At 53.7% G+C, this 60948-nt stretch overlaps 1 protein-coding gene, 1 long non-coding RNA gene and 1 pseudogene across 2 annotated transcripts; 1 reads left to right on the top strand and 2 right to left on the bottom strand.

Annotated features, from left to right (window-relative positions):
* Nucleotides 1–12600: 12600 nt before the first annotated feature.
* LOC101041482 (isocitrate dehydrogenase [NAD] subunit gamma, mitochondrial pseudogene) lies at nt 12601–13751 on the bottom strand (annotated as a pseudogene).
* A 2837-nt stretch (nt 13752–16588) lies between these two features.
* LOC141581185 (uncharacterized) lies at nt 16589–29815 on the bottom strand. Its single transcript, XR_012513713.1, has 3 exons — nt 29734–29815; nt 21142–21300; nt 16589–16825 (listed from the first exon to the last, which is right to left on the bottom strand). It is a non-coding gene; the product is annotated as an uncharacterized LOC141581185 (long non-coding RNA).
* Nucleotides 29816–30480: 665 nt separating this feature from the next.
* ZNRF4 (zinc and ring finger 4) lies at nt 30481–31758 on the top strand. The gene has a single exon (XM_010349503.3). It carries the CDS (start codon nt 30493–30495, stop codon nt 31756–31758), a length of 1266 nt encoding a protein of 421 aa, XP_010347805.3. The 5' UTR covers nt 30481–30492.
* The last annotated feature ends 29190 nt before the right edge of the window (nt 31759–60948 follow it).

The raw sequence follows: 60948 nt of genomic DNA, 5'->3' as shown, positions 1-60948 counted from the left end.
TCCCTTGCCGTTGGGGCAGTCATGTGACTGAATTGAGCCAATGGAAGGTGAACGGAAGTGAGGTGTCCATGACTTCCGTTCTGGCCCAGGCTCTTTCTGCAACCTACAATTTTAAGATAGAGAGGTCCAGGAGAGCGGGTCCTGATCCCTGAGTTACTAGGTGGAAACAAAGGAAAACCTGTTTGCTGTTTACATGCCCAGCAAACTCCTGTTGGGTCAAGTCACTGAGGCTTGCTGGTGAACAGCAGGGAGTGTTACCCTAACCAATGCACATTTTCCTCCTTTCCCACCCTGTGGCTGAACTGGTTCCAGCTCCAGCCAATCACAGAAGCCCATTTCTGCTGGTCTCCTGATTCGCTCAGCACGGTCATGTGACTGAAGGAGGCAGCTGGCGACATTGGATGGGTTTCCAAGCATCACTGCTTAGGGGACCTCTGGGGTTGCTGGGACCAGGGCACAGAGCGAGAGAACTGGGCTTCTGAGATTTGCCACTGGGAGGTAAAAAAGAAATGTGTTATTTACTGTTACTATTGTTGTAATACCCTGCAGATGAAACTGGCCTATTTCCTGGACGATCCAAATTTAGGAACTTGTTTCTGCGGCTTTACTCATCCTGAAGATGCTCCACCTCCGTCTCCACCCAGACGTGGCCCCAGACCTCTCTCCAGCTCCTCCTGGATGCCTCCTCTTGGGGGTCCACCAGGCACATCCTACCCAACCCCCAATGCATCCCTTTTATCCCCGCTCCAGCACCTCCTCCTGTACCCTGTCCCTGATGGCGCCACTCTTTTTCTGAAAAGTTGTGACCAAGCCTCCCTATCTCCCTTTCTTATCAACACCCCGCCCTGCCAATTTCACACTCACCAAGTCCTGCTGATTTCACCCTTACTGTCTCCATGGCAGCCCCACTTGGGACCCCCACCTGCCTTTTTCAATAGACACCATCAGCCCCTACAACAGCCTTCTTGCTGGGCTCCTAGCATCCACACAGCAGCCAGGAGGATCGATCTTAAGTGCAAGTCTGACCCTTTCCCTCTCCCGCTCCATCTCTCCGTGGTTCCCCAGTGCCCTCAAGAGAAAGTCTAAGCTTCATTTTCAAAGTTCCCCATAGTCTAGCTCCTTCATTCTTCCTTGCTCCATGCCTGCTTCTGCTTGTTCACCTAGTACCTGCTCATCTTTAAATGTTATCCCTCCAGGAAGCTTCACCTGACCCCCCCTCTACAACACTGAAAAAGGAGTTTTCTCTGAGCTACCACAGCTGCCTAGATCGTCGCAGGCTCACACGCTATGCTGTTAACTGCCTGGTTATGTGACTTTGAGTTCCTGGAGGGCAAGGGCGGGGTCTATCTTGTTCACCACTGTTTCCAGCCCCCAGGACAGGCTCCAGCACCCAGTGTGAGCTTTATATATGTATGTTTTGGTTTTGGGTTTTTGTTTTTTTTTTTTTGAGACGGAGTTTCGCTCTGTTGCAAGGCTGGAGTGCAGTGGCACAATCTCGGCTCACTGCAACCTCCGCCTCCCAAGTTCAAGCCATTCTCCTGCCTCAACCTCCCAAATAGCTTGGACTAAAGGCATGCGCCACCATGCCCAGCTCATTTTTGTATTTTTACTAGAGACGGGGTTTCACCACGTTGTCCAGGATGGTCTCAATCTCTTGACCTCGTGATCCGCCCACCTCGGCCTCCCACAGTGCTGGGATTATAGGCGTGAGCCACCGCGCCCGGCCAATAAATATTTTTGAATGAATGAATGGTGATAGGAATTAAAGGCTTTGTGAATGCTACTGTGTGTAGCAGACGCTATGGGTGTCCCTACTGCACCCACATTTCAGTACCTGCCAACAGCATCCTTCTGCAGTCACCTGGGTGAGGGCCAGGCTGGAAGTGACAGAGAATTGATGTCTGAGGAAGCGGCCGTACGCTAGTGATGGACAGGCACTGGTGGATAAATAACCCAGCTCCCTCACCCCCTTGGGAAGAAAAGCTCAAGTGTGTGCTGTATGCCATCTCCCAAGGGTACCCAGTGGGACTGAGCCCAGTTGCTCATGGCAGTCACCTGCTCATAAGTGTCGATTCTTTCCTTCCTTCTCTCACTTCCCCACTCTCCTGGGGCTTCCTGGATCTCTTCCCACATAAACAACTTACCCCCGAATCCTTGTTTCAGGAGCCACTTCGGGGGTATCCAACTTAAGACACTGCACTGAAAATGACTCTATAGTTTAGTGGCTGCTGCTTCCAGACAGAACTTTGATGTGTTTGGGGAGAAAAAGAAAGACAATTGCCCTTTGCTCCCTGTCAGCTGCGGACCTCACAGCCTCCATGCAAAGACCGCCACATTTGCAGTTGTATATTAATTGCTTTTAGTTTTTCTTCCCCGAGAACGGGATGCGTTCCTGCAATATGTGTGTGTGTGTGTGAGAGAGACAGCGAGTGTGTGTTTAATGACTTTCTCATTTTGAGATCTCGCCAGAAAGCTTTTTGAAGAAAGTCTACCCAGAGCCTGGAACGTATAGAAAATTCTCCCAGCTTAATGGCACTCCCACCCGCCCATCCATCACAGACACAGAACGGAATGAAAAACAAGCACATTGATCGGATCTGTTTCTAATCGACAGCCTGAGATACTGTTTGTGGTCTGCCATTAGACGGAAGAAGTTGGTGTGGAAGTGGCCGTGTCTCATTTCTCAAGGGCACGGGGTCTGGCATGGGGGGCGGGGGGAGAGAAAGAATCATGGTACCACTGGCGGGGAGCAGTGGCTCACACCTGTAATTCTAGCACTTTGGGAGGCCAAGGCAGGCGGATCACCTGAGGTTGGGAGTTCGAGACTGGCCTGACCAACATGGAGAAACCCCCTATCTACTAAAAAAATACAAAATTAGTAATCCCAGCTACTTGGGAAGCTGAGGCAGGAGAATCACTTGAACCGGGAGCCAGAGGTTGCAGTGAGCCGAGATCGAGCCTTGTACTCCAGCCTGGTGGACAAGAACAAAACTCCATCTCCAAAAAAAAAAAAGAATAATGGCAACATTTTGTAAGGACTTATTGAGTACCTACTGTGTGTGGGATCCTGCGCTGGGTGCTGGGGACACCATGGTGATTGAGACCAACCCAACCCCACCCTCCCAGTTGCAGAGACGTACAAGTTGCTAGTGGCCCACAATCAGCCATGATGGGGGAGATTCAGGCAGTTCTGGAGGCCCAGAGAAGGTGTCTGACCCAGACTGAGAGATCAGGGAGGGCTTCCTGGAGGCAGGGAAAGCTGAGCTGAAAGCTGAGAAGAAGTCAACCAAAATAATAAGTAGGGAAGAAGTTGGGCACCATGGCTGATACTTGTAATCTCAACACTTTGGGAGGCTGAGGCAGGAGGATCACTTGAGCTCAGGAGTTCGAGACCAGCCTGGGCAACACAGCAAGACCCCATCTCTATTTAAAAAAAAAAAAAAAATACACGGAGGACTCTCAAAATAGCAGGAAAAAAAAAATTAGCTCGGTGTGGTGGTGCACACCTGTGAGCCCAGCTACTCCGAAGGCTGAGGGGGAAGAATCGCTTGAGGCCAGGAGGTCAAGTCTGTAATGAGCTATGATCGAACGACTGCACTCCAGCCTGGGTGACATGGCAAGTCCCTGTCTCTAAAACGAACAAACAGGCCGGGCGCAGTGGCTCACGCCTATAATCCCAGCACTTCGGAAGGCTGAGGTGGGCAGATTACCTGAGGTCAGGCGTTCGAGACCAGCCTGGTCAAAATGGTGAAACCCCGTCTCTACTAAAAATACAAAAATTTAGCTGGGTGTGGAAGCACACGCCTGTAGTCCCAGCTACTCGGGAGGCTGAGGCAGGAGAATCGCTTGAACCCCGGAGGCGGAGTTTGCGGTGAGCCGAGATCGTGCCATTGCCCTCCAGCCTGGGTAACAAGAGCGAGACTCTGTCTCAAAATAAGTAAGTAAATAAAACAAAGCAAAACACATGGGGAAGAGTGATTTCTGGGAGGAAGAGCAGCATGTGCAAAGGCCTGAAAGCAAGTGAAGTCACTGGTGTGGCTGCAGTATGGAGCGGGTGGGGAAGCGGAGGCGTAGGAGGGCTGCAGAGGGACTCGGTGGCAGTGCTTTGAGGCCCACGGGACAGGGTTTCTACTTTTCTGGAGACAATACTGGGCCACAGAAAGATTTAGAGCAGAAGCATGAATGGCAATTGCTAAAAACAAAAAAGAAATCATTTTGGCCTAGAATGATCATATGGCTCAACAATGCCAAGCAGGGACTCAAACAGATCCCCTAACACCCGTGTTCACAGAGCACAGTTCACAATGGCCAAAGGCAGAAAAGACCCAGTGTCCACAAACGAAGGAATGGCTGAGCAGTGTGGTCCATCCACACAGTGGAATATAACTCAGCCTTACAAAGAAATGAAGTTGGCCGGGCGCGGTGGCTCACACCTGTAATCCCAGCACTTTGGGAGGCCGAGGTGGGCAGATCACGAGGTCAGGAGCTCGAGATCAGCCTGGCCAACATGGTGAAACCCCGTCTCTACTAAAAATACAAAAATTAGCTGGGTGTGCTGGCATGCGCCTGTAGTCCCAGCTACTCAGGAGGGTGAGGCAGGAGAATTGCTTGAACCCAGGAGGCGGAGATTTTAGTGAGCTGAGATCGCGCCACTGCACTCCAGCCTGGCAACAGAGTGAGACTCCATCTCAAAAAAAAAATTCTGGCTGAGTGCGGTGACACACACCTGTGATCCCAGCACTTTGCGAGGTGGAGGTAGGAGGATCTCTTGACCGCAGAAGTTTAAGACCAGCCTAGGCAACACAATTTATGAGACCCTGTCTCTACAAAAAAACGAACAATAAAAACATTATCTGGGCATGGTGGCATGCGCCTGTAGTCCCAGTTACTTGGGAGGTGGAGACTGGAGGATCACTTGAGCCCGGGAGGCAAAGGTTGCAGTGAGCTGAGATCGCACCACTGCACTCCAGCCTGGGCGGCAGAGCAAGACTCAAAAAAAAAGAAGAAAAAAATTTTTTGGGGAAATAGTGGCAATGGTCACACAACACTGTGAACGTACTTAATACCACTGAATTGTACACTTCAAAATGGTTAAAGTGGCTAGCCTGGGAAACATTGCAAGACCCTGCCTTTACAAAAAAATTTAAAAATTTGGGCCGGGTACAGTAAGCTAATACCTGTAATCCCAGCACTTTGGAGGCTGAGGCAGGTGGATCGACTTGAGGTCAGGAGTTCGAGATCAGCCTGGCCAACATGGCAAAACCCCACTTCTGCTAAAAATACAAAAGATTGGCTGGGCATGGCAGCACATGCCTGTAATCCCACCACATTGGGAGGCTGAGGTGGGTGGATCACCTGAGGTCAGGAGTTCGAGATCCGCCTGGCCAACATAGTCGAAACCCGTCTCTACTAAAAATATAAAAATTAGCCACACAGTGGCGGGTGCCTGCATCCCAGCTTCTTAGGAGGCTGAGGCAGGAGACTCACTGGGACCCGGGAGGCAGAGGTTGCAGTGAGCAGAGATCACGCCACTGCACTCCAGCCTGGGCGACAGACCAAGACTGTGTCTCAAGAAAAAAGAAAAACAGGTACAACAATCACATTGGTTTCTGTGGGAGATCCAGGATGCAGTAAGTCCAGGAGATATTGGGGGCTCAGACCAGGGTAAGGCCAAAGACCAGGGTGAGAAGTGGGAGGTTGGGGGCGTGGTTGGGGGCGTGGTTTGGACATGGTTTGGAGGCGTGGCTAAAAGAGATGAGATTGAAATGGGAGATGAAAGATGGAGCTAAAACAACAACAAAAAAAGAAAGACGGAGCAGTCGGCTGAGCTCCTGCACCCATTGTCTCCATGCCCAAGCACCCCAATTCACCTCCAAGTCCTCGTGGCCTGACGCCTCCAAACCCACCACCCTTTCTGGCCCAGCCTGGGGTGGCTCCTAACATGGAGTCCCAATGGGGAATTGATGCCACTTCCTCGGTACAAAGATTAAGGCGAAACTGGGTAAAAACATTTCATCCCGGCGGCCGTTCCTCCACGTGCATTCGCTTACAAGGTGCAGATATAATACCTGCTTTTAAATTCAATTAAGTCGGAATCAGTTCTGCTCCTAGAATACATTACCCAGTTGGAGACCGGGGCGGGGCGGGGGGGGAGGGAGGGAATGGCAAAAAAAAAAGCAAACAGAAAAAAAAACATACAAAACACAACGCAGATCTACTTAGAGATTTCCCTCTAAATGGATTTTAATTCTCTTGATTTATCAGAAGCCAGAGGAGCTGTCGACAGCCTGCGTTTGGTGTACGCAAACCCAGTTTCAGCCACAGGGAGGGGAGAGGAGGGATCGAGCTTATGCTGGCATTCACCTCCAGTGTCGGAGGTCTAGGGCGGCCCAGAGATGGGTTCGAATCCCAGCTTTGCCACTCCCTGGCTGCATGACCTTCAGCCCAGCACCACAGCCTCAGAGCTTCAACCTACTCATCTGGAAAATGGGGCAATGACTGGGTTTGTTTCAGAAGACCCTTGTGAACCACGGACTGGATTATACAGGAAGATTCGGGTTCAATTCTCAGCACAAAGCTTGGCCCTTGGTGAACGCTCGGTAAGGCAGGGATGATGGTGATGGTGACAAAGGTCGCCATTGTTATTTTGTTTGTTTTTTGAGGAGTCTCACTCCGTCACCCAGGCTGGAGTGCAGTGGCGCCATCTCGGCTCATCGCAACCTCCGCCTCCTGAGTTCAAGCGATTCTCCTGCCTTAGCCTCCCGAGTAGCTGGGATTACAGGTACGCACTACCACACCTGGCTAATTTTTTTACTTTTAGTAGAAATGGGTTTTCACCATGTTGGCCAGGCTGGTCACGAACTCCTGACCTGAGGTGATCCACCCGCCTCGGCCTCCCACCGTGCTGAGATCACGGGCGTGAGCCACCGCACCCGGCCCATTCCTGGTATTTTTTTCCAATCAGAGATCCAGCCCTGTGCTAGATTACTGTAGGGAGAGAAGAAAGACACACGAGGCTCAAGTCCTGCCTTCGGAGGCTGGGAGGCTTTGGGGAAGCAGGGAAGCAAGGGGCAGCATGGTCCAGTAGGTGGACAGCCCTCAGCAACGCAGAGATGGGACTGAAACCGGAATTTGCTGGGACAAGTGACTGAACGTATCCATTCTGTGGCCCATTTAATCAGAGAGCACTCCGACCAATCCATGACACCAGAAGACCAAAGGCAGATAATGATCTAACCTGCTCTGTCCCGGGGAGGCCCCTTTGGCCTGGAACTTCACAGGCAGGAAGAAAGGTCCCCTGCTGCTCCCCACAGTATCACCCACCCGATTGGAGCGGGGACCCAGGCATCAGAGCCCTGCAGTCAGGTCAGACAGCGACAGAGATCATCAGGGTGCCTGGTGCAACACCCCAGCACTATGGGAGGCCAAGGTGAATGGATCACTTGAGGTCAGGGTTTTGAGACCAGCCTGGGTAACATGGTGAAACCCTGTCTCTACTAAAAATACAAAAAAAATAATAATAGCCAGGCGTGGTAGAGTTTGCCTGTCCTCCCAGCTACTCAGGAGGCTGAGGCAGAAGAATCGCTTGAACCTGGGAGACAGAGGTTGCAATGAGCGGAGATCGAGCCACTGCACTCCAGCTTGGGTAGCAGAGCGAGACTCTGCCTCAAAAATAAATGAATGGGGCCGGACGCAGTGGCTCACGCCTGTGATCTCAGCACTGTGGGAGGCCGAGGTGGGTGGATCACAAGGTCAAGAGATCGAGACCATCCTGGTCGACATGGTGAAACCCCGTCTCTACTAAAAATACAAAAAATCAGCTGGGCATGGTGGTGCGTGCCTGTAATCCAAGCTACTCAGGAGGCTGAGGCAGGAGAATTGCCTGAACCCAGGAGGCGGAGGTTGCGGTGAGCCGAGATCACGCCATTGCACTCCAGCCTGGGTAACAAGAGCGAAACTCTGTCTCAAAAAAAAAAAAAAAAAAGAATGCATAAACAAAAATGAATAAATGAATAAATAAATAAACAAAAAGGACAGTTATCCTTGAGAGGGTCTAATTGCGAGGAGGCACCAGGGAAGCTTCTGAGGGTTGGGATATCCTACATCTTGCTCTGGTGGTAGCTGAACGGGTCTACGTCCATGTCACAATTTCTCAAGCTACGCACAAGATGTGAGCACTTTATAAGTGCTCAAATCAAAAGAGCACTTTAATATATCATTAAAAGAGAGGGAGGACTCAGAGAGGGACAGAGACAGAGAGACACACAGAGATAAACAGATATTGAAGACACAGAGGAAACAGGTATACAGAGAGAGACAGGAAGAGGCAGAGAGACCGAAGAAAAGGAGGAAAAGGAGTTTCAAAGTGGAAAGGTGGGAGAAATGAGGAAGAAAAAGTGAGGCCAGAGAAGAGGGAGGGAGGAGGGGAAAATAGCAAAAGGCCAGAGAAGGGGAGGGAGAGAGGGGCTGGGGAGGCCAGGAAGCCAGGAGCCGTCACAGGCAGACATGTCCTTAATGGTAATTACATGGGAACATCGAGTTTGTAGATGCAGCAGAAATGAAAACACTGGGCTTTTGCCCATTAATGTAATGGCTCTTTAGTCAATCACTTCAAAAGGAACCCCCACCCCTCCGCCCGGGCGTGGGGAGAGGGGGGTGGCCTGTGGGGAGCAGATCAGAGGAGATGGTTTGAAACTAATGATGTCCTCAGGGATAGCCAGAGGGACAGTTCTGGGGAGAATAGACCTTTCCCACCAAAACCCCTGGCTGGTGAATTTCCAAGCCCTGCAAACAGCTACCAGCCCGGATGACAGCAGCTGGCGAGTGGGAGTTCCAATCTGCAAGGCTAGGTTAGGGGAGATGACAGTGTGTCCAAGAGAGATCAAGGTTCTTTAACTCACCCTAGGGGGTGGGGGAAGCCTTCCTAGAAGGGCTGACATCTAAACCTTTTTTCAATGTATACTTTGAGGCAAGCAAGCAAAAAAGGAAGGAAGAAAAGCCTTCCAAGGAGAGAGAACAGCTTGCGCAAAGGTTGAGAAGGAATTATGCTTACAATCATGAGCGTGACTGGGTAGAAGTTGGGTGGGGATGGCGGGGGGGGCGGGTAGCTGGGGAAGTCAGCAGAGCCCAGACCACTCTCGGCCTTAGAAGCCACACTGAGGAGATGGGACTTTGTCCTGAGGGTGATAGGAAGTCTCGGAGGTTCACAACAGGTGGACACAGTCCAGGCTGATAGTTGAAAAAATCTAGGGTCACTCATATATTTTACTTACTGAAGAAGAGAGAGCGTCCTAGTGTGATCTATGCAAAATAAGGTCACGCTGACCACCCAGGGGACCCTGGGGGAGATTTCAATACCAGGTGGGGCTGACGCTGGGACTGCAGAATCCAGGTTCTCAGGCAGGAGGGCAGGATGCTGAGAGAGGTTTCATGTGTTACTAATCTCGCTTGGGGGGTACACTGGCCCTCGGCTTTGAGACAGTGAGGAGCAGGGGGGGGGTGGATGACTCAGGAGTGCAGGCGCCAGAGTGGGAGGCTTGAGTCAGCGCCTAGTGTATACAGCTCCCAGCCACTCTCAGCTGGAGGTGACTCACTCATTCATTTGGCCTTGAGTGTAGAGGCCTGAGGCGGGGGGAAGGGAAAGACCACCCAGCTATCCCACCACTGTTCACCCCTTCGGCCACTGTGGGTCCAGTCCTGCACAGAAACCGGTTCGCCTCCCCCACAACCCAGTACCTCTGGAATGAAATCTGTCGGCTCCAAACAGACCTTGGTCTTTTCCTCTACCTCACTGCTCCTATGATGCCAGCCTTGATCTGCCCTCATCATTGCTTATCTAGATGAGCAGGGTCACCTCCTTCCTGGTCCCTGGATCCCACCCCACAAGTCTATCCTCCCCACAGCAAGCAGCCAGAGAGCTCCTGAGAACCTCCGGTTACTCAGCATCCAGCCCTCCTCTGCCCACAGTCCTCCATGGCTCCCAAGTCCCTTGGGGTCAAAGCCCAAGTTGCCAGTAAGCTCTAAAAGGCCTTGCACGACCTGCCCCATCCCTCCCCACCCTCTGTTCCCCTCCTCCCTCCCTCCCCTTCCTCACTCTGCTCCAGCCGCACAGGCCTCCTCACCCTTCCGCCAGGCTCAGCACTGCCTCGGGACCTTTGCACAGGCTGGTTCCCTCCACCTGGAACTCTTCTCCCAGTTCTTCCCACAGCTTCTTTTTATTCTTCTTAAACCATCACCTCCTCAGGAAAGCCCTCCTTGATTGATGGTCTAAAGTAACATCCAATTCACTTTCCACCTCATCCCCTTGTTTTTATTTTTATTTATTTTGAGATGGAGTCACACTCTGTCACCCAGGCTGGAGTACAGCGGTGCAATCTCAGCTCACTGCAACCTCCGCCTCCCAGGTTCAAGTGATTTCCTATCTTAGCCTCCTGAGTAGCTGGAATTACAGGCGTAAGCCACCACGCTCGGCTAATTTTTGTATTTTTAGTAGAGTCGAAGTGTCACCATGTTGGCCAGGCTGGTCTCTAACTCCTAACCTAGTGATCCACTGGCCTCAGCCTCCCAGAGTGCTGGGATTACAGGCCTGAGCCACCTCGCCCGGCCCTTCAAACAGCTTCTTTTTATTCTCTCTAAACATCACCTCCTCAGGAAAGCCCACCTTGACTTCGGGTCTAAAGTAACATCCAATTCACTCTCCCCCTGATCCCCTTGTTTTTATTTTCTTCATTTTTCTTTCATTTTGCATGTATAGCCTTGTGAAATAACCTGCTATATCTACCCATCTACCTCTGTCTTCCCCCACCAGACCTTCCCATGGAGTCTGGGCGTGCCTCGGTGGTGCCCACCGGTATCCCCAGCACCCCCTATGGGTATGTGCCTGTTGACTGATTGAATGGATCTTCACAGCAGTCCCAGGACGTGGAGACTTTTATCTATCCCATTTCACACAGTGGGAAACTGAGGCTCAAAGACATGGAGCCCTCCCCGGCACCCCCACCCCCCGCACTTGTGGGTGCTACAAGGATGTCTGAGGATCGCGTGCGTGCCCTGGAATTCTGTGGGAGGAATGCCGCAGTCTCAGGCAGTTCCACAAACGGAGGTGAGTTCTGAGTGGGGGTGGGTGCGCCTGTCCATGCTGCCTGGGGGACGATGTGTGCGCAGGGGGAGGGGTGGTAAAAGAGCCCTTGGGAAGGGGCTGCTAATTTCTCTGGGGGTGCACCCTCTCATTCCCCTTCTGCTCCTCCCCCCCCCACCAAGGTGCCCAGGCGAGGGGACCCTCGTGGGAGGGGGACGACTCGGAGTAGAGGGCAGCATGGAGTTGGAGGACACGGACATTCTTCCAAAGACCCACTCACAGCCCCGCAGAGATTGCAAATTCCCTATTTCCTGCACTCCCCCCTCGCTTCCCCTCTCCTCTCCTCCCCTTCCCCCAGTCCCAAAGGATCCTCCGGGCTGGCCCCTGCCACCCCCTCCCGGGTTCCAGGGAGCTTGCGCCCCGGTCCCGCCCACCGGACGCCTGCAGCCAATGGCCGCGCCGCCTGATGAGGTAATGCGCCCCTTCCGCGTCCCCATTGGCCAGGCTGGAGCCCATTCCCTTGTCCCCTGCAAGCGGTGGAGACCGTGCGGGGCGCGGGTGGGGTGCGGGCATCCTCCCACCGGGGCGCGGTCCTCCCAGAGCGGCAACTGGGCACCTGCGTCCCCCCATCCCCCTCACTGTGGGAACCCCCGCTTGCCCCTCCCCCTCTTCGGGGCCAGGAGGGTCAGGGGCTGGGCTTGGGGGACTCCTGCCTCCAAGGACATCCTAATCCTCCTGTAGGAGCAGGAAGGACAAAAGACACCCCCATGTCCCCAGCAGTCAAAGACACTCGCGCATGCATGGGGCGTCTACTGTATGCCAGCCCCCAGACCCACTGGGGACGCCGCGGTGGCAAAATCAGCCCTGGGTCCCTGTCCCCACGGGGCTCCCAGGATAATACGGAAGGGTGACAGGCCACCAGCCACGTCTTCCCCCTCCTAGTCGGTGCCGCGGATGGAAAGTGGAGAGGGTAGGCAGAGGCTGAAGGGGACATCCCCTGTTAATGAGCCTGTTCCCTTGTTGATTTACCGTGGCCTCTAGGAGCCTTGTTCTCCGCTGTATTCATTTAGCAAGTACGTCTTTAGTCCCCACTCCCCCTCCACCGCCTCTCGTTTTGTATATTTCTTCTTTTTTCTCCCCTTCTGTCCCCATAACGACTGAATTTTTTTTTTTTTTTTTCTGAGACAGGATCTTGCTCTGTTGCCCAGGCTGAGGTGCAGTGGTGCGATCTCAGCTCACTGCAGCCTCAACCTTCTGGGCTCAGGTGATCCTGCCACCGCAGCCTCCCGAGTAGCTGGGACTACAGGTGCATGCCACTACCGCCGGCGAATTTTAGACTTTTTAATAGAAATAAGGTCTGGCTACGTTACCCAGGCTGGTTTCGAACTCCTGGCTTCAAGCGATCCTCCTGCCTCGGCTCCCAAAGTTCAGAATGGGCTTAAACAATAAAAATTTAAAAAATTAAACCGGTGGGTGTTCTTCACATTGGGTACGATTGTTTTGTCTGCCTGCGTTTCTTTTTTTTCTTAACCTTCTTATTGAGGTGAAGTTGCTTTGTTCTGGGCTCTGCCTACCAGGCTGGCTGGGGTACTGGAGTGGGAAGGGGGATCTGAGGAGCAAACCAATGTTCCAGGGCCAGCCTAGGCCTCCACAGCCCGGCCTTTGATGACGCGGATGTGGTGGATGAAGTCCTGGATGGCCTCAGATCTTGTACCCTGGCCCCCGATGTCTGGAGTGTGCATCTTCTCATTGTCCACGGAGGCCAGGACAGCCTGTCGGATGAGGTGGCGTGGGAGTGCAGCTGGACGTGGGCCAGCATCGTGCAGCTGGCCAGCAGGTGGCCGTGGGGTTGGCGATGTCCTTGGAGGCAGGAGTCCCCAAGTCCGCGACACCAGCTGCATGGTGGTGGTGTCCACAGTCATCTACTCGAAGGTGATCTGGGGGTGGCCAGCTGCCACCTCCCTGCAGCACTGGAGGAAGAGCCCGTCGCCCAGTTTCATGGTGGCCTTGTGCACGGCCGTCACTCTCCTGAGCCCGCTCTCCTGCGCCAGCTTGAAGGCATACTTGGCAACGCGCAGGGACTTGGACTTGGTGATGACCTTCAGGCTCTCCACCAGTCCCGCCACACTCTCACGCTCCAGGCTGCTGTACTCGCCCTCCGTGTTCTCCCAGACAATGACGACGTCTATGTCCTTGTGCCGGGTCACCACGCCCAGGAGGCTTTTACATTGGACGACGTTGGCATAGAGGTCCAGGCCCGTGCGAAGGATGTTGTTTCGGGATTTGTGGGATGGTGGCAAGTAATGGTTGGTTTCGATGTTGCCCTTCAGAGCCACAGGGTGCCGGCGCATGGCCATGATGGCGTTGCGAATGTCCTCTTCATCAGCGTTGGAACTCACGTGCTCCTCTTTAAAGTCCACCGGTACACAGGCGTGCCTGAAAACGGCCTTCACGTGCAGCATGAGCTCCGGCCCGACGTCATCGCCTGGGATCGTGGTCACCGTGTGCCGCCCGCCATACTTAGCTGATGGAGGAATCATTCGTTGTGAGGAGATGCTCCTCGAGGGCCTCATGGGCGCCTGGAACCTCCCAGGGAGGGCAGAGAAGGGCTGGCCTGAGCAGTGCCTTCGCAGCCCCACTGGTGGCCGTCGCCACCTTGGGCGCCATGATGGAAAGTGAGAACCTCCGCACTTCCGGACACGCAGACACCACTCTCGCGAGAATTCCACAGCACAGCCACCGCTCTCGCGATAGTTCGATGGTGTGTGAAGTCGGGGCGGGAGCGAGGCTGGTTCTCTGTCTCTCTTTTTTTTTTTTTTTTTTTTTTTTTTTTTTAATTTAAATACGGAGTCTTGCTCTGTCTCCCAGGCAGACCGTGCAGTGGCACGGTCTCGGCTCACTGCAGCCTCCGCCTTCCAGGCTCAAGTGATTCTCCTGCCTCAGCCTCCCGAGTAGCTAGAATTACAGGCGGCCACCCCCACACCCAGCTAATTTTTGCATTTTTAGTAGACACAGTGTTTCACCATCTTGGTCAGGCTGGTCTCGAACTCCTGACCTCAGGTGATCTGCCCGCCTCCGCCTCCCAAAGTGCTGAGATGACAGGTGTGAGCCACCTTGCCCAGGCCATCCCAGATTCTTTTTTCTACCACTTTTATTTTAAGTTCAGGGCTCCATGTGCTGGTTGCACAGGTCTGTAATACAGACAAGCTTGTGCCATGGTGGTTTCTGCACACATCATCCCATTCGCTCTTGTTACTGATGCTCTCCCTCCCTCCCTCTTCCAGTAGGCCCCAGTGTGTGATGTTCCCCTCCCTGTGTCCATGTGTTCTCATCATTCAGCTCCCACTGTTAAGTGAGAATCTGCAGTGTTTGGCTTTCTGTTTCTGTATTCGTTTGCCGAGGACAATGGCTTCCAACACCATCCATGACCCTGCAGAGGACATGATCTCATTCCTTTTTATGCCTGCATAGTATTCCATGGTGTGTATTTATGTACCACATTTTCTTAATCCTGCCTTTGATGGACCATCTGGATATTTTATTTGCATTAATTTTGATTTTTATAAAAAGATTGCAGTCAGCCATGCATGGTGGCTCATACCTATAATCAAATCCCTTTGGGAGTTCAAGGCAGGAGAACTGCTTGAGCCCATGAGTTTGAGGCCAACCTGGGCAACATTGCAAGACCCCATCTCTACAAAATAGGAAGTAAATTATCCGGGCATGGTGGCGCCTGCCTGTGATCTCAGCTACTCAGGAACCTGAGGTGGGAGCATCACTTGAGCCCAGGAAATGGAGGCTGCAGTGAGCCGTGGTTGCACCACTGCACTCCAGCCTGTGCCACAGAGCAAGACTCAATCTGTTAAAAAAAAAAAAAAAAAAAAAAAAAAAGCGAGGCCCGTAGATCACTGGAGGTCAGGAGTTCAAGAACAGCCCGGCCAACATGACGAAACTCCATCTCTATTAAAAATACAGAAATTAGCCAGTCATGGTGACACATGCCAATGATCCTAGCTACTTGGGAGGCTGAGGCAGGAGAATTGCTTGAACCCGGATGGCAGAGGTTGCAGTGAGCCAAGATCGTGTCATTTGCACGCCAGCCTGGGCCACAGAGCAAGACTCAACCAAAAATAAAAAATTAAAAAATAAAGAAAAAGAGAGGAGGAAGAAAGGAAGGGAGGGAGAAAGAGAGAGAGAGAAAGAAGAAAAGAAAAAGGTGCCGCACAGTGACTCACACTTGTAATCCCAGCACTTTGGGAGGCCAAGGCGGGTGGATCACCTGAGGTCAGGAGTTTGAGACCAGCCTGGACAACACGGTGAAACCCCGTCTCTACTAAAAATACAAAAATTAGCCGGGCATGGTGGCGCATGCCTGTAATCCCAGCTACTCAGGCGGCTGAGGCAGGACAATCGCTTGAACCTGGGAGGCGGAGGTTGTACCCACTCCAGCCTGGGTGATAGAGTGAGACTCCATCTGGAAAAGAAAAAGAGAGGAGAGGAGGTCAAATGCTATTTAGCCTGATTGCTGAGTTTTTGTTGGTGGTCGTGGAATTTTTCGTGCTCCCTTAAAGTTTGCTCCTGGGGAGAATCCCTCTACCACCTCACCCCAGCCCTGGACTGGAGGAGAGGAGTCCGGCACCCACAGCTCTCTGAGACCCCTGTCATTAATGGTCCCCTCTCCTCCCAGGTGTGTCTTCGTGCTCCCCATCAGTCACCACTGTTTCCTCTGCCTTTTTTTTTTTTTTTTTTTTTTTTTTTTTAAGACGGAATTTCGCTCTCCTTACCCAGGCTGGAATGCAATGGCGCGATCTCGGCTCACCGCAACCTCCGCCTCCTGGGTTCAAGTGATTCTCCTGCCTCAGCCTCCTGAGTAGCTGGGATTACAGGCACGCGCCACCATGCCCAGCTCATTTTTTGTATTTTTAGTAGAGACGGGGTTTCACCGTGTTGACCAGGATGGTCTCGATCTCTTGACCTTGTGATCCACCCGCCTCGGCCTCCCAAAGTGCTGGGATTACAGGCTTGAGCCACCGCGCCCGGCTCCTCTGCCTTTTTTTTTAAAACGGGTATTTCGAATCCGGCATCTTCCACTCAGCATAGATGCATCTGAGATTCATCCCGGCGGGCACGTGTCTCCGCAATCCGTCCTTTTTGATTGCTGAGTCGTATTCCAGCTTCTGGGTGACCTGCTGTCTGTCAACTCAACTGCCAGTGGAGGGGCATTTCGGGCAGACGCGCCCCTCCGTGTCTGTCCGGGAGACGCCCGGCAGTGGATGCCTGGGTCCTACGGTACGTGTGTGTTTCACTTTTTCAGGAACTGCCAAACGGTTCCGAGTGGCTGATCCGTTTTGCATTCCCACCAGCCTGGAGGAACACGCCCGTGAGCGTGGATTTTTGGCATTTGTGTATTTTCCCTTTGGATCGGCTTTGTGGAGTCTTTGACAATGTGGCCACCACCTTCTTCCAGATGTACCACAATTTTTTTAATCACCCAGGAAGCTCACTCAGAACCTGTGTTTTTATTTGTTTGTTTGTTTGTAAGCACTGGTGATCAGGGCAGACCTGGCAGTTAACAGTCCCATGAGGGAACAAGGAGGACACAGTGCATTGTGGTTACTACACTGGGCATTTACAAACATCAAGGCCACGATGGGGGCGTCACAGGCACGGTGGGACCCAGAGGGAGCACCCGACTCAGGCTGGGTCATCAGGGAGGCTTCCTGGAGGAAGTGATGCCCGAGCAAAGACCTGAAGGATAAGAAAGAGGTAGTGATGAGGTCAGGAGATCGAGACCAGCCTGACCAACAAGGTGAAACCCCGTCTCTACTAAAATACAAAAATTAGCAGGGCGTGGTGGCGGGCGCCTGTAATCCCAGCTACTGAGGAGGCTGAGAACCGCTTGAACCCGGGAGGCGGAGGTTGCAGTGAGCGAAGATCGCACCACTGTACTCCAGCCTGGGTGACAGAGCAAGACTCCATCTCAAAAAAAAAAGAAAAAAGGAAGGAAAGAGGGAGGGAGGGAGGGGAGGAAGAAAGGAAGAGAGGATGGGAGGGAGGGAGGGAAGGAGGGAAGAGACAGTGCTTCAGGCAGCAAGAGCAGCCTGTGCAAAGGCCCTGGGGTGCCTGGAGGGCCGGCCATCTGCCGCTCAGGGCTCCCAGGTGTCCTGGTACGTGGAAGAGCACAGACGTCCACACTGGCTTTCTCGCCCACCTGGTGAGGCTCCCGGACCCCCCACCCCCGCTCCCCGTGATGCCAGGGCTGGCTGCAGGCTTTGCAGGCATTGGGAATCCAGGGGCCAATCTCGGGTCTCAGTCTCCTCTCCCCTGAGCTGTGCTGGGCGCTTGGCCCTGCAGCCATCAGGACCCCGTCCCCTCAACCTTCACACTCATCCTTGATGCAGGGGTGGGGGCAGGGCAGGCGAGGCGGGGGGGTCTCCCACCAGCCACCGTCCCTGGGCCTTGCCATCTGGCCCGTGTGAGGCTGGAGAATTTGCTCTTTGGAAAGCGCTCCGCTCTGTGGAAATCTGACATCTTCGTGGATCAGTTAGCCCTTTCTTCTGTTTCCCAGGCTGGAAACTCTGTTCCTTCCCTCCCCCAGCCCCCGCCAACAGCCCGTCAGCCAACCCCACACCTCCGCCCACAGTCTAACCCACATCCACCCACCTCTCTTGCTCCTCTGACTCCTCGTGCTCCAGCCCCATCACTGCCCTTCCGGAGCAGGCCAGGCACCTCCACCCTGGCCCCTGCCACCCTCATCGCCACAGTCCTCTCTGAAGCAGCCAGAGGACGCAGGTGAGCACCTGAATCATGTCCATCCCTCCTCTGCCTACAGCCTTCCATGGCTCCTACCTTCCTCTGGGTCAAAGCCCCAGTCCTCCCTGAAGCCACAAGGCCCTGCATGGCACGCCCCATCCCCTCCCGGCCTCCCCTCCTCCCGGCCTCCCCTCCTCCCTGCCCTCCCCTCCTCCCTGCCCTCCCCTCCTCCCGCCCTCCCCTCCTCCCGCCCTCCCCTCCTCCCGCCCTCCCCTCCTCCCTCCCTCCCCTCCTCCCTGCCCTCCCCTCCTCCCTGCCCTCCCCTCCTCCCTGCCCTCCCCTCCTCCCGCCCTCCCCTCCTCCCGCCCTCCCCTCCTCCCGCCCTCCCCTCCTCCCGCCCTCCCCTCCTCCCTGCCCTCCCCTCCTCCCTGCCCTCCCCTCCTCCCGCCCTCCCCTCCTCCCGCCCTCCCCTCCTCCCGCCCTCCCCTCCTCCCGCCCTCCCCTCCTCCCTGCCCTCCCCTCCTCCCTGCCCTCCCCTCCTCCCTGCCCTCCCCTCCTCCCTGCCTCCCCTCCTCCCTGCCTCCCCCTCCTCCCGCCCTCCCCTCCTCCCGCCCTCCCCTCCTCCCGCCCTCCCCTCCTCCCGCCCTCCCCTCCTCCCGCCCTCCCCTCCTCCCTGCCCTCCCCTCCTCCCGGCCTCCCCTCCTCCCGGCCTCCCCTCCTCCCGGCCTCCCCTCCTCCCTGCCCTCCCCTCCTCCCGGCCTCCCCTCCTCCCGGCCTCCCCTCCTCCCGGCCTCCCCTCCTCCCGGCCTCCCCTCCTCCCTCCCCCTCCTCCTGCCTCCCCTCCTCCCTGCCTCCCCTCCTCCCGCCCTCCCCTCCTCCCGCCCTCCCCTCCTCCCTGCCCTCCCCTCCTCCCTGCCCCCCCTCCTCCCGCCCTCCCCTCCTCCCTGCCTCCCCTCCTCCCGCCCTCCCCTCCTCCCGCCCTCCCCTCCTCCCTGCCCTCCCCTCCTCCCGGCCTCCCCTCCTCCCTGCCCTCCCTCCTCCCGGCCTCCCCTCCTCCCGGCCTCCCCTCCTCCCGGCCTCCCCTCCTCCCGCCCTCCCCTCCTCCCGGCCTCCCCTCCTCCCTGCCCTCCCCTCCTCCCTGCCTCCCCTCCTCCCGCCCTCCCCTCCTCCCTGCCTCCCTCCCTCCCTGCCCTCCCCTCCTCCCTGCCCTCCCCTCCTCCCTGCCCTCCCCTCCTCCCTGCCTCCCCCCTCCCTGTCTCTCCTCACTCCCACTGCTCCAGCCACACAGCCCGCCTGGCCGTTTCTCCAATAACCCCCAGGTGCAGTCCTACCACAGGCTTTTGCACGGGCTGAAATGCTCTTACCCCAGCTGCAATAACTTCGTTTACTTCTCTTCTTTCAAAGTATGTTGGATGGGCCGGGCGCGGTGGCTCACGCCTGTAATCCCAGCACTTTGGGAGGCAGAGGCGGGCAGACCACAAGGTCAGGAGATCGAGACCATCCTGGCCAACATGGTGAAACCCAGTCTCTACTAAAAATACAAAAATTAGCCTGGCGTGGTGGTGCACGCCTATAATCTCATCTACTCTGGAGGCTGAGTCAGGAGAATCACGTGAGCCCAGGAGGTGGAGATTGCAGTGAGCTGAGATCGCGCTATTGCACTCCAGGATCGGCGACAGAAAAAGAGTCCGTCTCAAAAACAAACAAAAAAACAAAAAACATGTGTTGGCCAGGTGAGGTGGCTCACCTGTAATCCCAGCACTTTGGGAGGCCGAAGTGAGTGGATCACTTGAGGCCAGGAGTTCAAGACCAGCCTGGCCAACATGGCAAAACCCCCATCTCTATTGAAAACACACAAAAATTAGCCAGGCGTGGTGGGGGGGGGCCTGTAATGCCAGCTATTCAGGAGGCCGAGGCAGGAGAATCGCTTGAACTCAGAAGGCAGAGGTTGCAGTGAGCGGAGATCGCGCCAGTGCACTCTAGCCTGGACAACAGAGCAAGACTCCATCTCAAAAAAAGAAAGAAAAAAAAAAAGTATGTCAAGGATGTGAGTTTCAAGAAGGTAGTGACTCCAGGACTGTGGCTGGCACACAGTAGGTGCTCAGTAAAGATTCCTTCTGCAATGGAAGGAATTAGTCATGAACCCTCAGAAAAAAATATAGCTCTGTATTCCCCAGTCCTGCCTGGAAGCATCTGGCTGTGGACGCCAATAGAGATATTAGGGGGAGGAAAAAAAAGGCTCCAAATTTTGGTTGCCTCCTCCTGCCTTTAATTATTTTGTCGACAACGCTCACAATTCACTAAGTCAAGGTGGCATTTGAGAGGGACGGTTCCCTTTAGCGTAGCTGACAGCTAATTTGTGGGAAGTTTAATTACAGGCGGCGTTAATTAACTGGCGAGAGTGCTGGGCAAGGAAGGCAGCCATCTGTTCCTAAGAACGTCCTCCCCTCCTGGGCTTGGCTGGGAGGCTGTGAGGGGTGGGCTAGGAAGAAGACAGGGTGTGGGGAGGAGGCAGGGACAGAGGAGGAGGGAGGAGGGAGGACCACGTGATGAACCATGGCCTTCTTCACACTGTCAGGGCTGAGATCTTTGGCAGCCAGCCTCCTCCACTGGCCTCTGGGAGTGGTAATAACAGTTTCTGGGAATCTGCCTCTCGTTGGTTGTATCACGAGGAGCAGAGGGTGTGGGACAGAGGAGGTGAAGAGCCCACTATCCGTAGCCCGTATTAGAGAGGGTTGGCACCTACTAAAGAAGGTTGGGAGAAGGAACTGGGATGGAGCCAGGAGTGAAGGACACACTGAGCGGCCTGGCCTCAGAGGGACAGATCACTCTGTCCCCATGCCACCATGAACTCCTTATTCTGACCATTCTTCACGTGGATGAGACAGAAATAGCAACAGCCTCTGGAGGTGTGCGCTTTTTTTTTCTTCTGTAGAGAGAGAGTCTCCCTCTGTTACCCAGACTGGAGTGCAGTGGTGCACTCATAGCTCACTACAGCCTCAACCCCCTGGGCTCAAGCAGTCCTCCAGCCTCAGCCTCCCAAGTAGCTGGGACGACAGGTGTGCGCCACCACGCCCAGCTAATTTTGTATTTTTAGTAGAGATGGGGTTTATCTATGTTGGTCAGGTTGGTCTCAAACTCCCGACCTCTGGTGATCCACCCACCTCAGCCTCCCAGAGTGCCGGGATTACAAGTGTGAGCCGCTGCGCTCAGCCTTTTTTTTTGTTTTTTGGGTTTTTTGTTTTTGTTTTTGTTTTTTTTTTTTTTTTTTTTTTTTTTTTTTTTGTAGAGACGGGGTGGCGGGGTCTCACCGTGTTGCCAGGCTGGTCTCGAACTCCTCGACTCAAGCGATCCTCCTCCCTCGGCATTTCCAGGCTTGCTGTGGGGAGTTGAGGAGCATGGCCGTGGCAGGGTTCCTGGCCAGCGTTTCATTCATTCACTCATTCATTCGCTGAGTAGCCACTGAGCACCTACCAGGGACAGTTGTGATGTTCACAGTCTATTGGTGGAAACAGGTAATTTACAAAAGCAAAGCACTATGTCAGAGAGTTGTAAATCCAGTGAGGAAAAATCCAGCAAGGAAGAGAAGTGAGATTCTCCAGGGTGGGGTAGTTGCAGCTTAAACGGGGTGCCAGGGGTGACCCCAATGAGGCAGTGACAGTTGATCTGGGAATCACAGGAAGCGAGAAAGGAAGCCCCGTGTGGAAATAGCGTTCCAGGCAGAGGCCCAGCCCGTGCAAAGGCCCTGAGGCAGGACCATGCTGGGCATGTTGGAGGAACGCTGAGGAGGCCTGGGCGGTGGGAGCAGAGTGACGGGGAGAGGGAGAAGGGAGGGCAGGAAAGGCATGGGGCAGGTCGTGCAGGGCACTGGGGGCCACGGGGAGGACTTAGGCTGTGACACAAGGGAGGTGGGAGCCATGGAGGGTTGTAGGCAGAGGGATGGCGCCTGGTTCAGGTGCTCACTGATGCGCTCTGGCTTTTGTGGAGGGAAGAGACTGTGGTGGGGTAAGAGTGGGATCTGGGATCTCGGGGCGGCGGGGACTGGGCTGGTCCATATGAGTGTCACAGTGGCGGAGGCAGGGGTTCACAGTCACCGGATGGATTCAGGATTGATTTTCAGAACAGAGCCCAGGGGACCTGCCGAGGGATTCCATGAGACAGGGAGGGAGAAAGGGACAGGAAAGCTCAGCTCGAATCCCAAGTTTCTGGCCTGAGCACTTGAAAAGATGGAGTTGCCGGCCAGGCGCGGTGGCTCACACCTGCAATCCCAGCACTGTGGGAGGCCGCGGCAGGTGGATCACGAGGTCAGGAGATCGAGACCAGCCTGGCCAACATGGTGAAACCCTGTCTCTACTAAAAATACAAATAATTAGCTGGGGCATGGTGGTGGGTGCCTGTAGTCCCCGCTACTTGGGCAGCTGAGGCAGGAGAATCACTTGAATCCGGGAGACAGAGGTTGCAGTGAGCCGAGATCGCATGACTGCACTCTAGCCTGGCTAACAGAACAAGACCTTGTCTCAAAAAAAAAAAAAAAAAAAAAAAATGGAGTTGCTGCTGTTCAACATTTCAAGCCCCTGGGAGGGACTCCTCAGAGCTCTGATACCCTCACACAGTTGGGGCAGTCCTGGGGTGGGGCATCCTCAGAGATGAGTTCGAATCCTGGCTCTACCACTGCCCTGCTGTGCAATATTGGGAAAGCTGCTTACCTTCTCTGGGCTCTGTCTTAGCTGTCATCGGGACACGCCTCGTTTCTGGCCCCTCCACATGTCAGCCAAGGGCTCTGCCTCCAGAACTGGCCCACGTTCACCCCTCCACGCCCACCCGTCAGCTCCTGCCTGGATGAAGAAAGTCACTTCCTCCCTCCTCCCTCCCGGCACCTCTCCACCCGTCACTCTCCGCATCACACGAAGCCTTTCGAAGCATTAATCAGCTCCCTGTGGCAAAAGGCTTGAACTGCCACTTCACCAAAGAAGACACACAGATGGCAAGAAACGCACGTGCGGAGACGCTCGGTGCCATGAGTCACTGCAGATCCAAACCGCAGTGAGCTGGCATCACTTCACACTCGCTCAAATGGCTAAAATGCTTTCAGCTGACAATACCGAGAACGGGTGAGGATGGCGAGCAACCCGAGTTCTCCTACGCCGCCGGTGGGAAGGCACACGGTATGGCCCCTTAACTCCTTGTGAAGTTACACGGACGTGTGCCAACGCCAGCCCCCCAACAGTCCCGCTCCTGGGAACTCGCCCAAGAGACATGGAAACACGCATCCGTGCAAACGCCCCTACCTGGCTGTTTCTAACAGCTCTGTCCCTAATCTCCCCAAACTGGAAGCCAGCCAGCAGGTGCGTTTGCATAAACAAACCGGGTCACCTCCACGCGGCCGGCCGAGAGGCACCCATGTGGCAGCCACAAGGAAACAGAGCCCTAGACACACAATAATGTGGGTGATTCTCAAATGCACTCTGCAGAGTGAAAGACAGACGCCAGACACAAAAGGCCACCCACCGTGTGCTCCCATTTATAAGGACGTTCTGGAAGTTGCTCAGGGCACCGTGGGTGTGTCTTTTCCTCCAATAAGGGCAGAGACCAGGGTGTGTGTGTGTGTGTGTGTGCACGCGTGTGTGCGTGGTGGGGGGTTGTTTCTTTTCTTTTTCTTTCTCTTTTTTTTCTGAGACGGAGTTTCGCTCTTGTTACCCAGGCTGGAGTGCAATGGCACGATCTCGGCTCACCGCGACCTCCACCTCCTGGGTTCAGGCAATTCTCCTGCCTCAGCCTCCTGAGTAGCTGGGATTACAGGCACGCGCCACCATGCCCAGCTAATGTTTTGTATTTTCAGTAGAGACGGGGTTTCACTATGTTGACCAGGATGGTCTCGATCTCTTGATCTTGTGATCCACCCGCCTCGGCCTCCCAAAGTGCTGGGATTACAGGCGTGAGCCACCGCGCCTGGCCTGTTTCTTTTCTTTTCTTGAATGGAGTCTTGCTCTGTCACCCAGGCTGGAGTGCAGTGGCGTGATCTCGGCTCGCTGCAACCTCGGCCTCCTGGGTTCAAGCAGTGCTCAGTCTGAGCCTCCCGAGTATCTGGGACTGCAGGTGCACACCAGCATGCCTGGCTAATTTTTGGATTTTTAGTAGAATGGGGTTTCACCCTATTGGCCAGGTTGGTCTCGAACTCCTGACCTCAGGTCATCCAACCCACCTCGTTGTCCCAAAGTGCTGGGATTTACAGGTGTGAGCCCCCAACCCTGCCCAGCCTGTTTTTTGAGACAGAGCCTTGCTGTGTTGCCCAGGCTGGAGTGCAGTGGTGCGAACGTGGCTCACTGCAGCCTCAACCACCTGGGCTCAAGCAATCCTTCTGCCCCAGCCTCTCAAGTAGCCGCAACCACAGGTGCACACCACTGCGCCTGGCTTTTCTTCTGGGAAAGGACAGGGTCTTACCATGTTGTCCAGGCTGGTTTTGAACTCGTGGACTCAAGCGCCCCTCCCGCCTCAGCCTGCCACAGTGCTGGGGTTACAGGCTGAGCCACCATGCCGGGCCAAGACAGGGGTCTTGTCCACTAAAGCATTCCTGGCAGAGGGCAAAGGGACAGAGAGAAACTCTTTGGGATAATGGGACTGTTCTGTATCTTGGTTGTGGTGGGGTTTCATGATCATGAGTTTTTCAAAACCCATAGACCTGTAGACTGAGCGAGAATGGCCTCTTCTCTGCTCCCCGATGCAGTCTCCTCTGGCTTCACTGCCTTCTTTGACATTTCCTGCCTCAGGACCTCCACACTCGCCTTTCCCTCTGCCTGGAATGCTGTTCCCCACATCTCCCTTCATGTCTTCCTGTGGTTGAATCTTTCCCATCTTTTAGGTCTCTGCCCATAGGTCACCTCCTCAAGGAGGCCCTCCCTGATCCCTCCTAACTAAATTCACCACCCCACTCCATAACCTGCTACTCCATCACCCTGTTGCATTAAAAAACAAACAAACAAACAAACTGCAATTGATTAGAAAATAAACTCCCTGAGGCCCGGCGCGGTGGCTCAAGCCTGTAATCCCAGCACTTTGGGAGGCCAAGGCGGGTGGATCACGAGGTCAAGAGATCGAGACCATCCTGGTCAACATGGTGAAACCCCGTCTCTACTAAAAATACAAAAAAAATTAGCTGGGCGTGGTGGCGCGTGCCTGTAATCCCAGCTACTCGGGAGGCTGAGGCAGGAGAATTGCCTGAACCCGGAGGCGGAGGTTGCAGTGAGCCGAGATCGTGCCATTGCACTCCAGCCTGGGTAACAAGAGCGAAACTCCGTCTCAAAAAAAGAAAAAAAGAAAAGAAACTCCCTGAGAGTGAGGGGTCTCTCTTGGTCACAGCAGTGTCCCCAGCACAGGACTAGCGGACAGTAGGTGCTCATTAATTAAGAATCAAGAGGCAGGAATTTGAGACCAGCCTGAGCAACATGACAAAACCCAGTACAAAAATTAGCTGGGCTTGGTGGCGCATACCTGTCATCCCAGCTACTCGGGAGGCGGAGGCAAGAGAATCACTTGAACCCAGGAAGTGGAGGTTGCAGTGAGCCGAGATTGCGCCACTGCACTCTAGCCTGGGTGACAGAACAAGACCTTGTCTCAAAAATAAATAAATGAGGCAGTCAAGTGAAAGAGCAAAGCACACGGGGCTCTGTGAACCTAAGTCTGAATCCAGGCTCGGCACCCCCACTGTGCTGTGTGGCTTCAGGCAAGTCATATCACCTCTCTGTTCCTCATCTGGAAAGTGGGATTAACATACCTCTCTTGCAGGAGTTTGGGGAGGTTTAATCCAGCAGGCAGCAGCCCTGGGGCTCCCCGAGTCCTCGTGTGGGCAAAAGCCCCAATCCTCATTGGCAGTTGCCCTGGAACCTAGCCCTGCCCTGCCAGGGTCCCACGTTGGGGAAAGCTTGCTGAACGGCAGAACTGGCAAATCAGTGAAGACACAAGCAAATGTCTTCGCTTGGTAATTAAGTTCGCTTGGTAATTAAGTCCTTAAACATCCCAGCCCTCCCTCATCTGAGCCCGAAGGACTTAATTCTGCAATTCTCCAAAATGCGCAGAATCAACTGCACCGCCTGTCCCTTTGCACAGACCGTACACCGGGCACCCCCAGGTGTGCCCTTCCCCCAACTTCCACTCTTCTCGCCAAGTTCATACTTGTCCTTCAAGTTCACTTGAACGCCCCCTCCTCCAGGAAGCCTGCCCTGAACTCCATTCTCTGAGTTATCCTCAGCCCTGGCTGTCTGGGTCCATCTTTCCCCAAATCCTGGGGCTCCTTGAGGGCTGGGCAGGGGCCCTAGAACTCTTAGAGTCCCCTGTGTTTTCCAGCACAGATGTGGGCACTGAAGGGGGAACCCTAAATACTCAGTGAGTAGTACAGAGTATTCATGGAGCCAGGGTTCAAATCCCAGCTCAGCCACTTTGCATCTTTCTAGTCCTGGTGAGTCAGGTCCCTGCCACAGACTCAGTCCCCGCCCCCTGGAAGATGGGGTGTACACAGGAGGCCCTGGATGCAGAGGGTCAGTGAAGTTTCCTGCAAACCATGGTCACCGGTTCGGCAGGCTGCATTGCTCAGTAGCAGGGCTGGTGGCCCTGGCCATCCCTGAGTGCCTCACTCTTCTGGGGCTCAGTTTCCCCATTTGGCCACACTCCCCCTTAGACAAACACAGACGGGGCACCACCTGGCTGGGCGGGGAGGGGGGCCTCGGCAGCTTCTCACGAAGAACGGCAGCCAAGGCGGGGGCCGGCGGGGCTGGCACGGGCCAGCCTCGTTAAGCTGCCAGTCCTTGGCACCACTCCGCTTTCGTGGAGGCGGCTGGAGAAGGGCCCAGGCCTGGCTGTTGGGGGACTGAGGAAGCTGGGATGAAGCTGAGACCCTTTTTCAGAGGGGGCAGGCCCTGAGTGGTGGCAGGGAGTTCTGTGTTCGCTTATTAAGCACCTACTGGATGCCAGACCAGGCTACTTAGGCAGGGCGTTTGCCCATGCTGTTTTAGTTGCCCGGATCGCGTTTCCTGTTCATAGCACTATCCACTGCTCAGTCCGTCTGATCGCAGTCTGGAAGACATCACCTCCAGGAAGCCTTCCAGAGTCTCTAGAATGAGCCAAGCACCTCCCTTTGGGTTGGCACAGTACCTGAGTTTTCCCCATCACAGTTTGATCACTCAATATTTATTTTATTTTTAGAGATGGGGTCTTGCTCGGTGGCGCACTGCTGGAGTGCAGCGGCGCGATCCGAGCTCACTGCAGCCTCAAACTGCCGGGCTCTAGCAATGTTCCCACTTCAGCCCCCTGAGTAGCTGTGATCACCCAACATTATGACCGCGCCGTGGGCAGGTCACTTAGGTCATCAACAAATGCAGACAGAGCACTTGGGAGGTAGCAGGCACTGTGCTTAGCGCTGTCCACACTCGGCAAACCCCATGGTGCAGGTGCTGATGCTGCCTCCTTTTTACAGAAGGGGAAACTAAGGCTCGGAGTGAAGCCACATGGCCTGGCGACTGATGCACAGAAGGGCCCTGGGAAAAGGTGATTTCCATCCCCAGGGACAGTGAGCTCACTCACCATTGAAGACGGCCTAACCTGGAGGCATGGGGATTCATTCATTCATTCATTCATTCATTCAGCAAACATGTATTGGGCAGCCGTTGAAAGCCAGGTTATTCAAGCGTGTCCAAGCCACAGGTGGTGCTGGACACCTCCAACATCTGTTCTCTCCTCCTCCATAGTGATAGAACCCTGGTTTTCAGCTGCACATTTGCTCATTCAGAATAAAGACTACACTTCCCAGCAACCTTTCTGCCAGGTGTGGCCACATGACTAATTCTGGCCAATGCAATGTGAGCAGAAGTGGTGCCTGGGATTTCCAAGAAGTATCCTTAAAGAGACAGGGCAAACCCTTCCTCGCTCTTTCCTCCTCGTTGCCTGGGAGGCAGATGTGATGGCTGGAGCTTACACAGCTGCCTTGTCCCACGAGGAGGAGGTCACTCCCTGAGGATATGGTGGATGGAAGGAGTCAGGCTGCAGACGCCATAGCATGTCCCTGCCATCCCAGGACTCACTACTCACGTTTCACATTCAGGTCTGTATGCCTATGCCGCTGTGGTTGGGTCTTGCATACCACAGCCAACCTGAGCCTGACCACTACATTTGTCCCTGTCTGCTTCTATTTTTCCACCCTCACCTTCTCTCATGCCTGCTGGACTGAAGAAACTGCCTCTGCTTGGTAGCACTGGCCTTCAGGGACTGTCCACAGTGGCCAAGGCAGTGGCCTCTGGATAGCGTGGCCTCTGTTTGTGGCATTAGACGGAGCAGGGGCAGGAATGCTGCCAGGGGCAGGAGTGCCACCAGGGGTTGGGTACGGTGGCTCACGCCTATAATCCTAGTACTTTGGGAGGTTGAGGCGGGCCGATCACTTGAGGTCAGGAGTTCAAGACAAGCTTGGGCAACATGGTGAAACCTCGTCTCTACTAAGATACAAAAATCAGCCGGGCATGGTGGCATGTGTTCGTGGCCTCAACGGATCTGCCCGCCTCGGCCTCCCAAAGCACTAGGATTACGGACATGAGCCACTGCACTCGGCCTTTTCCCCTTTGCTTATAAGGACACCGGTCACATTGAATTAAGGACCCACTCTCTAGAATGATTTCATCTTGCTTGAATACATCTGCAAAGATCTTATTTCTAAATAAGGTTCCATTAGCAGGGGCTGGCCACAGCCGGGGGCTAGGGGTTCAGCATCTCCTTCTGGGGCCACGATTCTGCCCACTACATGGTACAAGAGGTTTGTGTGGGAGGTGATCTCAGGAAGCAGCGGGAGGGGAGAGAAGTGAGCAGGGAAGGGAAGGAGACAGTAGCGGGTTCACTGACAAGGCTGTACAGGGTTCATTGACTTCTGGGGCTCATTCAACTGGGGATCTCCAGGAGACATGGAAGAACTTGCTTTGATTTGTCCCAGCAGAGAGATGGGGGGGTGGGGACATTTACCTACCACTTCCCATCTGTTGCTGGCTGCGGGCTGCTCTGGGAGGTATTCAGCCAGCACGGAAAACTTAAAAGACTAAATAGCCTGGCAAAGTGAAGTTGAGGAGCGAGAATTCTGTTCCAGGCAGAGGGAGCAGCATTTGCAAAATTCTAGAGGCAGGCAAAGCACGATGCCTCTGGGGCATTGCAGACCATCCAGGCTTCAGAGACTGGCAGGATCCCAACCCCAGGGGTGTATGTAGACCACAGAGAAGAGTGTGGACTTTATCTAGAGGGCAATGGGGAGCCACGGGAGAGTTTAGAGCATGGGAGAGACTATCACGCCCATGTTACAGGTCTGGAAGCTGAGGCCCAGAGAGGCTAAGGAATTTAGCTGATGTCACACAGCTTATGAGTGGCAGAGACGGAAATCACAGTTGAGTGGGCTGCAGACAGATGGAGAGTGTGAAATTTGGGGGATAGAGACTGGGGAGGAGGTGAGGCTGATGCCCAGGGCTGAAGCTCAGCCAGCGGGCACAATTGGAGACCCAGATGGAGAGGCAATGGTATAGCGAGAGAGAATGAAGCTGGTGCAAGTCTGGAGGCCAACCTGGCAGTGAGGACTTGAAACCAACAACCCTCACCAGCCCCACCCTGACCCCAGCACTTCACCCTCCCTTTAAATCCCCCAGCACTTCACCCTCCCTCTAAATCAAGTCCAGCTGGGCTCTGAGGATGTATAGACTCAGACCTGAGTCCAAAGAGCCAGTTATGGAGAAAAAGGGCTTTCCAGGCAGGAGGCACAGCTCGTGCAAAGGCCCTGGGGCAGGATCCCGCCTGGAATGTTGGAGGTACAATGAGGCAGCCTGTGTGTCTGAAGCAGAGTGAGGGATAGTGACAGGTGGTCAGGAATTTGGGTTTTTGGCACTGACCTCATTGTAGTTGGGGGGTGGCCACAAGCCTGTATCCCTTTGAGTCTCAGACGAGGGTAACATTGTCACCTTCCTCAGTGCATTGCCAGGAACCTGTAGGAAATGATGCCAGTAGAGTCTTAGCACGGTAAGGGCTGAATCTGCATCGATGGGAGCCACCAGCCCTTTTGTGCCACCCCTGTGAGCCTTCAAAAAGTTTTCCTGGCTGTGTGTGTGGCTCATGCCTGTAATCCCAGCACTTTGGGAGACCAAGGTGGGCAGATCACCCGAGGTCAGGAGTTTCAGACCAACGTGGCCAACATGGTGAAACCTTGTCTCTACTAAAAACTATAAAAATTAGCTGGGCATGGTGGCGTGCACCTGTAATCCCAGCTACTCAGGAGGCTGAGGCAGGAGAATCGCCTGAACCTGGGAGGCGGAGGTTGCGGCGAGCCAAGATCACGCCATTGCACTCCAGCCTGGGTAACAAGAGCAAAACTCTGTCTCAAAAAAGAAAAAAAAAAAAAGGAAGTGTTTTCAAAGGTTGCCAGGGTACCGGCAAACCACAGACCTAGGGATGATGCATTGGCCACAGGCCCAGGGAGGTGGCAGCTCCTGGGACAGAATGCACCAGGACGATGTCACAGAAGCTGGGGGCATCTAGAACCCTGGGGGCACCTGGTCTCCGTGTCATCTGCCAGAAAGGCCACCTGCGCCGGCACCTCCTGGAACCGCCCTTCAAAGACACGATGCACGCTGGGCTGCCGTCCACACCACCTCATGCCTAGAGCCACCGGGGTCTCAGAGGTTGTGTCCCCGCCTCCAAGCCACGTGGTCCCTCTAACTCAACTGCCCAGGCGTCCTGGCCACGGGCTCCCTGGGAGGCCCCGGAGATGCCCAAAGGCCTGCAACCGGCCGTCCCCAGGGGGACCTAGCGGCACACAGCTGGCGACGCGAGCGGCCATGGGGTGGCCACGGCCCGGCCCCACCCTGGTGGCGGCCAAGGCCCTGCTGGTCTTGTGGGCATTCCAGGTGCCCGTGCAGGCGGTGGTACGGGCCGTGCTGGAAGACAACTCGAGCTCGGTGGACTTTGCGGACCTGCCGGCGCTGTTTGGCGTCCCCCTGGGCCCTGAGGGCATTCGGGGCTACCTGATGGAGGCCAAGCCAGCCAACGCGTGCCAGCCCATCGAGGCCCCGAGACGGGGCAACCGCTCCCTGGGCGCCATTGCGCTGATCCGCCGCTATGACTGCACCTTCGACCTCAAGGTGCTGAACGCCCAGCGCGCCGGGTTCAAGGCAGTCATCGTGCACAACGTCCACTCGGACGACCTCGTGAGCATGACCCACGTCTACGAGGACCTGAGGGGCCAGATCGCCATCCCCTCGGTGTTCGTGGGTGAGGCCGCCTCGCAGGACCTGCGGGTCATCCTGCGCTGTGACAGGTCGGCCCACGTGCTGCTCCTGCCCGACGACCCACCCTGCCGTGACCTGGACTGCCACCGCGTGCTGACCGTGTCCTGGGCGCTGGGCTGCACCCTGGCCCTGGTCGTGTCTGCCTTCTTCATCCTGAACCGCCTGTGGCTCTGGGTCCAGGCCCGCTGGAGCCGCAAGCGGGCGGGGAAGACGTCTGCCTGTCAGAAGGCCCAGGTCCGCACCTTCACGCGGCAGAGCGACCTTTGTGCCATCTGCCTGGACGAGTACGAGGAGGGCGACCAGCTCAAGATCCTCCCCTGCTCACACACCTACCACTGCAGCTGCATCGACCCCTGGTTCTCCCAAGCCCCCCGGCGCTCCTGTCCTGTCTGCAAACAGTCGGTGGCCGGCACGGAAGACGGCTTTGACTCGACCACCACCGAGAGCTTCAGCGACGAGGACCCCTCCCTGCCGGGGCACCGGCCCCCGATCTGGGCCATCCAGGCTCGCCTGCGCTCCCGGAGGCTCGAGCTGCTGGCCCGCACCGGCCCCCACTGCCACTGCAGCGCCACGTCCCTGGGGACAGAGGATGCCGCTGCCTCCCCGGCCCCTCCTGAGGCCCCCGGTCGGTAACGATCTAGGGCAGGGAGGTCGGGGGGCGACGAGGAATGTTTCTTGTCTGAAGAGAATAAAGCGGGTTTGAAAGCATATTCTTGGCCTTGCTGCTGTGGGGCCATCCACCTCTGGCTGGTGCCAGGAGACACCCATCCCGCCGAGCCCGAGATGATGCCCGTTTTTCCAGGTGCGCAAGGGGAGGTGAGGGCCGGGGGACCTTTTCGGGGCGGCTGTGGCGGTGGTGCCAGAGTGGCTCTGAGACGGGGCATCCATGCTTTGGTTCCAGTCCCAGGCACACGGGCCGTGGGTCCTGGATCAGATGGCCTTATTTTTCATTCACATTTTTTTCTTTTTTTTTTTGAGACAGTCTTGCTGTGTTGCCAGGTGCCAGGCTGGAGTGCAGTGGCGCGATCGTGGCTCACTGCAACCTCCGCCTCCCAGGTTCAAGCAGTTCTCCTGCCTCAGCCTCCCAAGTAGCTGGGACTACACATGCATGCTGCCATGCCCAGCTAATTTTTGTATTTTACTAGATATGGGGTTTCACCATGTTGGCCAGGATGGTCTCGATCTCTTGACCTCATGATTCGCCCGCCTCGGCCTCTCAAAGTGCTGGGATTACAGGCGTGAGCCACCGCGCCCGGCCACGGTTTTTCTTTTAAAATAAACGTTTTACCCTAGGCGTGGTGGTAGCTCATGCCTGTCAATCCCACCACTTTGGGAGGCCGAGGCGGGTGGATCACGAGATCAGGAGATCGAGACCATCCTGGCCAACATGGTGAAACCCCATCTCTACTAAAATACGTGTTCCTTTGGAACTGGTTTACATTTCCAGAAAAGTTGCAAAGGTGCCACAGAGTTTTCCAACCCCTTTTACTCTGTCTTCTCTGATGTCTCATGGAATCCCAAGCATGATGGGATAGGAGGTTGAGGTGGGAGGTTTGCTCAAGGTTAGAGGTTTGAGACCAGCCTGGGCACCATAGCAAGACCCCACCTCTGCAAAAAATTCTTTATTTTTTCTTTTTTTTTTTAATTCCTTTCAATGTTATCCAACAAAAAACTTCTTTTAAAAATTAGCCAGGTGTGGTGATGCATGCCTGTAGTTCCAGATAGTTGGGAGGCTGAGGAGGGAGGCCTGCTCGAGCCCAGGAGGTCAAGGCTGTAGTGAACTATGATCACACCACTGCACTCCAGCCTGGGTCACAGAGTGAGACCCTGTCCCTCCCCCCCAAAAAAAAATGTTGGCTGGGCACAGTGGGTCCTGCCTGTACTTTGGGAGGCTGAGGTACGCAGATCACAAGGTCGGGAATTCAAGACCAGCCTGACCAACATGGTGAAACTCCCTCTCTACTAAAAATAAAAAATTAGCTAGGTGTGGTGGCATGTGCCTGTAATCCCAGCTACTCAGGGGGCTGAGGCAGGAGAATGGCTTGAACCTGGCAGGCGGAGGTTGTGGTGGGCTGAGATCACACCACTGCACTCCAGCCTGGGCAACAGAGTGAGACCCTGCCTCAAAAAAAAAAAAAAAAAAAAAAAAACGCAAGGAAGCAAGGGGGTGTTCTGGGCAGTGAGGGGCTGCTTAGCAGTGCACCAATAACAAAGAGCTACTAGGTAAGGCCATGGGAGGAAGAAGGTCAAGGCCACCTCTATGACTTCCCCTGGAACAGTGTGAATACGAGAGTCACGTGCAAAACGCAGATGCAAGCCCAGGCAACCTCCAGGGAGCGCCCACTCTGTCCCAGACGCTGTTCCAGGCACTCACACACAGCAGTGACCAAAACAGAAAAGTCTCTGCTCTCCCGGGACTATTACTCCAGGGTGTGGGATAGATACCAAATATATGATTCAATAAATTAGCAGGGAGATGTCAGCAGGAGAGAAACGCCAGAACTAAAAAACACGAAGGGGTCATGAGATGGAGCTTGCGGGTGGTCAGGGAGCTCAGGGGGAAACCTTAGAACTGAGACTCGGGGCTGGAAACGGTGGCTCACACCTGCACTCCCAGCACTTTGGGAGGCTGAGGCAAGCAAATCACCTGAGTCTAGGAGTTCGAGACCAGCCTGGGCAACATAGTGAAACTCCATCTCTCCAAAAAATACAAACATTAGCCAGGTATGGTGGTGCACACCTGTAGTCCCAGCTACTCAGGAGGCTGAGGTGGGAGGATCACTTGAGCTCAGGAGGTCAAGGCTGCAATGAGCTATGATTGCACCACTGCACTCCAGCCTGGGTGACAGGGAAAGACCCTGTCTCAAAATAAAAAACAAGCAAACAAACAAAAGACCAGAAGGGGAAGAAGGAGGTGCTAGTGCAGGAAGGAAGTTCCAGGCAGAATGCACAGACCATGCAAAGGCCCTGTGGCAGGACAGCACCTGGCACATGGGAGGAAGAGCAGGAGCCCCGTGTGGCGGCAGCAGAGTGAGTGAGGGGGGAGACGGAGGAGGGGAGGGTTGAGGGAGATGGGCCAGGTCCTGCAGGCCCTTGTAGAGCTTAGTAAGAAACTTGGATTTTGTTCTGGGGTACTGACTAAAACCACTGGAGGGGTGGGGCTTGGTGGCTCACGCCTGTGATCCCAGCACTTTGGGAGGTGGAGGTGGGTGGATCACCTGAGGTCAGGAGTTCGAGACCAGCCTGACCAACATGGTGAAACCCCATCTGTACTAAAAATACAAACATTAGACTGGGGGTGGTGGCTCACGCCTGTAATCCCAGCACTTTGGGAGGCCAAGGCATGCGGATCACGAGGTCAGGAGATCAAGACCAGCCTGGCCAAGATGGTGAAACCCCATCTGTACTAAATACAAAAAGTTAGCTGGGTGTGGTGGCGGGCACCTGAAGTCCCAGCGACTTGGGAAGCTGAGGCAGGAGAATCGCTTGAACCCAGGAGGCAGAGGCTGCAGTGAGCCAAGATGGCGCCACTGCACTCCAGCCTGGACGACCGAGCAAGACTATGTCTCAATAAAAAAAGTAAAGAAAAGAAAACAAGAGACACGGAGTCAGAGACACAGGAAAGACAGCCATGTGACAACAAAGGCAGAGGCTGGACTGGTGTTCCCACAAACTTGTCACCTCCTCTTTTTAAGAAGACACCAGTCATATTGGATTCAGGTCCATCGCAATGACCTCATCTTAACTTGATTACATCCGCATGTAACCTATGTCCAAGCAAGGTGGCATTCCCAGATGTCAGGGGTTAGGACTTCAACACTTGTTTTTTTGTGGGTTTTTTTTTTTTTTTTTTTTGAGATGCAGTCTCGCTCTGTCACCCAGGCTGGAGTGCAATGGCACAATCCTGGCTCATTGCAACCTCTGCCTCCCAGGTTTAAGCAATTCTTCTGCCTCAGCCTCCCGAGTATCTGGGATTACAGGTGCACACTACCACGCCCGGTTAATTTTTTTGTATTTTTAGTAGAGACGGGGTTTCACCATGTTGGCCAGGGTGGTCTAGAACTCCTGACCTCAGGTGATCCACCCGCCTTGGCCTCCCGAAGTGCGGGAATTACAAGCAGGAGCCACGGCGCCCGGCCAGGACTTCAACATATATTTTGAGAGGATGCGATTCAACCCATAGCGCAGGGGTAGAGGAGGAGGCCCAGCTTTGAGGAAAGGCTGGACCTGGATTTAAAGCTGGTTTTGCTGTTTCTGGCTTTGAGCTGACGGTCATGGCCATCTGAGCTCCACTTTATAGGTATGAAAAATGGACATCCCAACAGCATGTAGCTCAGATTCTTGCCGGGAGATTTTAAAGAGGTGCTTCATGCAAGTATTTATTTTTTTAAGACTGAGTCTCATCACCCAGGCTGGAGTGCATTGGCACGATCTCGGCTCACTGCAACCTCCACCTCCCAGGTTCAAGTGATTCTCCTCCCTCAGCTTCCTGAGTAGCTGGGATCACAGGTGTGCACCACCACACCTGGTTAACTTTTGTTTTTTAGTAGAGATGGGGTTTTACTGTGTTGGCCAAGCTGCTCTTGAACTCCTGACCTCAGGTGATCCTCCTGCTGTGGCCTCCAAAAATGCTGGGATTACAGGCGTGAGCCACTGTGCCCAGCGGGCAAATACAAAATGTAACGTGCTTCCTCCACGTCTTCAATTGCCACAGTGCTGGGTCCCACGTCCACACCCTTGTACAGGCAGTTCCCTGCCCAGCCAATCCTCCACGTGCCTCACCCAGCCTAGTTCAACGTTACCTTCCCTTCAGTACCTCACACACATCCACAAAAAGATCCCAAATATGAGAGTCAAGAGTCCTGGGTTTGAGCTGGGCACAGGGACTCACACCTGTAATCTTAGCACTTTGGGAAGCTACAGCAGGAAGACTGAATGAGCCCAGGAGTTCAAGACTAGCCAGGACAACACAGAAAGACTCCATCTCTACAAATATATGTGTGTGTGTGTATGTATGTGTGTGTGTGTGTGTGTGTGTGTGTGTGTGTGGTGTGTATGTGTATTTCTCGAGGTGGAGTTTCACTGTTGTTGCCCAGGCTGGAGTACAATGGCACAATCTCAGCTCACCACTACCTCTGCCTCCTGGGTTCAAGCAATTCTTCCTCGGCCTCCCAAGTAGTTGGGATTACAGGCATGAGCTACCACACCCACCTAGTTTTTGTATTTTTAGTAGAGACAGCGTTTCTCCATGCTGGGCAGGCTGGTCTCAAACTCCCGACCCCAGGTGATCTGACCGCCTCAAGCTCCCAAAGTGCTGGGATTACAGGTGTGAGCCACCGTACCTGGCCTACAAATATATTTTTAAAAATTATCCAGGCCTGGTGGTGCCTGACTGTAGTCCCAGCCAGTTGGGAGGCCGAGGCAGGAGGATCACCTGACCCCAGGAGGTCAAGGCTGCCGTGAGCTATGATCACATCACTGTATTCCAGCTTAGCTTGGGTGACACAGAGAAACTCTATCTCAAAAAAAAAAAAAAAAAAAAAAAAAAGTCCCAGGTTCAAATTCCCAGCTCTGCTACTGACTGCGAAGCCCCTGAGAAAGCCAGTGACCCCTCAGAATCTTGACTTGCTCCTCTGTAAATGAGGATAAAGTGCTACCTACCTATGGCAGACATCTGTTTGGAGCCAGCAGCATGGCACACCTGTGGGAAACCAAATAGTTTCCATTTCGAGTACAGGCGGCTACAAGGAGCGGGGAGAAGAGAGCTTCTTCCTGGTTTTGGGTAGTCACATGACCCAGGCCTGGCCAATGATAGCATTGCATCCTCTAAACCACACTGATTGGTTCAGGATGGGACATGTGACCCAAGCTGGGCCAATCAGAGCCAGCTCTGGGGTTTTTGCAAAAGGAATTAAAAAGAAGCCTCCTGCCGGACGCGGTGGCTCAAGCCTGTAATCCCAGCACTTTGCGAGGCCAAGGCGGGTGGATCAGAAGGTCAAGAGATCGAGACCATCCTAGTCAACATGGTGAAACCCTGTCTCTACTTAAAATACAAAAAAAAATTAGCTGGGCATGGTGGCGCGTGCCTGTAATCCCAGCTACTCAGGAGGCTGAGGCAGGAGAATTGCCTGAACCCAGGAGGCGGAGGTTGCGGTGAGCCAAGATCACGCCATTGCACTCCAGCCTGGGCAACAAGAGCGAAACTCCATCTCAAAAAAAAAAAAAAAAAAAAAAAAAGCAGCCTCCTCCAGAGCAGTGCCTGGCACCATAATCCCAGCACTTTGGGAGGCCAAAGTGGGACGATCACTTGAAGTCAGTTTAAGACCAGCCTGGTCAATATAATGAAACCACCGTCTCAACCGAAAATACAAAAGTTAGCTAGGCGTGGTGGTGGACGCCTGTCATCCCAGCTACTTTGGAGGCTGAGGCGGGAGAATTGCTTGAACCCGGCAGGTGGAGGTTGCAGTGAGCTGAGGTGCCTTGCTTTCCTCCATTTAGTTCACACTCACACTGCTATAGAGAAATACCTGAGACTGGGTAATCTATAAAGGAAAGAGTTTTCATTGACTCACAGTTCTGCATGGCTGGAGAGGCCTCAGGAAACTTACAATCGTGGCAGAAGGGGAAGAAGCAAACATGTCCTTCTTCACAAGGTCGCTGGAGACAGAAGTGAAGAGCTAAGAAGGGAAAAGCTCCTTTTAAAACCATCAGATCTCATGAGAAATCTTTCTCACAAGAACAGCCTGGGGGAAACACCCCATAATCTAATCACATCCTATGAGGTCCCTTGCCCAATATGTGGGGTTTACAATTCAGATTACAATTCAAGATGAGTTTGGGGTGGGGACACAGAGCCGCATCACCCTCTTAGCGTTTCAGCTTCCTCAGCTGTCAAATGACAGTGACCCAAGGCAGAGACCACAAATGTTTTCTGCACACAGTTGCCAGTGGGCCCTCCTATCACCCTTTGAGCTTGGGGGTTGTGAATTTCCCCATTTCTCCCAGGAAGCTGGCATGTAGAGAGGCGACCACCCCTGCCCAAGTGCCACAGCTAAGGAGAAGCTGCACTAGGCCTCGGCATCTGCCCTTCCCCACGCCCGGCTCCCCAAACCTCCCGTCTCACTGGCTGTGTCCCAGCTTGGCCCCTGCCAGGCCAGATGTCTGGCTGCAAATTAAACAGATTTGCTGTCCGAGGTCAGATTGCTTCTTTTGTCTTTTCTCCTGTCCTGCTCCAAGGTCTCAGGTTTTATGCCAGGATAGTTAAACTCTCAGAGCCAGAAAACATTGCTGGGAAGGAAGATCTGTCTGAACAGGGTGATATGTCGGGCTGGCACACACTATTCTGCCTTGTCCGGCAGCCCGCATTCTGCCCAGGGCTCCTGGTGACTAGGGGTTGGAAGAAGAGAGAGAGAGAACCCGTGGGCAGAACACATTGGTGGTGGGGGGTGGTCAGACATTATTGCACTGTACCTTTTCATGAATGGGCAGAGAAATATAGCCCAGAGAGACGTGGCCCCAGTCCATGCTTGCCCAGTGCATTGGAGGCCAAAGACAAGACTCAAATTAATGTCACCTGATTTCAGTGGGCTAGCATTTCCCTAAGTCTTGTCTGAGTAGCTCATGGGTAAACAAACAATTGGCAGCTGGGCATGGTGGCTCACTCCTCTAATCCCAGCACTTTGGGAGGTTGAGGCAGGAGGATCACTTGAGCCCAGAAGTTTGAGACCAGCCTGGGCAACACATCTAGACCCCGTCTCTACCAAGAAAACAAACAAAAAAATTAACCAGGTGTGGTGGTGCATGCCTGTAGTACCAGCTACTTGGGAGGCTGAGGTGGGAGGGTCACTTGAGCCCAGGAGTTCGAGGCTGCAGTAAGCTACTGCACCACTGCCTTCCAGCCAAAGCAAGAGAGTGAGACCCTATCTCAAATACAACAAAACATGCACACACACAACTTTGGAGACCAGTCCTCACACACAGAGACCCCACCTCCACTCCCACTAGGATTAGATTTTCTTCACTGGGGTGTTTTGCTAATCAGATTTTAACTGTACTATGGTGAAATTGACCAATTTGTTTTCTTTCAGGGTTCTTGCTGTCCGTGTCCAAAGAAACTTTTGCCTACCCTGAAACCACAAAAATATTGTTTTGTTTTCCTCTAAAGTCTTTATAATTCAAGCCTTCATGTTTAGTCCATATTGCATCTTGAATTGATTTTTGTGTATGGTGTGAGGTAGGGGTTAGGGCTCTTTATTTCCCCACACAGGTAGCCAGTTGTTCCAGAGGCTTTTGTTGAAAATACTTGCCTTTCGTCATTGGATCATCTAAAAGCAAATGACCATGTGTGTATATGCGGGAGTGTCTTTTTCTGTGTTCTGTATTCTGTTTCATGAATCTATTTGTCAATCCTTATGCCAATACCCTTGATTACTGTCTGTAGCTTTATTAGGCATAGACTTCTTCTCTTTGTTTTGTTTTAACAGATGGAGTCTTGCTCTGTTACCCAGGCTGGAGTGCAGTGACACAATCACAGCTCACTGCAACTTTGACCTCCCAGACTCAAGTGATTCTCCCACCTTAGCCTCCCAAGTAGCTGGGACTACAAGTGTGTGTCACCATGCCTGGCTAATTTTTTTATTTCTTGTAGTGATGGGGTCTTGCTATGTTGCCCAGACTGGTCTCAAACTCCTGGCCTCAAGCAGTCCTCCTGCCTTGGCCTCCCAAAGTGTTAGCATTGCAGGCATGAGCCACTCTGCACAGCCTGGACATAGATTTCAAAGAGCAAGATCCACGTGGCGTCAGCTCCATATCCAGACTTTCAGCAGGACCAAGGGAACTGTTGGGAGGTGGGAGCACCAGTGTTTTGTCCAAGGATTCATCCATGATGAGCATTCCTCTAGGTAGCGTCTCAGAGCATCTTTGCTCCTAGAACACACTTCATTCTTGGGATGACACCCAATCAGACTTCCTGAGCACCTGGGACTTGTTGATTGACGTCTCATTTCATTTGCTTATTCATCACCTAGTTGCCAAGTGCCTTCTATGTGCCAGACCCTGTGCTGGGCTCTGAGACACTGAAGTGATCATGGCAAACCCAGCCCCCACCTTCACGAAGTGTGTCCAGTGGAAGAGGCGAACGTTGACCTACGCTTGAACAACTGAGCAGGAATGTTTCAAAGAGCGATGAGTCCCAGGAGAGAAATCAGAAGCAGATAAGATCAAGTGTGTAAGAGGCAGGATCAATCCAAGAATGCTAGAATTACTGGGTGAAAGTTGAGGGAGAAACGGGATATTTGCACAGTCTCAAAGTAACTCTCTCATGATATTTATTCATTGGAAAAGAATAAAGATAACTTTCGGGGGGGGGGGGATCTGACAAATACCACCTTAGCCAAGGGATCAAAATGAATGCCCCCAGCGACGAGACACAGTGACAGCGTGTGCCTCCTGATCTGAGGTTCTGAGGGGACCACAGCATTCTCAGTGGGATCTGGGCAGAAATGCAGAATCTCTGTCTAATCATGATTAGACACCAGAAAAACCTGAATTGAGTGACCTTCTGAAAAACACCTGGCCAGTGCCCTTCAAGAGAGTCAAGGTCGGCTCTGGGTGTGGTGGCTCTCACCTGTAATCCCAGCACTTTGGGAGGCCAAGGCAGGAGGGTTATTTGAGACCAAGAGTTGGAGACCAGCCTGAGCAACATAGCAAGACCCCATCTCTACAAAAAAATAAATAAATAAATAAAATTATCTGGGTGTGGTGGTGCATGCTTGTAGACCCAGCTACTTGGGAGGCTGAGGCCAGAGGATCACTTCAAGCCAGAAGCTGGAGGCTGCAGTGAGCTATGATCACACCACTGCTCTCCAGCCTGGGCAACAGAGCGAGACCCTGTCTCTAACAAAAAGAGAAAGAGGAGTCGGTGGCCAGCAGGCAGTGTGGTTGGGAATGTCCTCTGTGAGTAGGGGGCATTTAAACCGAGGCGTGAAGAGTGAGGAGACAGGATGGGAGAAGGTCAGAGTTGCAGGGGGTGGGGATGTCATGGGCACATGTCCTGTGGCAGGAGGGGCTGGTGTGTCCGAGGAGGAGGAAAAGAGAGCGTGGCTGGTGTGGATGGCAGGAGTGAAGAGGTAAGGGGCTGAGGATGAAGAGCCTTCTGAGCCACGATGAACAGTTTGCCCCAATGCAGAACCTGTTCTATTTTAGTTTCCCCAAAGCAGCCCCCGAGACAAGATTTCGGGACAAGTGGCGGATGTGGGAGACGATCCCAGGAAACCCCAGGAGGGGTGTGGGAAGGTCCAAGAGGGAAGAGACGCCACAAACGGGTGCCTTCGTGAGCCTGGGGCAGGAGGAGTTCAGCCCCACGGGGGGCCTCCGGGAGCACGCGTTGACTGTGAAACTCAGAATTGTCCCACATGGCCGGGCGCGGTGGCTCACGCCTGTAATCCCAGCACTTTGGGAGGCCAGGCCGGGCAGATCAGTTGAGGTCAGGAGTTCGAAACCAGCCTGGCCATATGGTGAAGCCCCATCTCTACTAAAAATACAAAAATAAGCCAGGAGTGGTGGTGAGCGCCTGTAATCCCAGCTACTGGGGAGGCTGGGGCAGGAGAACCGCTTTAACTGGGGAGGCAGAGGTTGCAGTGAGCCGAGATTGCACTACTGCACTCCAGCCTGAGTGACAGAGTGAGACTGAGATTTTGTCTCAAAAAAAAAAAAAAAAAAAAAAAGAATTGCCCCACCTGAAGGACGAGGGAGCCGGGGTATTTATGTAAAAGCCAGAGCACCACCGGTTGAGGGTGGCTAGGAGGAGTATTGTGAATTCTGCCACACTCCGGCCGCCACGGACAATGTCAGAGCAGGCTCAGACAGAGCTGGGATCCCAGCCTGCACTTCCAGGAAACAGGGAGGACCCAGGGATCTGAGCAGGTGGCCAATGGCCTCAGAGCCAGAATACAGGAGCTGCCAGCTCCATGTGAATATTTAAAGTCATTCAAATGAAATGAATCTAAAATTCAGGTCCTCACTCACACTGGCCACACTGAAAGCACTCTATAGCTGCATGGAGGTGGCCATGTTGGCTGGCGTGAGTCTGGAACATTCCACTCATCCCAGAAAGTTCTAATGAAACCCCGTGCTAGACAATGTCAATCAAGAGAGTGACACAATCCGATTCTGGCTCTAAAAAGATCTCTCCATTAAGAGAAAACAGCTACTTGGGGGTGACAGTAAAAGTTAGGAACCTGGGATGGTGTCTGGGCCAGGTGTTCAGGCTGGACCAGTGCAGTAGCAGTAGGAGTGGGGCAAAGCTGGCTGCAAGCAGCTTCAACAGAAAGTCCTGCCCATTCTGATGTGAGGGGTAAGGGGAGAGGAGAAAGAGGAGGGGGCACCTGGACTCTGATGTGAGTGGCAGGTAAGGATGGTCACCTAAGAGGAGAAGCAGATTCAGGGGCAGACACTCAGCTGCTTCTGGGCCCTGCGGGGTCTGAGGGGTCGGAGCGAACCCCAGGAGGACGTGCACTTAGCAGCTGGACTCTGATGGCGGAGACCTGGGCAGACGTGAGAATCTGGGCCCACGGGGCATTCTGGCCACAGGCCCAGCTGGGAACCTCGGGACTGTGATGTAACTTGTCAGGCGGAAGCTGAGCCCTGTCCCCAGGCTCATAGACACAGCTTGCCTAAATGCTAACAAGTTTTGCCTCCAAATGGTGGTGGGGTGTGCGTGTGTGTATGTGTGTGTTTAATTCTGGAACGAATTTAATTCTAATTCTGCCGACTTTGGGGATGGGAAACAGCTGTCTTAATGAGTTAACAGTGGGTTTAAAATAGCGAGCATCTGTTCGCTGTCTGTGCCAGCACCCGCTGAGGCCACTCCCAGGCTGTGGGGCTCACAGTTGGTGGGAGCCCTGGTTGCCAGCTCTGGGGACCGTAGGAAACGGGGGGCTGGCAGTCCTGAGACCCCAGCGCCAGACCAGTGTCCTGCTCCTCACCCCACGATTTCTGCTGCCTCGTTTGTGACAGCTGGGGCTGTTGAACCGGCATCCTTCAGCCAGAACCCGTGCCGGGGGCTCTGAGCTCCGTGAGCGGGCCAGGCCGCTGCTGCCGGGTGCCAGGAGGTAAGCCCGTCCCCGCCTTCCTCAGATGCTTCCTGGCTGAGTGGCCAGAAACGCCTGTGCCTCAGTTTTCCCGTCTGTGAGTGGAGATGGTGTTAAAAAGTTTAGAGACATGAAGACATGCGAAGTGGGTGCTTACGACCGTGCCAGGCAGACAGTCAACACTGTGGAAACAGGCAGAGTGCCTGGAAAGTGAAGACAGGCGGGGCGCGGCGGCTCAGCCTGTCATCCCAGCACTTGGGGAGGCTGAGGAGGGAGGATTGCCTGAGTCCAGGAGTTCAAGAGCAGTCTAGGCCACATAGTAAGACCCCGTCTCTACAAAAGATTAAAAATTTAGCCAGGTGTGGCAGCATACACCTGGAGTCCCAGCTACTTGGGAGGCTGAGCTGCGAGGACAGCTTGCACCCGGGAGTTTGAGGCTGCAGGAAGCCACGATCACGCCACTGCGCTCCAACCCAGGAGACAGAGCAAGATCCTGTTTCAAAAAAAAACAAAACAAAAAGAGGCTAGGCACAGAGACGCATGCCTGTCATCCCAATACTTTGGGAGGCCGAGGCAGGAGGATCACTTGAGCTCGGGAGTTCAAGAACAGGCTGGGCAACATAGCAAGCTCTCATCTCTACAAAAAAAATAAAATAAAATTAGCTGGGCAGGCCAGGTACAGTGGCTCACACCTGTAATCACAGCGCTTTGGGAGGCTGAGAAGAGTGAGTCACCTAAGGTCAGGAGTTCAAGACCAGCCTGACCAACACGGCGAAACCCCATCTCTACTAAAAACACAAAAATTAGCCGGGCGTGGTGGCCCATGCCTGTAATCCCAGCTCCTCAGGAGGCAGAGGCAGGAGAATTGCTTGAACCCAGGAGGCGGAGGTTGCAGTGAGCCGAGATCATGCCACTGCACTCCGGCTTGGGCAACAGAGTGAGACTCTACCTCAAAAAAAAAAAAAAACTAGCTGGGCATGGTGGCACATGCCTGTGGTCCCATCTACTTGAACCACTTGAGGCTGAGGTGGGAGGACTGCTTGAGGCCAGGAGTCCGAGGCTGCAGTGAGCTATGATTGTGCCAACTGCACTTCAGCCTGGGCAGCCTCCGCTGTATAGTGTAACCTAGGACTCTCAGGCTACACACCTGCAACCCCTGTGACTGACTGAACACTGCCTGCAGCTGTGACACAATGGTAAGCATTCGTGCCTCTTAACACATCTAAGTGCTGGGCGCTGTGGCTCACGCCTGTAAGTCCAGCAGTTTGGGAGGAGGCTGGGGCAGGCGGATCACCTGAGGTCAGGAGTTCGAGACCAGCCTGGCCAACAACAGTGAAACGTCGTCTCTACTGAAAATACTAAAATTAGCCGGGCACGGTGGCTCACACCTATAATCCCAACACTTTGGGAGGCCAAGGTGGGCGAATCACCTGAGGTTGGGAGTTTGAGACCAGCCTGACCAACATGGAGAAACCCTGTCTCTACTAAAAATACAAAAAACTAGCCGGGTGTGGTGACGCATGCCTGTAATCCCAGCTACTTGGGAGACTGAGGCAGGAGAATCACTTGAACCCAGGAGGCGGAGATTGTGGTGAGCCAAGATCGTGCCATTGCATTCCTGCCTGGGTAACAAGAGCGAAACTCTGTCTCAAAAATAAAATTAAATTAAAATTAAAATATTGAAATTAGCTGGGCGTGGTGGTGCATGCCAGTAATCCCAAATTTGGGAAGCTGAGGCAGGAGGATCACTTGAACTTAGGAGGCGGAGGTTGCAGAGAGCTGAGATGGTGCCACTGCACTCCAGCCTGGGTGACAGAGCAAGACTCCATGTCAAAAAAAAAAAAAGAGAGACAGAAGCCAAAGGTATCCTGGTGCCCACAAATGCATCCAGCTCGCCTGCCTGAGGAGGTCTGGGGAGGAGGGGAGGTTTGCCCCAGCAAGAGGAAGGCGTCAGTGTCCACGGCTGCACCTTTGCAATGGGGTGGCTGTGTAGGGAGGAAGCTGTTGGTGATAGGGGCCGGGGGCCATGACTCAGCTCGTGGAGAAACCTGGAGCCCCCCCTCGTCATTAGGGAAAGTGGCCAGCACCCTCTCGTTTCCCGAAAGGTTAACAGACACTCAGCTGTTCCTTTGCAAGTGTGGGGGTTTCCAGCCCAGTCTTGGGATCAGGGAGACCCGAGTCCAGTTCAGCCTCTGCAACTTCTTGACTGTGTGACCTTGGGTGAGTGTATTTACCTCTCCAGGCTTGGGCAGTCCTGGGTTCAAGTCCCTGCTCCTCACCCGCACGGTCTGTCCTCAGTTTCCCCCTCTGAAAAGTGATAAGCCCATAGTCACTGAGCCGTCTAAAGGAGGAAGCAAGGTGCTCCACACTGTCACTGTGTGTGTTTATTTGTTTATTAATCATCAAGACGAGGTCTCACTCTGTCGCCCAGGCTGGAGTGCCATCTCAGCTCACTGCAACTTCCACCTCCCAGATTCAAATGATTCTGCCTCAGCCTCCAGAGTAGCTGAGATTACACTGCACCCAGCGAATTTTTGTACTTTTAGTACAGACAGGGTTTCACCATGTTGGCCAGGCTGGTCTCCAATGCCCGACCTCAGGTGATCCGCCCTCCTTGGTCTCCCAAAGTGCTGGGATTACAGGTGTGAGCCACCACGCTTGGCCTATCATGGTGTTTAAAGTGCACAGCCCCTAACTGCTGAAAAAGTCAAACACACACTTCTGCTAGGACCCAGCCACGCCGCTCCTGGGTATTTATTCACGCAAGAGAAATGCCTGTGTCCACACCAAGACTCACATAGACTTGTTCACAGCAGCTTTATGCATACCAGCCGCAAGCTGGAAACAACCCAAGTGTCTATCCCCAGGTAAATGGACAAACAAACAGTGGTCCATCCAGACCATAGGATTCTCCTCGGCCACACAGAGGGAGAGAGCACTGATCCACCCAACAGCAGGCCTGAGCCTTGAAATCCGTATGCTGAGGAATAAAAGTCAGGCGTGAAACGCTACTCACTGGTGACAGCTCGAAAATGCAGACTCATTTAATAGGGACTCTAAACAGACCAGTGGGTACCCAGAAAGGATTGGAGGGGAAGGGGGAGGGGAGGGAGGGAGAGGAGAAGGGGTTACAAGGGAGAAATGTATTCATTGTGTTGGTGATGGGTATATTCACCACGAAGCCGATGGCTTTATGGATATATGCGTATAGATAATCCACCCCCTGAAATGATTCATGACCTCATGGTGACAACTGTCCTGGGCCGCATTTTCCTCATCTATAAACAGAGATGTCGGCCGGGCCCGGTGGCTCACGCCTGTAATCCCAGCACTTTGGGAGGCCGAGGCGGGTGGATCACGAGGTCAAGAGATCGAGACCTTCCTGGTCAACATGGTGAAACCCCGTCTCTACTAAAAATACAAAAAATGAGCTGGGCATGGTGGCGCGTGCCTGTGATCCCAGCTACTCAGGAGGCTGAGGCAGGAGAATTGCTTGAACCCAGGAGGCGGAGGTTGCGGTGAGCCGAGATCGCGCCATTGCACTCCAGCCTGGGGAACAAGAGCGAAACTCCATCTCAAAAAAAAAACAAAACAAAACAGAGATGTCAAAAAGTTGAGAGGACGGCCAGGCATGGCAGCTCACACCTGTAACCCCAATACTTTGGGAGGCCGAGGCGGGCAGATTTCAAGGACAGGAGTTCAAGACCAGCCTGACCAATATGGTAAAACCCCATCTCTACTAAAAATACAAAATTAGCCGGGCGTGGTGGCACGTGCCTGTAGTCCCAGCTACTCAAGAGGCTGAGGCGGGAGAATCGCTTGAATCCAGGAGGCGGAGGTTGCAGTAAGCAGAGATCGTGCCACTGCACTCCAGCCTGAGTGACAGAGTGAGACTCTGTCTCAGACAAAAAAAAAAAAAAAAAAAAAGAGTTTAGAGGTCACGCCTGTAATCCCAGCACTTTGGGAGGCCGAGGTGGGAGGATCACTTGAGGCCAGACACTCCAAACGAGCCTGGGCAATGCAGCAAAAAACACTATCTCTACAAAAAAAAAAAACTATGTATTTCTTAGCCAGGCCTGATGGTGCACACCTGTGGTCCCAGCTACTCAAGAGGATGAGGTGTGAGGACCACTTAGACCCAGGAAGTCAGGGCTGCCCTGAGCCACGATCACGCCACAGCACTACAGTCTGGACAACAGAGCGAGACCCTGTCTCAAAACACAAAACAAAACCACTGCAACAAAAAACCCTCACTTTAAATATTTTCATTTTCTCAGATGCCAGTTATACCTCAGTAAAACTATAAACACACAATGAAACAAGCTCTTCCTCCAAAAACAGTTAGCCTGGCACCCATTGCGCCCAGGGTACCCACTGGGCTGGGGAGTTCATGACTTAAATGGAGGCAGGGCCAGTGTGGCGGGGAGGAGAAGCTCCCCCGTCTTTCTGCTTTTAATGGAGACAGAGTTTCGCTCTGTTGTCAGGCTGGAGTGCAGTGGTGTGATATTGGCTCACCGCAACCTCCACCTCCTGGGTTCAAGCAATTCTCCTGCCTCAGCCTCCTGAGTAGCTGGGATTACAGGCATGTGCCACCATGCCCAGCTAATTTTTCTATTTTTACTAGAGACGGGGTTTCACCATGTTGGCCAGGATGGCCTCGATCGATCTCTTGACATCGTGATCTGCCTGTATAAAGTGCTGGGATTACATGCGTGAGCCACCACACCCTGACTCTTTTTGTTTGTTTAATACAGATGGAGTCTGACTCTGTAGACCAGGCTGGAGTGCAGTGGCATGATCTCGGCTTGCTGCAACCTCTGCCTCACAGGTTCAAGCAATTCTCCCACCTCAGCCTCCCAAGTAAATGGGATTACAGGCACACACCGCCACACCTGGCTAATTTTTATTTTATTTTATTTTATTTTATTTATTTATTTATTTATTTATTTATTTATTTATTGAGACGGAGTTTCACTCTTGTTACCCAGGCTGGAGTGCAATGGCGTGATCTCGGCTCACCGCAACCTCCGCCTCCTGGGTTCAGGCAATTCTCCTGCCTCAGCCTCCTGAGTAGCTGGGATTACAGGCACGTGCCACCATGCCCAGCTGATTTTTTGTATTTTTAGTAGAGACGGGGTTTCACCATGTTAACCAGGATGGTCTCGATCTCTTGACCTCGTGACCCACCCGCCTCGGCCTCCCAAAGTGCTGGGATTACAGGTGTGAGCCACCGCGCCCGGCCTATTTTTTTTTTTTTTTTTTTTTTTGAGATGGAGTCTTGGCTCTGTCACCCAGGCTGGAGTGCAGTGGAGAAATCTCCAATCGCTGCAACCTCTGCCTCCCAGATTGAAGCAATTCTCCTGTCTCAGCCTCCCGAGTAGCTGGGATTATAGGCGCCCATCACCATGCCCAGCCAATTTTTTGTATTTTTAATAGAGACGGGGTTTCACCGTGTTGGCCAGAGTGGTCTCGAACTCCTGACCTCAAGTGATCCGCCCGCCTCAGCCTCCCAAGGTGCTGGCATTCCAGACGTGAGCCACCACACCTGGCCAGATCCCCCTTCCTCAGTCACTCTCCCCCACATGTATACCCTGCTACCCTGATCCCTGGGTAAAAAGGAATCTGGGCCCCATCAGCTTTTGCTTCACCCAGGCCACAAAAAGTAATTTCTGAATGTCATTCGCTCCGACAACGAGGCACAAGATTAATTATGACCATAACACACCAGGCGCCGCCTAAATCTTTCATAGATCCGTGCTCACGCTCACACAGGCTCACACAGGCTCACACGCAGCCTGCGGCCGCCTCTCTCTTTCCCTTGGATTTTGCGTTTCTTTGAAGGAGGCTGCAGGTGGACACATGGGGAGATGTCACCTCTCCCTTCGAGTCTCTTTCACCTGCCTGAGGGGGTCTCGGGGAGGAGGGGAGCTTTTGCCCCAGCGAGGGGAAGGCGTCAGGGTCCACGGCTGCATCTTTGCAAGGGGGTGGCTGTGTAGGAAGGAAGTTGTGGGTGACAGGAGGTCCGGGACCACGACCCAGCTCTTGGGGGAAATCTGAAGCCCCCATGTCATTAGGGAAAGTGGCCAGCACGCTCTTCACTCCCAAAAGATTAACAGGCACTCACCTATTCATTTGACAGTGTGGGAGTTTACAGCCAGTCTTAGGATAACAGAGACCCAGGTCCCATTCAGCCTCTGAAACTTCTTGACTGTGTGACCTTGGGTGAGTGTATTTACCTCTCTGGGCCTCAATTTTCTCATCTGCAAAATGGGGGTAATAATATTAATAGTATCCCCTGTCATTGTGTTGCTGTAGGACATACAGCAGATCTAAGATTCTTACCAAGTTCTCCGAGTAGAGCCAGGTATACAGCAGGTGTTCAATCAATTAACTGTCACGAGGGCGTTTTTTGTTTTTGTTTTTGGTTTTTTTGAGATGGAGTTTCACTCTTGTCACCCAGGCTGGAGTGCGGTGACACGAATTCCGCTCGCTGCAACCTCCACCTCCTGGGTTCAAGTGATTCTCCTGCCTCAGCCTCTGGAGTAGCTGGGATTACAGGCATGTGCCACCACGCCCAACTAATTTTTCTTTTTTTTTTTTTTTTTTTTTTAGAAGGGATGAGGTTTTGCCATGTTGGCCAGGCTAGTCCTGAACTCCTGGCCTCAGGTGATATGCTCGCCTCAGCCTCCCAAAGTGCTGAGATTACAGGCACGAGCCCCTGTGCCCAGCCGAGTCGGGGTGGCAGGCGGGGGGAGTTATTCCCATTTTTTTGAACACTGATCCCTGAGTTCAAGAAAGGTCACTGGCTGTGCTCAGATCTTATCTCTTATTTTTTTATCCTTGCATTTTATATATGGAGGCTCAAAGCCATGAAAGGGCTTAGTGAGGGACTCATAGCAGGATGTGGGCAAAGGAATTCCAAGATGCCTCAGTGATCTTGAGACCTTTTCTGTTTGCCAGTGAAGAAACTGAGGCCCAGAGAGGGGCAGAGTTGGCTCTCAGGCGTCTACTTCCCAGCTCAGTCCTGGGTCTCTGGAACTCCAGATATTCCCAGTCACGTCCCTGCCTGTCCTTGGTGCTGCAGCCGCAGAAGCCGCCTGCCTGCAATTTACCAAATGTGACAGCGTGTCGGCCCCAGCAGTGCAGCCTGAGCCAGTGGCATCTGCGGGGCTGTCACCTCCCACACCGGGTCTGAGTGATGGTCAGAGGGGGCAAGAGACAGACACTTTCTGTGTGCCAGAACCCAGCTGGCTGGGTGCTTCTGCAGTCTTGGGGGATAGCTGAAGACACTCAGTGACCCCAGGACAGGTGGCACATGACCCATTAGGCAGATGTGAAAACTGAGGCTCCAGGATAGATGGAAACGCTGCAGGATTCCCTCCTGCTGGTGGGTCCCGGGCTGGGGGCTGCAGGCTGAGCTATGACCCGGCCCTTACCCTCTTGGGCTTTCATGCAGTGGGGAAGATGAGCCGTGAGCAGTTAACATTATAAATAGTTATTAGGGGCGCACACCTGTAATCCGAGCACTTTGGGAGGCCAAGGTGGGCGGATCACCTGAGATCACAGGTTGGAGACCAGCCTGGTCAACAGGCAAAACCCCGTCTCTACTAAAAATACAAAAATTAAGACCAGGTGCGGTGGCTCATACCTGTAATCCCAGTGCTGGGGTTACAGACGTGAACCACTGTGCCTGGCCAGAGCCGTAGAGTTTCAGTCTTGATCTAAGGCAACAGGAAGTCATGGCCGGGCTTTGAGCAGGGGAGGGACAAAATCAGATGGACAGGGTGGTACGGCAGACAGAACGGTGATGCCCAAAGATGTCCACATCCCAATGCTTAGAACTGAAGCCTTGGACTGTATTCTGTTACAGGGTATAGTGGGATCAAAAGCATGTTCCTCTGCCCCACCGAATTCACATCCATCCAAAATCTCAGAATGCCACCGTGTTTAGAGATAGCGTCTTTGCCAGCCTGGGCCAACATGGTGAAACCCTGTCTCTACAAAAACTACAAAAATTCACCTGGCATGGTGGCGCATACCTGTAGTCCCAGCTACTGGGGAGGCTGAGGTGGGAGGTCTGCTTGAGCCTGGGAGACTGAGGCTGCAGTGAGCTCTGATTGTGTCACACTGCCCTCCCACCTGGGCGACAGAGCAAGACCCTGTCTCCAAAAAGAAAAAGGGAAAAAAGAAATAGGATCTTTGCAGACGTCATCACTTAAGACCTTGAGATGAAAGGACCCTGGAGGTAGCGTGGCCCGAAATCTAACAACTGGTGCCCTTATGTAAGAGGCGGGGCCCGGGAGCGGTGGCTCACGCCTGTAATCCCAGCACTTTGGGAGGCCGACGCGGGTGGATCACGAGGTCGAGAGATCGAGACCGTCCTGGTCAACATGGTGAAACCCCGTCTCTACTAAAGATACAAAAAATTAGCTGGGCATGGTGGCGCGTGCCTGTAATCCCAGCTACTCAGGAGGCTGAGGCAGGAGAATTGCCTGAACCCAGGAGGCGGAGGTTGCGGTGAGCCGAGATCGCGCCATTGCACTCCAGCCTGGGTAACAAGAGCAAAACTCCGTCTCAAAAAAAAAAAAGAATAAAGTTAAGCAAAATTACCCCCCTGCCACAGTCCTGTTCCCAGGGGTGACCCCCCACCCCTTGACGTTCTGGTGTGGATGCTTCTGGAATGTTCTCCTCTGGTGCCCTCCTGCTCTCTCCTCTGGTCCCCATCCCCGTGTCCAGGATGTGAGTCCTTGTTACTCCACACCTGACCTCAGCCTTCATCGCGGCTGCGTAGGCTTCCTTTTCAGAGAAGACAGGTCACCCGCCCCGCAGTGAGGCGTTTCTGGTCCTTTCTGGTTGTTTGTCTGTCAGCGCTGAAGTCAAGGCCACCAGACTCTCTGTTGCTCTAAAACCCTCACTCACTGAGGCCCAGTCTGGCTTCTTTTGAATCTTTTTTTGTTTTGTTTTGTTTTGTTTTTGAGATGGGGTCTCGATCTGTTGCCCCGGGTGGAGTGCGGTGGCGCAATCTCAGCTCACCGCAACCTCTGCCTTCCAGGTTCAAGCGATTCTCCTGCCTCAGCCTCCCGAGTAGCTGGGACTACAGGCACTCCCGCCCACCACATCCGGCTCATTTTTGTGGCTTTTCTTAGTAGAGACAGGGTTTTGCCATGTTGGCCAGGCTGGTCTCAAACTCCCGACCTCAAGTGATTCACCCACCTCGGCCTCCCAAAGCGCTGGGATTTCAGGCATGAGCCTCCGCAACTGGCTGAGTCTGGTTTCTTTTGAATTTCAAGCGATTCTGCAGACACCTCCCCCTGTCCCCATGGGGTCGCTGACAGTTGGTTCTGAGTCCTCTGCCCCTTGGCCAGTGCCCTGAGCCAAGGCGGGTACCGAGCTATCTTCCTCAGCCCCCAGGCCATCCCTCTGCCCCCCTCCAACCATGTCCCCAGCACAGACAGTGAGATCTGTTGATTCCCAAAGTAGATCATGTCCCTCCCCTGCTCAAATCCCCCTCAGGGCTCCCTAGTGCCCCTGGAATAAGACCCAAAGTCCTCCCCACAGCCCACAAAGCTGGGCACACCCTGCCCTGTCCCCTCCCTGCCCTGTGCCGTCTCTTCCCTGCCCTCCTCCCTGTCCCGTGCCCCCCCCCAGCCCTGCCCTCCTCCCTCTCTCCCCCTCCCCACTCTGCTGCAGCTACATGGGCCTCCTGGCTGTTCCTGCCACACGCCAGGCCCGGTGCTGCCCCAGGGCCTTGGCACGGGCGGTACCTCCTGCTGACCCCCTCGTGCAGGCAAGCGCCTCATTCTGCAAATCACAGCTCCCAATATCATTTACTTATTCCATATTTACAGAGAAGAGAAAGAGAGAGAGAGAGAGAGGGAGAGAGAGAGAGACAGAGACAGAGAGAGAGAGAGAGAGAGAGAGAGGGAGAGGCTGGGGGGTCTGAGGGAGGAGGTCCGAGGGGCGAAGCTGGGCAGGGGGCTGCAGAGGACGGGGTGGGGGCAGGGTTGCAGGGGGCGCCTCGGAGGCTGAGCAGGCAGCTGGGACCGAGGTGGGGGCAGTAGCCCCGTTCCCGCCCACCCCCCAGCAGCGCCCGTCAACACTCGCCAGAGACGCAGGAAATATTTTCTCTCCGGCTGACACTTTTGGCAAAATACAATTCCTCCAGCTTTTTTTCCGTGCAAAAAACATGTCCATCAAACCCGTCCCTGCGGCGCCTGTGGAAGAAGGAGGCCGCGGGATTGGGTCCGGGGATTGCAGAAATGGCTCCAGGGAGGAGATGGCAGCGTCCCCGTCCCCACCCCCTCTCTCTGCAGTCAGAGAGCGACAATAAAAGAGTAAGAAAAACGGTTAAAAGCCCACCGAGTGTTCAGTCAGGGATGGACTTTCTGCTCCCTATGCCTGCCCCATGGGCCTGCATATCCCCACTGCTATTAGCCCCGGTTTCCGATCAGAATGCTGAGCCCAGAGAGGGGAAGACGCTTCCCCAAGGTCACACAGCACAGCTGGGACTTGAATTCAGATTGTACATGACCTCCCCAGGGATGCCTGGAAGAGCCGCTACTGAGGAGGGAGAGGAAAGGAAAAGCGATGGACACCAGAGGGATCGGCCGATGTAAGACATTCAAGCAGGCTCCATGCAACAGCTCCTGAAGCCGTCAGTTAAATCCTCTGAGCCAGCAGCCCTCAGTTAAATCAGGATGTGACTGTGTTTTTCCCAACTGCCTGTGTCATTCCTTTCGCTTACTAGTCCCCACAAATCCCTAAGCCAGGGACAACTGTGGTAACCACAGCAACTGGCTCGGAAGAAAAGAAATAGCAAAGTTTGGAAGCTGAGGACACCCAGATGTCCCTGCCTTTCTTACCCAGAGTAGCAAAAAAGGAGGCCCTCAGTAATAACACTCTTAGACACAAGAGAGAACCCCCGCCACCACGGAGCTTCAACTCCAGACTGCACCCCTCACCTCCTCGTACCCTCGGCCCAACCATCTCAACTCTGGGAGCCTTGAGGGGTTGCTGTGCAGATGCCAGATGTATAAATGCCACACTGGGCCATGCTTAAGTGACTGAGAATGTCAACTGTGAATCTAACAGCCCAAGGTTCAAATCCCAGCTCTGCCGCTTTCTTACTGTGCAAGCTTTAGCAAGTTGCTTGACCTCTCTGTGTCACTGTTTCCCTGTTGGTAAAAGGGACATAAAAATCACTCCTACCTCCTAATTTTAAGTCTGTTGATGTTCCAAAAACACCTGGGACAGGGCCTGACACAATAGGTGCTTCTACATGTGGGGTAGAAGTTTTATTTATTTCATTTTTTTGAGACAGAGTCTCACTCTGTCGCCCAGGCTGCAGTGCAGTGCTGCAATCTCAACTTACTGCAAGTTCCCACCTTCCAGGTTTAAGTGATTCTCCTGCCTCAGCCTCCCCAGTCGCTGGGCTTACAGGTGCCCACCGGCATGCCCGACTAGTTTTTGTATTTTCACTAGAGATGGGGTTTCACCATGTTGCCCAGGCTGGTCTCGAACTCCTGGCCTCAAGAGATCTGCCTACCTCAGCCTCCCAAAGTGCTGGGATTACAGGCGTGAGCCACTCCGCGCCAGGCCCATATGTGAGCTATAATTAGATAATGCGATTCCCAACCAGAGAGTGCGAGAGCCGGGGTGATGTCCTCCCTCCCCGCCCACCCAACCCAGGGAAGGGCAGCAGGGAGGTGGCTCTGGTCCCGGAGCCCCAGCCGCCAGCCGCTCCCTGGGCGAGGGATCGACTTTTCTAGAATGTTTTGCCCCTCCTCCCAGTTTCCATCGGGAGCCAGCGCGGCCGCATAAATCCCGCTTTACGGCTGTTATTGAAGGGGGAGCCGGGACAGCAGCCCCAGCAAGGCCCAATTAATTTTCCCGTCTGGCATCTGTGCGCCAGGCGAATTTCTGAGCTCCTGCAGGGAGGGGGCAGAGCGGGCTGGGGAAAGGCCAGGCTGAGGACAAGGTCGTGGGCAGGCCGGGATAGCCTAGCCTCCCATCCTCGGAGCACTGTGGAGGGAGTCCCAGGCTCTCCGGTCTGGAGGTTAGAAGAGGAAGTGGCTGTGAGTTCCGAGGAGGGCTTGCAGCTTTTAGTTACAACGCAGACGAGGGTTTCGCCGAGGAGACATTGAAGCAAAGGCACAAAGGAGAAGAGGGAGCTGCCACATGGCTTTTGGAAGGAACAGCTTGCAGGCCCAGGACACAGCCTGTGCAAAGGCCCTGGGGCAGGACCTCACCTGGTGGGGTGTTGGAGGAACAGCAAGGAGGCCCATTTGACTAGGGCAGAGTGAGTGAGGGGGAGACAGGGAGGAGGAGAGGGCAGGGAGTGGCTGGGCAGGTCTTGCAGGGCCTGGGAGGCCTCAGGGAGGAGGTGGGCTTTGACCGCAAGGGAAGTGGGAGCCATGGAGGGCTGTGGGCAGAGGAGGGACGTGAACTGACTCGGGCACTCACGGGCGCCCTCTGGCTGCTGTGAAGAGAACAGTTGTGGGATTCACGGTGAAAACAAAACTCCGATATTAAATTCTCCCAGCTCCAGGTGCTGGCTGGGCGCTGCAAACCAGAGACCCCCACTAGCGCTTTAAAAGGGAAATCAAAGCTGGGCGCGGTGGCTCACGCCCGGAATCCCAGCACGGTGGGAGGTTGAGGCGGACAGATCACCTGAGGTCAGAAGTTTGAGACCCACCTGGCCAACATAGTGAAACTCTGTCTCTATAAAAAAGTATAAAAATTAGCCGGGTGCATGGCCGGGCGCGGTAGCTCATGCCTATAATCCCAGCACTTTGGGAGGCCGAGGCAGGTGGATCACCTGAGGTCAGGAGTTCGAGACCAGCCTGACCCACATGGTGAACCCCCATCTCTACTAAAAACACAAAAAATAGCCGGGCGCGGTGGCTCAAGCCTGTAATCCCAGCACTTTGGGAGGCCGAGGCGGGTGGATCACGAGGTCGAGAGATCGAGACCAACCTGGTCCACATGGTGAAACCCCGTCTCTACTAAAAATACAAAAAATTAGCTGGGCATGGTGGCGCGTGCCTGTAATCCCAGCTACTCAGGAGGCTGAGGCAGGAGAATTGCCTGAACCCAGGAGGCGGAGGTTGCGGTGAGCCGATATCGCGCCATTGCACTCCAGCCTGGGCAACAAGAGCGAAACGCCGTCTCAAAAAAAAAAAAAAAAAAAAAAAAACACAAAAAATAGCTGGGCCTGGTGTCGGGTACCTGTAATCTCAGCTACTCAGGAGGCAGAGGAGGAGAATTGCTTGAACCCAGGAAGGGGAGGCTGCAGTGAGCTGAGATTGTGCCACTGCACTCCAGTCTGGGCTGCAGAGAGAGACCCTGTCTCAAAAAAAAAAAAAAAAAAAAAAAAAAAGTCAAAGGATGCAGTGGTGTTCACCCGTAATCCCAACTACTCTGGAGGCTGAAGCAGGAGAATCCATTGAGCCCAGGAAGCAGAGACTGCAGCGAGCTGAGACCACGTCACTACACTCCAGCCTTGGCAACAGAGTGAGACTGTCTCAAAACAAAAAGAAAAAATCAGGTCTGGGCAGAGTGGCTCACACTTGTAATCCCAGCACTTTGGGAGACTGAGGCAGGAGGATCACTTGAGCCCAGGAGTTTGGGCAACACGGCAAGACCCCATCTTTACAAAAAAAAATAAAAAATTAGCCGGACACGGTGGGCTGTGCCTGTAGGCCCAGCTACTTGGGAGGCTGAGGTGGGAGGATCGCTTGAGCCCAGGAGTTTGAGGCTGCAGTGAGCCATGATCATGCCACTGCACTCCAGCCTGGGCAACAGAGCAAGAGCCTGTCTTAAAAAACAAAATAGCCGGCCGGGCGCGGTGGCTCAAGCCTGTAATCCCAGCACTTTGGGAGGCCGAGGCGGGTGGATCACGAGGTTGAGAGATCAAGACCATCCTGGTCAACATGGTGAAACCCCGTCTCTACTAAAAAATACAAAAAACTAGCTGGGCGTGGTGGCGCGTGCCTGTAATCCCAGCTACTCAGGAGGCTGAGGCAGGAGAATTGCCTGAACCCAGGAGGCGGAGGTTGCGGTGAGCCGAGATCACGCCATTGCACTCCAGCCTGGGCAACAAGAGCGAAACGCCGTCTCAAAAAAAAAAAAAAAAAAAAAAAAACACAAAAAATAGCTGGGCCTGGTGTCGGGTGCCTGTAATCTCAGCTACTCAGGAGGCAGAGGAGGAGAATTGCTTGAACCCAGGAAGGGGAGGCTGCAGTGAGCTGAGATTGTGCCACTGCACTCCAGTCTGGGCTGCAGAGAGAGACCCTGTCTCAAAAAAAAAAAAAAAAAAAAAAAAAAAGTCAAAGGATGCAGTGGTGTTCACCCGTAATCCCAACTACTCTGGAGGCTGAAGCAGGAGAATCCATTGAGCCCAGGAAGCAGAGACTGCAGCGAGCTGAGACCACGTCACTACACTCCAGCCTTGGCAACAGAGTGAGACTGTCTCAAAACAAAAAGAAAAAATCAGGTCTGGGCAGAGTGGCTCACACTTGTAATCCCAGCACTTTGGGAGACTGAGGCAGGAGGATCACTTGAGCCCAGGAGTTTGGGCAACACGGCAAGACCCCATCTTTACAAAAAAAAATAAAAAATTAGCCGGACACGGTGGGCTGTGCCTGTAGGCCCAGCTACTTGGGAGGCTGAGGTGGGAGGATCGCTTGAGCCCAGGAGTTTGAGGCTGCAGTGAGCCATGATCATGCCACTGCACTCCAGCCTGGGCAACAGAGCAAGAGCCTGTCTTAAAAAACAAAATAGCCGGCCGGGCGCGGTGGCTCAAGCCTGTAATCCCAGCACTTTGGGAGGCCGAGGCGGGTGGATCACGAGGTTGAGAGATCAAGACCATCCTGGTCAACATGGTGAAACCCCGTCTCTACTAAAAAATACAAAAAACTAGCTGGGCGTGGTGGCGCGTGCCTGTAATCCCAGCTACTCAGGAGGCTGAGGCAGGAGAATTGCCTGAACCCAGGAGGCGGAGGTTGCGGTGAGCCGAGATCACGCCATTGCACTCCAGCCTGGGTAACAAGAGCGAAACTCCGTCTCAAAAAAAAAAAAAAAAAAAAATAGCCAGGCGCGGTGGCTCAAGCCTGTAATCCCAGCACTTTGGGAGGCCGAGGCGGGTGGATCACGAGGTCGAGAGATCAAGACCATCCTGGTCAACATGGTGAAACCCCGTCTCTACTAAAAATACAAAAAATTAGCTGGGCATGGTGGCACGTGCCTGTAATCCCAGCTACTCGGGAGGCTGAGGCAGGAGAATTGCTTGAACCCAGGAGGCGGAGGTTGCGGTGAGCCGAGATCGCGCCATTGCACTCCAGCCTGGGTAACAAGAGTGAAACTCCATCTCAAAAAAATAAATAAATAAATAAATAAATAAAACAAAAGAATAATTAAAAAATAAATAAAAGGAAAGTCAGCCTCTCTTCAGAGGCATTAAAGCACTTTTTAAATTTTATTTTTATTTTATTTTATTTTATTGCATTTTAGGTTTGGGGGTACATGTGAAGAACATGCAAGATTGTTGCATAGGTACACACGTGGCAGTGTGGTTTGCTGCCTTCCTCCCCTTCACCTATATCTGGCATTTCTCCCACATGGATGAACCTGGAAACCATCATTCTCAGCAAACTGACACAAGAGCAGAAAATCAAACACCGCATGTTCTCACTCACAGGCGCGTGTTGAACAATCAGAACACATGGGCACAGGGAGGGGAGCACCACACACTGGGGTCTGTTGGGGGGAAATGGGGGAGGGACAGCGGGGCTGGGGAGTTGGGGAGAGAGAGCATAAAGCACTCCTCTCTTAGCGTAGCCTAACTTCCTGCAATGATAGAAATGCCCTGTATCTGCCCTGGTCACTACAGGAGCCATCAGTGACATGCCACCTCTGAGCACTTAAAATATGTTTCATGGCACCATGGAACTGCATGCTAGATTTTATTTAACTTTAGAAATGTGTTTTTTTAATTGTGGTGAAATATGCATAAAATGAAATGGACCATTTCGACCATGTTTAAGAGTGCAGCTCGGTAGAGTTAGTTGATTCACATTGCTGTGCAACTGTCATCCCTGTTTCCAGGACCTTCTCATCTTCCCAAACGGAAACTCTGCCTCCGTGAAACACTCACTCCCCTCCCCGTCCCCAGCCCCTGGTGCTCCCCATCTTACCTTCTGTCTCTGTGAATCTGGTGACTCTAGAGATCGCCTAGGAGTGGAATCACACAGGATTTGTCCTTCTGCATCTGGCTTCTCTCACTGAGTGTGATGTCCTCAAGATGCAGCCACGTTGTCACCTGCATCAGAATTTCGTTCCTTTTTAGGGCTGCGTAATATTCCATTGTATGCATAGCCCACATTTTTCTCATCCATTTATCTGGTGAAGCACTTGCGTGGTTTTCAGCTTCTTGCCTGTCGTGAATCATGCTGCTATGAACCTGAGTGTACAAGTATCTCTTTGAGACTCTGCTTTCTATCAGATTTTGTTTTATTTTAATTCATTTAAATGTAAATAGGCCAGGTGCAGTGGCTCATGCCTGTAATCCTGACACTGTGGGAGGCTGAGGCAGGCAGATCACAAGGTCAGGAGTTCGAGACCAGTCTGGCCAACATAGTGAAACCCCGTCTCTACTAAAAATACAAAAAAGGAGCCAGTGTGGTGGTGTGCGCCTGTAGTCCCAGCTACTCAGGAAGCTGAGGCAGGAGAATCCCAAGAACCTAGGAGGCAGAGGTCACAGTGAGCCAAGACTGCGCCACTGCACTCCAGCCTGGTGACAGAGCGAGACTCCATCTCAAATATATATGTATATAGATATATATGGCCACCCATGGCTAGTGGCTGCCATAGTGATGAGAGTGGCTCTACGGGATGGGCCAACACATGGCATCCCATGAGTCAATGACAGTTATAAGTGTCCCACACTAGAACCAACTGTCCAGGGTGGACACATCCCTAAAGCCAGGGGACCATGGGAAAGCCCATGCCTAGGACGAGGTCTCCTGGTCTGGACCGCACAGTCTTGGGGACAAGAGCCACCATGTCCTTGGCCACCCCTTTTCGGTCGTTGCTGCCCACCCCTGCCTGCAAGAGACCCAAGAAGGCCACACCTCACCGCACGGTCCTGGGCCTCATGAGGGTGCTGCCCAGGGAGGTAGGACTCCTTGGATTCCACCTATGCTGTAGAATAGCCTTGAAGGAAATGTTTAAACGGACGTGTATCTGTTAGCTACTGCTGCATAAGAAAGCACCCACAAATCTAGCAGCTTCAAGCAACACATTGATTATCTCACAGTTCCCATGGATTGGGAATCCAGGCATGGCTTAGCTGTGGCCACTGCATTAGGGATTCTGACAAGGCTACAATTTTGGTGTCAACCAGGACTACGGTCTCTTCTGGGGAAGGATCCATTTCTAAGCCTTCTCTGGTTGCTAGCAGGATTCATTTCCTTGTGGCTGCAGGATTGAGTCATTCTGAATTCTGCTCTCAGCTTTAAGAGGCTGCCCACAGTTCCTTGCAATGTGGTCCCCACCCCGGGCTGTTGACAATGTGACCACGTGCCAGTAAGAGAGAAAAAGAGTAGTGAAATGGCAATATAGAGTCTTAGAGAAGGTTATATAATCATGGAAGCAACATTCTGTCACCTGTGCAATATTCTGGTGATGAGAAACAAGCCACGGGTTATGCCCATGCTCAAGAGTAGGAAATTACACA

Source organism: Saimiri boliviensis, chromosome 14 (assembly GCF_048565385.1).
Source record: "Saimiri boliviensis isolate mSaiBol1 chromosome 14, mSaiBol1.pri, whole genome shotgun sequence".
NCBI lineage: Eukaryota > Metazoa > Chordata > Mammalia > Primates > Cebidae > Saimiri > Saimiri boliviensis.
This window is presented reverse-complemented; position numbering and strand designations above follow the sequence as displayed.

Excerpts from the sequence above, each read along its gene's own strand:
- ZNRF4 (XM_010349503.3), top strand. The coding sequence starts at position 30,493 with ATGCCTAGAGCCACCGGGGTCTCAGAGGTTGTGTCCCCGCCTCCAAGC.